General features: G+C 35.8%; 2 protein-coding genes across 2 annotated transcripts; one reads left to right on the forward strand and one right to left on the reverse strand.

Annotated features, from left to right (window-relative positions):
• Positions 1–8,346: 8,346 nt before the first annotated feature.
• Positions 8,347–9,583, reverse strand: LOC6643634. The gene is made up of 2 exons (XM_023176468.2): positions 9,164–9,583; positions 8,347–9,065 (listed from the first exon to the last, which is right to left on the reverse strand). Exons 1-2 carry the CDS (start codon positions 9,480–9,482, stop codon positions 8,491–8,493), a joined length of 894 nt encoding a protein of 297 aa, XP_023032236.2. The 5' UTR covers positions 9,483–9,583; the 3' UTR covers positions 8,347–8,490.
• Positions 9,584–17,649: 8,066 nt separating this feature from the next.
• On the forward strand, positions 17,650–19,874 carry LOC6643635 (protein escargot). The gene is made up of 2 exons (XM_023176511.2): positions 17,650–17,832; positions 18,270–19,874. The coding sequence occupies exons 1-2, from the start codon at positions 17,739–17,741 to the stop codon at positions 19,745–19,747; spliced, it is 1,572 nt and encodes a 523-aa protein (XP_023032279.1). The 5' UTR covers positions 17,650–17,738; the 3' UTR covers positions 19,748–19,874.
• The last annotated feature ends 52,215 nt before the right edge of the window (positions 19,875–72,089 follow it).

The raw sequence follows: 72,089 nt of genomic DNA on the forward strand, positions 1-72,089 counted from the left end.
GGTTTTAATATTAATAATAGCAGACCCAAAAATAGATATATTTATGTATGCTAAAGAACTATTATCGATTAAGCATTAAAAACATAGATTTTTAATATGTGTTTTAAACTAAAAAAAGACACTACTGTATTTTTTGCTCGAAGCATGGCATTAGCTCTCCACTTAATACTTTTGAATGTTAAATATTCATTAAATATATGCATTGCTTTCCTTATGAAAGTTAGGTTTAAGACACAAATATCTTTAAAATACTTTCACGTTATAATATTGCCGTAGTTTTATGAATAAATTGTTTCAACCAGGATAGTCAAATGAGTAAAAAGAAACTTTTACTCAATCTTTATTTATATATTTTGTTGATAAGTAGGAAATGGTCACTCCCCTCCATATGCAGCACTTTTGCCAGTTGTTTTGCCTAAATTATGGGCAAATTATATTGAACTCAATTTGTGTGCAATTATCATAGAGCAGCTCGTTCCCTCAAACAAAGTTGACATAAACCTTTCGCCGCCAAAGGCGCTGACAAGTGGCAGGCCAAGCAGTCGATTGCCACAGCCAGCCGGCAAAAAGGTCAAAATTTCGTAATCAGCTTAGTGGCTTTTGTATAAACGTAACCATAGCCATGCCCCAATGCTACCCCATGGTATTCATGTCCCATGTCATCCTGTGTGTAGTAAAAGACAGACACACACATTCACCTCTCGCCTCTTAAGTCTTATGGCTGATTGTGACCAAGTGGTCAGTTGGGCTGTTGGTCGGTTGGTCGGTTGGTTGGTTGGTTGGTTGGTCAGGCTACAACAACTATCACCCGCTAAAATTCAAATTCAAATTTGCTTTGCCATACCGAAAACGTACCGCAAAAAATTAGCCAAAGACTTGGGCGCTAATCTGGTTTTAAACTGCGAACTATTGCGAGCTGCTGCTGCCACGATGCGGGTGTGTTCCGTATACCCAAAAAAAAAAGGAAAGAAAATAACGCAGGCCCAAAAAAAAAAAATAAAAACACGGACCCACGTCTGAGGCAGACAGCCGGTCGGTCGAACGTTTGGCCTGTCGGTTGATCGGTCTCTTGGTCGTTGCTGCTTCGATTTGCAACCAGTTTATCACACACAGTGCTAGTGCTTGGCACCCGCACCTGGCCAACTGCCCAACTTACTGGCGGCCAGCTGCCGATGGACAAACAACAACTACTAAAACACAGTCCTGCCCTGCCCTGCCCTACCCTAGTGGGTGATCAAGTACTCTGAACTATACCAAACTGGACACTAGGCCTGCTCAATGAGTTGTTGTGGTTGAATTATGTATTCCTTTTTAATCACTTGAGTAAGCATTTGGTAAATGAAACAATAAATGAAATAATTGAAAATATAACAGTTAATTTTCTTCTTGTAAGCACTGTAATAGAGATGAGATAAGTTCAAATGTGCCATATCGGGGTCTTTCCATTTAAAAGTCCCAAGAGCTGAATGATATAACCAAAAGCTGTTCTATATCTCATAAACCCGCCAATCCCAATTTCTATTTTATCGAAATAAATTTTGGACTCAAAAATATTTCTGCGAGTTGAAAACTTATTGAGTACTCTCCTCTGAATTATTTTTATTTGCAATATATTTAACCTATCTCCTAAAATGAATATTCATTGTAGAACCCGAATTTGATTTCAGATTTACAACTCCCTAACGAACAATCTTTTTATATCCTCTTTTTTTTGCTTTCTCAAGTAATAATAATAACTATACCATGCATTCTTATAGTGAAATGGTATACTAATGTCGCCAAAATGTATGTAACAGGCTTTTCCGACCCCATTAGGTAGACAGCCGGGACGATCTGTTTGTCCGTCCCCAATTTTCTCAAAAACTATATAAAATTTGCCATGTATATGCTTTGTTTGAAATCAGACTTTAAAAAAAAACCAAAATATATAAGCTTTTATTATAATATAAATTTAAAATATTTGTTCTACTTTGTGCATGGTGTACCGAAGTCGGCGAGACGACGTACTTCTTTTTCTAATATAGATAAACTTAACCATCAAAAATTAATTTTTATTATAGAAACCGAATTTTATTACTTCAAAAGTTATCGCAGCGAAAACTTAAAAAATTTTTATTATCAAAATGTGGGTTAATGGTGAAATTTAATTACTGGTTAATAAAAGCGAAACAAGTATCTTGTGAGCAATTTAAAAAAAGTGTACAAGAAGATTCTACTCAAGTTTCAATAATTTATATCATAAATTTTATAAATAAAAAAAAATTGATTATCACAACTTTTTTCCAGACTTGGAAATAAATAAATAACGACATTATTGTGTCGATAAGTTGAGTTACATATACACATACATTCACAATTAACCATACCTACAGTTAAAAAGAAATAAACAATTTAAAATTAGAATCCTATTGGGGCTTGGGTTAAATTGAGTAGGCGATGATGATTTTTCAAAATATCTGAACAATTTAATTATACTTTCTGCAAGAAATAATTCCGCTTAAAAACTGATGAGTCCAACGACTTAGTAAGGAAAATAACAGGATTCAATTTTCACCTTTCAAAATACATAAATATGATTTGCTGATTAGCGGCATAGGCACCATACACCCCTTCCGTCATATTCATATTCTGTGGAAACTCCAATTACAATGCCGCAGAGACAAGACAAACGGCCAAACAGTTGCAACAATTGTTGATCTGGCCACGTGAACACCCTTATGCAAAAAGACAAATCAAAACAGCATAAAAACTCGTAAATCTAAGCCAAAAAAAAGACAACAAGCACCAACAACAACAACACTCAAAACTTTGCCGGCTAGAGAGCATGTGCCAAAAGGAATGAAAAAACTCTAACCAAGACACTTGGCCACTTGAGACGACGACGACGACTATGGCGGCGACTATGATAAAATATGAGACAGTGGGGCAGACAGGCAAACTGCTTTAAAAAAGGGGTTTGGGGAGTTGCGGTGGGAGGTGGTGGTATGGTGCTGCCCCACTATGAGCCATGCATGATTCAGTGCAAAAATAGACAAAATAAGTAGAAGGCAACAACAAAAAAAGGAACGCTAAGTATATATAACTCGTATATAACTGACCAGACGACAGACGGCAGTGGTAGCAAACGCAATCGCAGTCGCAGTGGTGCCACCACCAGCACCAACACCACCACCACTAGACGCCACCTAGCGCATGAATGGATTCAGAAAAACAAAAAAAAGACACTATAGCTTCAACCTGTCAGACCAAAATATGAAATGTTATGACTTAGAGATGGACAAGAGATTCGATTAAATTTCCATTTCCAAATGAGTAGGGGTAATCGAACGATTACTTTCAGTGTAAACTAACACTCACATGATTCACTTGCATTCACGTAAAGATCAATAAGTGAATACTAATATAATGCAATAAACAGTTTTTTTAGATATATATGATCCTTTAATTTATTTCCTTGAAACTCTTAGTATCATACATAGATTTCATATGTTACTTAAAATTTAAGGATGTAATAATATCTAGAAAAAAATTTTAGCATAACAAGTTATTAAAGGTTAAAAGGTTTATTAAATAATGAAAGTAATAACATAACATAACAGATCTGATGTTAAGCATAAAGAGAACAGGTTTAAAGGGTACACTTAATGAAATTAATATTTAATTTTAAAATATATTGAACTCTCTAACTAAACAAAAAACAAATACCATGTAAATGATAATCTCGATATATCATAATCTTGATATATTTATATAAACAAACTTCACTTAATGGCAAAATTGAATACAAAAAAATTAAAAATCTTAAGAATGTCTAAAACTCTGTAAGATACTAATACGTTTTTTATACATTTAGAATTATAAATATTTTTTCAGCCACCACTATAAGTTAAGATATTTTAAAAAATATCAAGAGACACTCTCCTTTCCATATGTAGATTGTGTTCCCGTATGTGTTATTTGATACCCTACAACTATAAGATTAACGAGCACTTAAAGTGAGCGCTAAAAGTATTTAGCAATAAATAGGTAATCTCCAATTATCAGTCACTTTGACTTTTCAATAATATAAACATTTTGAAATTGATCATGGTCAGATAAATAAATGTTAGTGTCCATTTTAATGTTTTTCTTTAAATTATAATTGTTAACCATTTTTTGTTCGTTTTAATAAAGAGTATTTATTAGTTGATTACTTCTTCTACTTAACATATCATATCCAAATGTCATGCATTTGTTTGGCTATTTCTGAATATTTATTTATTTGCCATTCAGACGGGCAACGAGCGAGCGCCAATGCATTAGTGGTAATAAAATAAATAAAAATTGAATTTGACTATGTCAGAAAAGTTTTGGCATTTCATATAATGCATGAGTTTTGATTTCTTGGCGACGTTGCCATTACATTTGGGGGAAAAATCACTTAACTCTCGGCCAGGGATTTATGTTAACTACTCGACTTGTTATAATTGGTATATTAAATGATTTGCTATAGCAAAGCAATATGAAAAAAAATAGTTAAGAAAAAGAGTGCCCACAACATAAAATCAATTCGCTTATACACTTTCGGTTGGTCAGCTCAAGCAATCGGGGTAACGCGAGGGGATACCAGTCGTTAATATTATTTATGAGCCTGGCCGTATCCACGTAATAATCACGCACATAAATGGCCAGTTTACAGATACATATATGTAGGTGCATATAGTCCCAAGAGGAGAAGGCCAAAGACAACTTTGCCATTTTCATTTTCATATTTCTTATTGCAAGCGAAGTATAATGAAAAGGAGGAGAAGGAGAAACCAAAAAATAAATACAGAATTAAGTAATAGATTTTGTCATGGCGATAACACAAAAAAGTGCTAAAATAATTTGAAATGTTTCAAACATAATTTATTGGTATTAATTTCTTAATTTTTTTCTTTTTTTTTTGTAACAAATTGACAGCAATTTAGCGGGCGATCACCACTAAGCGAAAGAGAAGGTTAAATAAGATAGATGTAGAGAAGCAATTTGAAGTGGATAGAGTGGAAGATAATGTTTGGGTTTTTCTGGAAATCAAGTAAATGTTCGTGTTATCTTTATGTTTAACTCAATCCAAAGTTAAAAACATAGCAAAGTTTTAAAAAAATTACTTCAAAAACACATTCAGTTGGCTGTAGAAATAAAAGATTTAAAGGCATAAAACTTTTGAGGCGCTATCGTCCTTAGACTTCTTATTATACAAAACAATGGAAACTGTAAAATGGAAAATTCCAATTATTAAATAAAGGCACTTCGAATAAATTAGAATCGTTGTATATGAGACAATAAATATTTGCTAAATGGTAACAGGCCACACTCCACTTCAACCCACATTAAAGGACATTTATTTGGCTAACTTAGTGCCACATTAAGAGAGACCTTTTGCAAACTAGCTCAAAATCAATCCAATTATAGACCCATTGAGTATAACAAATGCAACTATTCAATAATAAAGCATTAAAAAAAAAAGGCAAAAGAAATATATTCCCATGACCAGAGAAATTTACGCTTACTTTCCACCAGCCAAGTGTGAGACACTTCTGGTAAAGCGATGCTGGGAGAGGGGAGAGATCTGGGGTGGTGGTGGTGCAACTGCAGAAATCATGACCAATATAAATAACTTACCCACGCTCTCAACTGGCATTTCTCTCATCACTCATTGAAACTCATCTCGAATGCGGGTTCAAGGGATGATCCCACCTACTGGACGAGAGTTGTGTGTGCATTATTTGTTATTTGAATCACGTGACAAGTTGCAGGAATCGGCAAAGGTCCCCCTGTCCGCTCTGGGCAAGGGATGGGCGGCTGATAGTAGGGTGGGTAAGCGAGAATGTAATACGACTTTGGGAACCCAAAACAAAAATCATCCCACGGGATTCAATTTATGCGTGTTTGAATGTTTTTGATTGTGCGTTGCTAATTCAAATAAAATTCAACTGCGACTGAAACACAGGCATAAGCACAAAGGACCTGGCATATTGTTTGTGGCCAGGAGGCAGGAGTCAAGTTGCGTGCTTCCTTCCTTACCATTTCTTTTAGTCCTGGTGCTGGTGCTGCTGTTGCTGCTGCTGGTGGTGGTGGTGGCGGTGCAATTTCAACCTCATTACAAAGCATTTCCACCTCAACTCAGCTCCGTTCGTTTCACTCACTGTATTATGTAATCCAATGCCGCTGGAGGGTTTATCAATTTAACTGACAGCTTTTTTCTGTTTTCTTTCGTTGGCATTAATAAAGTCAAAAAAAAAACCTAAACACAACACCGAACACATTTGTTGGGCCTATATAGAATAGTATATGCCCTCAAGGGAATCCCAATTAAACAAAATATGCTTCGAATAAAAATGTGTAAAAACTGCAGAAAAAAAAACTGTCATGACTGATTATTACAAATGATTTTCAATTTTTATAATATGCTAATTTTAACACGAAGAAAAAAATTATGATAACATGGAAATAAAATTGCCAGATGACAAAAGTATTCTCAAAGTTTATACATAACCATGGGGGTTATGTAAATTTAATTAAACATATTTATTTGTTGATCTTGGTTAATATGATCAAGTTATAGAATTCTGAAATCTATAAAACATTAATCAGTAGAATAAATTAATAAATTGTTGAATGAATCTGTAAAATATAAGTAAAAAAAAAGTCCCAAAATATTTCACAAGATCACTCTTATCAATAACGAATTTTACCTCAAAGCATTTAATCCCAGAACAGATCAAAATAAGTAGTAGCTTATTTTTATAAAAAACATGAAATATTAATCAGTTAGTTAAATTGTCACTACCTCCGATGCTTTTGAACTTTGATATAGTGATAAGTCTCGTAATTATTTCACAATTCCAAAGACTAAAAAAGCAAAATACAACCTTCTAAAGTATATGAAAAGTTTTTGTTCTTAACTACAGTTAATTTGTCTAACTGAATCTAACTTTAGATAGGGACTAAAAACTTAAATTCTAAATTTCTTAAAAGCATTAGAAATTTGTTAAAAAAGAAAAACAAAACTAAACAAAAAATATTTCGAATAGAAAAATTTTCCAAAAATTTATGCAATAAAAATATTTAAAATAATTGCAAGAAGAAATTTAAATATGCATACATATGTATGTATATGTATTGGAAAATGAAATGATCTCCAGTTTCAGTTTTAGTCCCAAGTTGCCCCCAATGTCAAACTGAGGCTGAGGATTGTTGTGTAGTGCACCTGAAAAATGTGCCCGTGAGCATTCTATAAATATCGAAAATGCCCATATAATTGATTTATGGCCAATGGATTGCTGCCACTTCCAAACATTTTTCCCTTCAAACTAAATTTAGATAAACGAAAAAAACAAAAACAACTAATTTAGTGGGAGAGAGAGAGTGATGCCGGGAAGAAAATCGAAAAACTGAAATGTTCTTTCGATTTTGTCACGTTTTGCATCGACAACGACAACGAGCATGGGGTGATCATGATGTCGTTTTGAGATGAATGGTTGGGGTTATTATGGGTGGGAGAGGGAAATAGTCGTTTTGGTAGTTGACTCTCAAGTTCGTTTGTTTGTTTTCCTTTTTTGGGGTAGCACGTCAGCCTACTGTCACAATTGACACTGACAATGCGGCAGGTACATACCTAATACGATCCCATATCATATGTAAATGTGTGTGTGTGTGTGTGTGTGTGTGTGTGTGTGTGTGTGTGTGTGTGTGGAAGAGACATGGACGTGCCGTTAAGTTGTCATTGGTTGGTAGGTTGGGTGGGTGTGCTGGAAATTCTTATGATCACTTTCAGTTTCAACTAAGACGAAAGATTAATTGAACGTGCGCCAGCAGTGCGAGTTATTAATCTTGTCGAGCTTAGGTCCGCTTTGCTCTCTTCTAACTAAAATATTGTAAGTTGTTGGTGTCTGCCTGGTGTCAACTAATGGGGCCGCCACTTGAGCCTTGATTATAGGCATCCCATTTCCATATACATAGATTTTGTACATCTTTTTCCCTGCAGCTGCTGCTTGCCACTGATCTTTGCTTGTTTTTTCTTCTTTTCTTTATTTTTCGTCTTACTGTCTGTGTCTTTTGGATTGTGGCCTGCTGCCCCCCCTACCTATACATAATTTGTTTATTGCTTTGTTAATGCAATTTTTTTACTTGGAAAAGGTCTGAAAAGTGGGGGGGACAAATGCAATAACATAAATATATTCCAATGATCTGGCGGGAGCAATTACTGGGTGAGCCATATTTTGTCACTTTTTTCCATTCCTTGCTTCTTTCATTTAGGTGAAAGTTGAGGCATTTTTATGGCAGAACATAATTTTCAAGAGCATTAAGTGAAGAAATGTGAAATTGTTAATGTATTACATTACATAGTTTATTATAGAAAGAAAGTTTAGCAAGGAATTGGATCTTGTGATCATTTGTTTTTGGCCAATCTTTTCTCTGCATTGACTTTTCTTTTTTAATAAACTAACATTTATTTAATTTTGTTGGTTAATAGTTCTCGTCCTCTACATTATAGACAGATTCTTTTTGTTTACTTCGGAAATCTACTTTCGTTACTTTCATTTCAGACTCATTATCATGTTGAGTTTCCAGATTATTTACCAATTTCTTCTTTTCCTCCTCAGTTACATTGATATGTGCTTCTGTTTCAACTGGAGCTTCTTGGACTTGCATCTTAGCAGCCTTAGCTTCTTCCTTCTTTCGCTCCTTTTCTCGTATTTGTGTATGCTTATCCCAAAGTTTACGCGTTTTCTCAAAATCCTTTAAACGTTGCTTTTTCTCGGCCTCCGTTTCGGGAGTCTGACCAGCAGCACCCTCATCAACTTCATCTTCATAACCTGCTGGTGGTACAGCATTCCAATGGCCATTGTGGTAAGCCGTTCGATTGCCATCGCCAAAGAAAAAAGGCTTAGATCGTTTATATAAATGTGGATAATATATATATTCTGGTCGTTCACTTTCCATACGTGTGGTAAATACTAAAAGTGTAAGTAGAGCAACCAAAGGAAGTGCTACACACATTGAAACTTTTTTCCAACGATTGGCATGATGTCCCTCGGTGTCTAAAAGAAATCAAATATCAAATATTAATTAAGTAAAGGCCGAGATAATCCTCTAACATAGGCTGACTTTTCTGTATAAAAACGATCAAAAATCTTACTTTCTGATTTTGGCTTAGAAGAGCAAACATTTTTTGATCCTCCGCCAGATATGGCTGTTTTGTCGTTGATCTTTTTTTTTGGTTTGTCATCTTTTTTCATCAACAATTTCTCACATGATGGCTTTTTTGTATCTTTATTTTTATCAGCCTGTTGGGCAGAAGGTTTTTCTTTAGATTTGCATTTACCGCCACCTCGAATCACTAAATCAGCATTATTCGAAGGCTTCTTTGGTCCGGAAGAAAACATCCGTAGATTTACATTTCGTTGTGCTGCATTGCATGGACTCCCTATAAATTTGATAAACCGAAATAGTTCCATGTTTTTAAAAATTTTGAGCCGAGAACTTTTTAACCTAAATTTCCAAAAGTTTTCTACACATAATGATTTTGTTTTAGAAAATGCCTTGACGTAAATTCAAACTACTTGTCGATGTTTATAAATCAGATGAACGGAAACTAACTTGATTGTATTTATGGAAATCCCATGATGGGCTTCCAATTTAATAAAGGGGGTATCCCTAGTTGAAGTATTGTCGATGTGCTTCGAGGGCATCGAATTTTCGTCATTTGCTAGTGATTAACCGGAAAGACAGTTGTTTTTGAGAGTTAATAGCGAAATGGTGTCAAAATATAAGCAATTGAGCAGCGAAAAGGAAGTCATTATCGACACATTGGTAAAGGAAGGGTTTACTTATAGGCAAATTGCTGATAGAATAGAATGCTCTCATTCAACTGTGATACGTTTTGTGAAAAAAAAAACTTCCGGTGTCGTAGATCGTAAAAAAAGGATCTGGTCCTGAGCGTAAGTCTACCAATCAAGTGGATGGCCTAATAAAGACGTTAAGCCTTAAAGATCGGTTTAGGGTAGAGGGTTAAATGATCAGAATTCTATTAAAAAGATGAATCCTTAACATTATTTCGTATATTCGACATATAATTTATTTAACTAAATTTCTAAAATATAATCAATTTTTTTTCGCCTTAGAGAGTTATTCAACTCCTGTTAACAGATCCACGTATTCTGATCCTAGCTTCTGATCTGGTTATAATAGTAGTCTGACGATTCTTATGAAAAAGCATTCTTGTTGGCACCAAAATCGATTATTCTCCAGATTTATATTCATATTGGTGATCAGAATTTCATGCAATTTCATAATTGCAAACTTTTTGTATATCTGTATGTATATATACTAAGATCTTTCTTTGTAGAAGTATTGAAGTAGAAGTATTTACTTTGTCAAGATTACATTCTTACAGTAATGAACACTGCTCTTATATTTGTCACTGTGGGAATTTTGAGAATCTTTGTCATTCTTAGTCGTTTCCTTACTTCCGTTGTCGTTTGGGCCCAGGTGTTTGGTGCTGCATGTCCAAGTGTAATTTACACTTGAGGAATAAAGATTTGCATATTCTTATTACCCTTGATCTTGTTGTTCCTGTTCTTTGCACACTTGCACTATATTGCTTTCAGAGAGAACCGGATGTTCGCTTAGGGATTTTTTTTTTGTGTTGGAAAAGTGAAAATCATAACACACACGATTGGGGGTTAAAATTAATGAAAGACCAGGCAGAATTGAAGATGATCATCATTAGCATTTGCATAATTTGTCGCACATTTCACAAGTAAACGTAAACAAGGTTCCGGAGGTCTGTGGGAAACTAGATGAATGCCGTTGTTGTTAATGGTTGGTTGTTGCTTTAATGCTATGCTAATGGGGTAAGGTGTGCACTTCCTTTGCTTCGATTACCCGAACCCCTTTTTTTATTTTATTTTCTAGCCGATTGAATGTTTATTAAAAACCGGATGACGCAAAGTGTTTAACGATATCTGTCTTTACTTTTGATTTTGTTATTTGCATTTAACAAACTGATATGATTTTGGAACCCCTCAATTCCAATAGCCTGCCCCAGGCAACATTGCAGACTTTAGTGCGTCAAAACATGAAACTTATTAGCCCTTGCACCTTAGAAAGAAGAAGTCGTCGTCCAGGTGTTCCATAGAAACTGAAAACTTCCCCCCGTGGCATACCGGTTATTGAAACTTTTGCTTGGTGCTCGATGGTGGTAGTGTCGGTTGTGGTGGTGGTGGTGGTAGTGGTGACTCGTCGTCTTGGATTTTCGTCTTACTCAAGGTGTTACATTTAGCGTTTCATTGCGCCATTTTGCAGCTCTATCTCGTCTATTGTTGTTGGAAGACGTTACTTTTTATGATTTACCTTCTTTCAAGGAGTGTGATTGTGAAACCATTGAGAAGCCGAGCAGCTGCGTCGCAATTGTAGCAAGTTTTTGACTGGCTTGGCATGTGCTACGCAATTTATAGTTATTTTTGGGGCGATGTGTTTTCTTTCGTTTTTTTTTTTTTTTTTGCAGGCAGGTAAATTCAAAAGAACAAAATGAGTCACTCCCGAATAACATTCCAACAGATGAGCTTGATCAAAAAGTGTTTGAATATAATACAATTTATGACAATAAAATATGAGAATTGTTTCTTGCAAATGATACTCAAAATACATTGCTACAGATTTGAAACTAATATAAATAAAATGGTTATAACATAAATTATAGTGAACGTACATATGTGGAAGCAAACAACCTACAATGAATGATTCCCTAAATAAAAAAGTAGTATTTGTAGACACACAGAATCTATAATAATTGATTCCTTAAATCAAAAAGATGTTCAATATCAAACAATTTTAAAATGGTTTCTGAATTTGTTGATGAATTTTTATCCATTAAAGTTTAAAATAAGGTCAACAAGTGAATTATTCGAAAATAATGTTGTTGAAAATTCCACAATTCAATAATTTATGCAAATAATTTAAAGGCCAAGTTTTCTTTTCGGTGACAACTGATACATAACATATCGAAGGCATAAGAAACCGAGGGAGGACAACCTGTTTTATACCAATCACAATTATGCAAAAAATGATAATTTATGCAAAAAACGCCATCAACTTTTTTTTCAAAACAAACAATCGTTTTTGAACAAATGCTTTCTTTTTTTGCACTTTGAATGGCTCTATATATAAATCTCAATAACATATTTTACTTGATTAAAGTGCATTTTAAGTTAGACAAATCTAAACACCAAAGATGCATTCTTGTTCACATTTGGCCTTTCCCTTGAGGTGAAGCCGAAAACCACAAAAACGTTAGCTTTGCGTTCATCTCCCATTCCACAGATTGTCGTCTACCTCTGAGTGCCTCACTTCAAAGTGTCAAAATGCCGCATAATGAAGTGCAAAATGTCATTAATTTGTGCCCCAGCTGCATGGCCAGGCGCAACCGCCACACAAAAGCAAAAACATGAAAAGAGAGTCGGGAAAGTGTAAGAAAGAAAACGGCATTGCAGAAATCTAAAACCCAAGCCGACATTGTCACGAGCTGAAACATTATTCAACCGACTGAACAGAGGAAAATCGCTAAAGAAAATACATAGAGAAGAGTGAGATAAAAAGAGTGCGTGGGGGGAGGCGGGGAGAGACAAAGGAATGACGAGGGGTCGGAGAAGAAAGACATGATCGAAAGAAGAATGCGCTTTGGCTGGCTGCAATCAAAACAAGATCTTAGAACTATTGGCGCCGCGCGTCCAGCTTGGACCCAGGTCAGTGAACAGACGAGTTGTGAGTGCCGCTGCCGCTTTTGATATCTGATATGGGTTATCAGACGGTTGCTGTTGCTTAACGGTAATTATAAACAAATAAAAGCACACAAAAGCCTCAGGCAAAGATTCGAGTCTCACTCTCCCCCCTCTACCTAATGTCTCGTCTCTCGCTTCCGACGCCGCATAAATTAAGTCAATCTGAAAATTGGTAGCTCTTAACTATAATTCAAACTAATTTGTTTTATTGACAGCCTTGTGAGCGAGCCTCAGCGATAAGTCGGCCCCCCACAAAGGCGAAAAAAACCGAGGATTTTAAAAATGGATCCCAACATACCCTGTATGGGCTGATTGAATAACAAGTTAATGAGAAGTCTGATGGATATTAGGCAAAATTATGAATTGGCAAACTGAATGGTCGTCGAAGTGATGATCACACTGATGCATCCAGTGAAATATGTACGAAATGAAGAAACGAAATATATGTACCTACCACCTTTGTTGGTATTTTACCAAAGATCTAGAATTTTCTAAAACATTCCCAATCATTCTGTCGTTTTACACATTAACTTCAATAATAAATAAAGGGTATCAAAACCAAAACCACAAATTGGTCAATTCAATCGAGTCGCAAGGCGTGTTTCATTAGTTCAACAAAATGTGACAATAAATTAAGTTTCCAACTAATTAAATATTAGTAAGAGATATTCATCTAATAAAATTGGTTGGAAAGAAGCTTACTAACTTACTGAGAGACACCATAGACCACCGTAGTCTGACCACCCGACAATTCGTTCATCTGCGATCAGTGATCACTGATCACATCGGTAGCTTTTTTAGCTGAGCTTGACTAATAATAATTTTCATTAAAATGAATCATGATAATGAATTGTTTATGTTGATGTTGGTGGTTCGCTTTAGTTAAAAAGTTGCTTCATGGGAAAAAGAGATTAACATCAACATTTATGTTAATGCCGGGCATCATAAAAATGAAATATTTGCCGCTTTATTAAGTTTGATTTCGGTTTTTACCATCTTCTTTTTATGTGCTCTTTTTTTGCGTCTGATTCACTTGCAAATATTTGAAAATGTTTTATTTTTTTTTCCAAAATTTTAATTTGCTTATCAGGGACAAACATCCTCTTTTTCTTTACCTTGCAACATCTTATTTGCTCAATTTGAAGGGCATTTAGATAAAGTTCAAGTTCTTTTTACAATTTTATGTTAAAGTTGAAGTAAAAAGACTAATTATTCAACAGATTACAAAATTACATTTCACTAAATTCGGTTTATTAACTTTAAGATACTAATTTCCAATTTAAATCTTTTCTTTTGTGAGAATAATATTCGCACAATGTTTGTTTCATATTTCAATATGTATTTTACTTTTCGTTGATCGAAATCGTTACTTTAGCACTTTTATTTATTGTATTTTTTATGTAAAACTAAAGAGAACTCATTCGGCTTATAGTCGCTTGATTATTTCAATAATAGTGATCAGTTTAATCAATTAGATTGGTTGGTTTTAATTGGTTGGAGTAATTATAGATTGTGGTTAGATCTCGATCATGTTACTTTATAGGCAAAGCATATTAAAAGCCTTGTTTCAGTTAGTTATGATGCTCAGAAATAAATGCTTATGAAATTTTCAAATCGTATATTGAAAAAATCATTAAATCGTAGAGTTTATTTAGTAGCTAAGTATAAGAGGGAAAAGTGATTTCAGAATATGCTAGTCATACAGTCTGTCAAGAAACAGTTTACACAATGGAAAAAAGTTCAATTTTTTGACTTTCTGTACAAAAATAAAGAGTTTTTGTTTAATTTAACTAATTTTTTTCAATGCTTCACTGTTTAATACGTATTATAAAGTCAAATTATAAAAAACAGAAACAAAAACAATAAGTGTGAAACTTAGAAAACAACAAAAACTTAGATTACTCGTACTTGACGTTGTCAAGAAACTCTTTACACATTTTATGAAAATTATTCTAAATTTAAAATGTAAAACTAGTTATAGTTAATTTTGAAAAACTTAGCCTTCACCAACTGACGACAAAATAAAGCTCTCTTATGATTCTACGCTTTAGAAACTCAATTATAATGGTAAAATACGAATTAACTACAAAACAGAGATGTGTAAACACTTTCTTGGCAGTGAAATTTTGTGCCTTTTATAGTTTTTGCTTGTTTTTTGTTATTATAAACATTATTATGTTTTTTTTTGTTAATTTAGAAGATAATTGTTTACTTTACTCAACCTTATTAAAAAATATTGAAAAAAAACTTACTACTTATTTATTGTAACCTTGAGATAAAAAACCTAAGAAAATTTTCTTTCTTGCCAAACTATATGTACATATTCGGCAAACATTAGCATACCATATCAATGCATCATCTGTTAAAAAAAAGGCGGTTTGCATGAAATAGATATTGATAACTGATCGATTTCTAATGCTCAATTACGTCAGCGGCATTACATAAATCCCGTAGGCAACATGTAGTCTGCCCTTCGGCTTACCCAGTCGGCACACCGGTTTCACTTATAACCAACATTTTTGGCGCCAAAAGTAAACGTATGCTTGGTCTACCTTCAACAGGACAAAGAAGACGCATCCACCAAAAACCAATTCGTTTTTTGGTACGTGTCATTGCAGGCAGATGTATGCTGCAGTGCTTCGACCCCTCTTCGAGCTGAGATTTGTTTTTCAAGATCAAGACGATGTGAGAGATGCCAACCCCTAAGACGGCGTAGGAAAGTAACGTCTAAAATTAAATGCAATTCCACCACTGAGGCACTGGCCCAACAACCATGAACAACAGCAGCCGGAGTACCACCAGCCGCCCAGGCAGACAGCAGCAGCCAGAGCATAGAGAGCACCACCATTTTGGGGTGGGACAAGGTTCTCTTGTATTGTGTGTGCCAGGTAGATTTGCACGTACCTTTTCCCCCCTGCCCATTTTGACGAATATTTCCTTTTTTTGGCGCATTCCAAGGCACTTCTTCTCAGGTACTAGTACAATATGCGGCGGCGACGACCCTTTTTTGGGGTGGATGATGGAAGTTTTTCTGCAATTGCCACACAGCTGGCGAATAAATTGAAAATGAAATGAAATTTCACGGCCGTTAGGGGTATTTATTATTGTTGTTTGTTGAGAGCCACCTGGGCGGTGGTGTAGAAGGGGCCGAAACAATGCCACGATCACTACCAAGCAACAACAACAAAACAAGCAGACACAAAAAGGTTGATTTACATTAAAGAGAACCTTCTCTTGTTTAGCTGTTTGTTGCATTAATTGAGGAAAAGTTTGTGAAATTTTTAGTTTAAAATTTTGATCTACCAAGTGATTGTCACGTGCTAAGAGATTTCTATCTACCCAGCTGGTCCATAAATGAACTATACATAGCTGAAAACAAGATCCCCTGATATTAATCGATATGTACATATGTAGAATCTGAGGATTTGTCTGAAAGCTGTGCCAACCATCTTAAATTTAACATTAAACTTTGCCGAACTTATTCCACTACAATGAATTTCAAAATCAGTTGCTTGGAAAATCTCATCATTAAAGCTGAATCCAATTTTGAAAATGATTGACACTTCTTCGATCCTATTCTATGGCTGAGGTAAAACTTAAATCGTAAAGTTTATAAAAAGTGATATTTTACTATGTTTACTGAAACATCTAGAGATCCAAAGATATAATTAGGATTCAAAAATTCGTAGCTCATATATATGAATTGTTGTTGAATTAAATACCTTTTCTTCTTATTGGAAACTGTAAATAAATTTTAAAATTTCTCTTAATACATTGTTAATACAAAATGTTTGTTTATCGATCATATCAGCTTATTCCGTGAAGTGTAGCATCACCAATAATGGCATTATTTTATTTAAAATTTTAGAATTAAAAATGAGATTGATTACACAAAACAATTCTATTAAATTCAAACCCTTTTCATTTCTATTTAGAAACATTTGACTGATAAATCTCTTTGAACATACTGACCATTATTTGAAAATTTCATAAAATTGGGGATCAATTCTCATCAGTAAAGTATTAAAATCAAAAAGAGAAATCTAAATAGCTTTTGACTTTGATCTTAAAACTATTAAAAGATCTTTTAAGCAGCTTATTTTCCTTATGCTCTTAAGCTTAATTCACTCTCGTGCTACAAATGGGATCGTAGTGGAACAAGAGCGCCAAAAACTCCAAAGAGAACTCCAAACTCACACATACGCAGAATAAGCGTTAGCCAATTGGCAGTTAGCTGGCCCCAACATAAAGTTACTCTTTGGAGAGCACTAAGAGAGCTTGCTCACCTGCCGTGTGAAGAAAGAGAATGTGCTTTTAATTTTGAGAGATAAGCAGAAGCACCACCCATATGAAAGATTCATATAGGTAGCTTCTTATATTATATATGTAAGCTCTCACACACCAGCTGCCCCTACACTACACACACATTCACGCACGCAAAGAGATTGACCGAGAGAGTAACACGATCAGAGGGGAAATCTCAGTGGCAGAGGCAGCTGGTGGCCAACTGAACGACAGAGAAAGAGAGCCTGAGAGAAGGAGATCTCGTTTCGCTCCGCTGTGTATGGCACGTGCTAAGACTGAGATTTGTTGTTGTACTGGTGCTGGTGTGCAGCAGCTGGAGGAGCCTGGAACCTCCAGCTGTTGAAAAATGGCTCGTGTAGTGGTGGTTGAATTGGCTCGCCGACAGAGAATCCCTATTTCGAAAATCGGAAGTAGGTATAGGTAAAAGTGGGGTTGATATAATGTTGATCGTCGTCACTTAGGGATGATCTTCATACGGAAGAGTCTATAAAATTCAACTGATCCTGGCAGCGTGGCATCATTTGTAAACGAACGACTCTAGTGGAAGGTTGGCGCAACAGCAGTACAAATCAAGTCCTGGAAAGTGGTGTTCTCAGTGATCAGTAATAGACATACCAATCAACAAATATGGATATTAAACTAAACTACAGTAAATGCCCGCTAAAAAAGCGACCCATACAGTTCGAGGAGCCATCAACCGAGATCGATCATTTGAATTATGGTGAGTAGCGGTTCCGAAGTGTACAAAACCAAAGTGTTTGTGGCAAAGTAATGGAAATATAAATCACAGAATTTAAATTTAAAGAATCGTAACTGAAAGAAATTGTAGTGCATTAACTGTTTTTCAACTACCTAGCGAAAACGTTTTAAAACAGTCAACGGTTCTCGGAATTCGTGGTTCTAGAATATTATTTTAAATACCCGAAACCGATAATTTACATAATGGTATAAATATTGAAAGAAAACTTAAAATATAGTGAATTACCTAAACTATTCGAAACCATAACTTTGATTGTGAACCGAAACAAAAAGTCCATTTACTTTTTAAACAAGAATGCAAACAATTTCAATATATAAAAAAATAAGAGAAAAAAAAATGTGTTGAAAGTAACTCGCACTAAAACGTACCGTTGTTAATTTACTTTTTTCAATTTCCAGATGAAGGACCCGTTGATCTTAGCAAAGCTTCAGCTGAGATACCACTTCATCAACAGGCTCCAAGTCAGCCAGCTGCCACTGACTTGCGACGTCGATTCGATGAGCATTTAGCTAAACGCATTTGGCAAGAGACCCGTGAAATAGCTCGAGCTTTTCCCGATGTCTTTACACGCGAAGAAATTGCAAAAAGTTTGGCGCGCTTGGGTTATGGTGACTATGAATTGCCGCCAGAGGATGAGGTAATGATGGATTCAGACATTGAAATTGAACCACAAACTATCATCAAAGAGGAGCCGGAACCAGAGCCAGAACCTGAACCCGAACCAGAGGATGTTTTACCACTACGTAATTATAATAACAATTTGATGAAGAGCATAGCGGAATATGAGGATTGCATGAAGCTTAGCCAAACACTAGCACCTCCACCCCCAATGCCGACTATTGCAGAACCAGAAGATTTGAGTCAAAATCGTCGTCAAGTGTTGAGCGAGAATGTCAGCCTACATAATGTGGCAAGAGCTTTGCTCTCCATGCAACAACAGAAACCGCAACATCACCACCAGCCAGCTCAACAGCAGCAGCAACAACCACAGCCGCAGCATCATCAGCAACCCTGTGACGATTATGAGAATTTTGAAAACAATGAGAATCATCATCAGAATCTCAATCAATTAAAGATCAAAAGCAGTCATGATCTATATTACCAATGTCAGCAGTGTAATAAATGTTATGCCACCTATTCCGGTTTGGTTAAGCATCAACAGCAGCACGCCTATGAGAGTACGGAATATAAGATAATACGCAGTCATCCGGTTAGTGGCATTATACAAGATCAAACGGAATTCTGTTCGGATCAAGCCTCAGCTCTAATACAAGCAGCAAATGTGGCCAGCGCTCAGTCAATGCAAAAACCAGTGGGAGTGCCGCGTTATCATTGCCAGGATTGTGGTAAATCATATTCCACATATTCTGGTTTGAGTAAGCATCAGCAATTCCATTGTCCATCGGCGGAGGGTAATCAGGTGAAGAAGGTATTCAGTTGCAAGAATTGCGATAAGACATATGTGTCTTTGGGTGCCCTAAAAATGCATATTAGAACACACACGTTGCCCTGCAAGTGTCCCATATGCGGCAAGGCCTTTTCGCGCCCTTGGCTATTGCAGGGTCACATTAGAACCCACACGGGAGAGAAGCCCTTCAGTTGTCAGCATTGCAATCGCGCATTTGCCGATCGTTCGAATCTGCGTGCCCACATGCAAACCCATTCCGATGTTAAGAAATATTCTTGTCCAACCTGTACGAAATCCTTTTCTCGCATGTCATTGCTGGCCAAACATTTGCAGAGTGGCTGTCAAACGGATCAGCAGCAAGAGAAACCACCACATCATTTAAATCATCATCAACAATTTAGGGAAGATCAGGAGCAAATCTTCTATGCAGGCAGTGAGGAAGATGAGGCCAGAGAATTAATTTATTAGTCAATGTAATAGTCGTCGTTTATTTCTATTTATTTTCTTGTTAGTTTTGCAACCAAAGAAGAATTAGTCAGTGCCAAAAAGTAGTCGAGACAATTTTATTGCCTCTTTTAGGGATAAAACCCTCTCAAAAAAAGAAGAAAAAAAAGAATATAAAAAAAAAATTAAGTTGTTTTTGTTTGTTTGTTAGAAATTTTTAGACAGTGTTTTTTCTACTTGCATAGAGAAATCGAAATGGTGCCAAAAAAGAAGTCTTAGTCTAAGTATTTAATATTTGATCTAAGTATTTAAGTTTAATTAATTAATTTACTTATCATTTAGTGCATATCTACTTAATTATATTTTTTTCCTTACTAACAATTATTTATTTTAATTTATTTTATTGTAAATACTTTATTTTGTAAAAGAAAAGAAGCCCATTTAGTATATAATTTATGTTTTTGTAAATAATTTAATTTAATGCAACTAATAAAAACAGAAGCCAACGAAAACAAAATATTTATTTAATTAAGGGAAGGAAATTTTTCTTACAGAAACTAAATAGTTAAAAGAAAAAATATTTATGTTTTTTGGTCAACCTTAAAGATATATAAATTTTCGGTTTTAATTTATGTTTTTAATAAATTTCGATTTTGTATTTCTACTGCAATTCCCTTTCAAAGTTGCAACAATTGAATTTAAAATCATAATTCTGAAATCAAAAATTGTCAACAATTTTAGTGGGTGTCATCAGTTTTATTGGCAACAAAAACAAAAAAAACTAAAAAAACTCGTATTCGCAAAGCAATTGTCATAATCAAACTTGAATCTCAAAGGCAAAAGGCGCAATTGCAGCAGCAACAACAACAACAAATCCGAGCAGCAAACAAAAAAAAAACGAAACGAAAATATCAAATCGCTGCTTAAATCAAAATTAATTGCCAGAATAATAATTGTTTTGAACGTAAAGCGCCAGATATGTAAGTAAAAAACCAAAAGACAACAAAAAAAACTATAAGGAGAATTGGCTGCAGCTGCAACTGCAACTGCGTCACCCATTCAACCAGCCAGCCAACAACCTAACAACAAAGCAGCAGGCGGCAAGCGCCAACAATAACAACCAAGACGACGACGTACGACAAACGTCTAGCATTTTATAATGGTGGAGAAGAGGGTCCAAAGAAGGGGGCTTAAAGGAACGGGAATGGAGGGTATATTGCAAGACAACAAACACAACTCTTGCGATGAATCATCGATTTTTCGGGGTCTGCCACAACGACGACTACAACGACGACGACGACGACGATGAAATAAAAACCAAAACAGCAGCAATAACAAGTTGTGCATAAGCCGGCATTTAGTTCCGCCGCCAGCAGCTAGATGGCGCTGCTGTGTGCAGTTCAATTAAAACGCGTTTTCCTGCCAGTCTCGATTTTCCGCACCATGGATCAAGCTAGCCCCAGTTTAAGCCGCACCTTACTTCATTGCTATACATATGTATGTGTATAGAAGCTCGATTCGGGCCATGATTTTCCTCTTGCCGGTTTGCCCAGTATTTGGCCTGAGCTTAAGCTTCACTCGTATTATCATTATAAATGCCGTCCACGCAGTATTTCTAACGCTCTTAAAACTTCCCCAACTTGAATACTTTTCAAACCGTAAAAAGGTCACTTGAATTTCACGTAATGTTTGTTTAAGAATAAGAAATAAAGTAATAATTAAAACCAAATTAGAATAATAAGTTATTTGAATCCAGTTCATTGTTCAACACTAAAAATTTTAGATATTTCAGTTATTAAATTAACGAGTTTGTTTGTCACCTAAGATAAGTAGAAAGGATGATCTATTCTCCTTTATATTATGAAATATTTAGGAGTCTCCTCAATGGATGAATACATAAATTGCTTATAATTATAAAATAGTTTATCATCTAATGGAATCTATGGCGAAATTATAAACAATTTATTCCCAAGTGACTACATGTCTTGTGCTTTAGTACATCTTTGTGAGATTTAAACAGATATTTGTCATAGCACATGAAAATTATTAAAATTTTATCACAAGCAAGCACTTCTAATCAAAAATACTCAAGTAATTTTATACATTTACTACATATATTTTAACCATAGCCCATATATTTTTATAGAGTATTTCTACTTCGTTTATTATTTCGTTTAAATTTATCCCCTCTAATGCTTCCGAATTCATTTTCTTAGCCGTTGACTGCCACTTGAAAGTCACATTGCATTTACCCCCAGACTTGCAGACATTTAAGACAGGCCAAAAAGAGAGAAAAAAAACGACCAAATTGTCTCATTTTTTTGTTGTCGACTTTGATTTTGATTTTGGAGTGCGCGTGCTGCCACGCCCCGAAACAGCAAATAAATACAATAACATGAAACCAACCGCCGCCCGTTGAGAAACGCAATTTAAGTAAATTTTTTTTTTGGTAGCGCGGCATTTGGTCAAAGGTTAAATTAGAAAAATGGGCAACAACACGAAAAACAAACGACCTGGTGACAAGTGCCAAACTTCATTTGCTGGGCTAATTTATAGACCACTGAAACAAAAAATTGTAGAACAAGAACTAATGAGATTCGTCAGCAGACACTTAACGAAGTTTTTGTACACTTTTTTGTTTTCAAACTTAAATTTTGTGTTTTCAATTTAACCTAAATAACGATTTATTAAGGAACGTCTTAGTCAAACTAGGTTGAATTTCTATAACTAAGAAGGATTTTCAGTTAGGAGTTTAGAAGTTTGATGTCATATATTGTAAAATAAAAATGTTGGTTGTAAGAACAGAGAAAGGTTTTTGTTTTTATTGCAGTTGATAAAATTCTAAAATTACTTGAAAGTGTTAATGTATTTCTTTTAAACAGGTCCTATCAGGGAAGTGCCAAGGACGACGAAGCAATACAAATATCTTATGAGCAATAGTTCTGAAGTATTCAAAGTTTTTTGTATCTTTGATCATCTAGTAAGTGTATTCAGTTTTCAATAGTGTGTGAAACATAAATAGAACTTGTGCTTGGATTTCATTTAGTTTGGCCAAAATGTGCAGAGCTTGACTTAATTGGCATTTTGGGGGGTTGGCTACACGTTCATGCCCCTTATTGCTGGTTAGTTTAGTTTAATTAATATTTTATCGCTTCTAAAGTTCCTAATAAAAATTAAAATAAAAAAAAAAACTCAATGCATTATTTAAATTTGAAAATTCATGGCACGTTTTAATTTGAGTCATTTTTTCAATCATATTTTTCGATTTTTTTTTTTTTTTGTGTTCAATGAAACAAATTATGGAAAATGATTATAAGGCGCCAGCTGGTGGCATACATACATAAAGATCGATAGAGAGCGAGAGGTCGATATAATTGAAAGACTTCAGCTCGATTGATATTGTTGTTGTTGTTGTTGCTTTTGGACGTGTTGTTTGCTTAACGCTCTGGGTGTAAATTAATATTTAATTATGATCGTTTCTCGTGTGTTGAGCAAAACGCCAATTTTCTGTATTAAGATCTAATCTGTAGACTTTGAAATAGAATTGGCAAGTTGAGCCAGAGTTAAGAAATCGATTTCAAATTATGGTTTCGACTGGAAGTTGAGCAACAGTAAAGAGAAAGATAATATGCATTGATATCAATTGAACATTTCAAATAGAAAAGGTAAACTTTTAAGGTGTATATTTGTCTTAGATTAATTACTCTAGATAAGAAATTGTATCAATTACAATCTCTTTGTTAAGAATTTGCTTTGATCACGCTATCAATGGAAGTGTGTAAATGATACTTTTGTGACTTTTGATTACACATAACATTTTATTTGATGTAAATTAAAATGCCTTGAATTCTTCTGCTACGTCTACTGAAAGAAATTTGCGATTATTTGTTAAAAGTAGTTAGTTTAAGAAAAAGTTTACACTTACTACACAAAACTCCATTAACACCGACACAACTTTATACGGGTTTTTAAAATGACTTTCATGTTAATATTTTTTATTTCACTTAATTGTAAGCCTTGTGTTCAATGAAAGACGTTAGTGTTTCTTGAAGTTATTAAATGTTTATTTATTTATATATATATCTAGGCACTAGCACATAAACCAGTGACTAAAGGTTGTCGCAACCAATACATAAATTGGGTGGACCTCGGAGTGAGATTACAAAGGTAGAGATGGGGGCCAAAGACACAGCGATGCACACCCGATGTAGCTACAATTGGTATCTGATCTTACTAAGAATAATGCATTTCTTTTATAGTACAAAATAGCGAGCTCACCAATGCATAGTGTTAGGTCAGCAAAGTACGTTTTTATTGATTAACTAGGTCTTTATTGTTTACTGCTGACCATATCAGATCTACTTATGACTGATGAGCCATCGATATCTATAATCGGGTTACATACTTAACATTGACATACATTTCCATTCGTTCTATATTATAATTGGCTTAATGTTAGCTTATTTTATATAATCTAAACACCAACATACTCCCGGCCGTTGAACACCTGTTCAACGTTATCCAACGTTGACCGCAAAATTGCTGGGGGCTGGGCTTACTGCAGCAGGAGTCGGTATGGGATTGACGATCCTCACGGTTGTCTGCTCTGGACCATTGTGTCTTGGGGGTTGTGAGCATCTTTTTATTCCATATACCATCACAAGAACCAATGGTATTGTTAACGCTACGTAGGAGACTATAACATGGTGAGCCGGCTGGCTGGGGTCTTCTGGCAATTTCCAGTTTTGCTTAGTTTCCAGTTTTCCTTGAATGTTGCTTAGTTCGTCGTAGCTTAGCTGCATCTTTGTGAATTGTGTTGTTGTTGGCGCTACTTTTGTTGGGCCAATGCTGAAGTTGCCAAATCGGACATATGACAATTTCATTGTGTCTGTCGTAGTTATACGGTGACCTGTTATTCGTATAGCAGAACTCCTAGCTGTACACGTCGGGTCTAGAGTTAACAATCCAGTCTTCTTAATAGTGACATCTTGTATATTATCGTCACAGGTCACTGCGAGTTCAATTGGTCTAGTGGTGGCAAAAATCCACTGATTTTTGTGATACATGTCGTACCACACGAATGATCTGTTTGTGTGTTGTATTTGGCAAGTTGATGATTTTGTGTTTTTGAATAGCTGGAACTCACAGTTGCTATTACCCGAAAACGTCGTTTGTTTATCAAAACAAATATATTGCTCGTTGTTGAGCTGATGGCATTGTTCCAAATCGGCTCTTGAGAGCCCAATGTATTGATTCTGTTCCTTGTTGACAGCAATGATGGGAATTTTAATGTTCATGATTACAATCCCATGAGTTCCAATTGCTGGAATGGGTACCAGGTTATACAGTTGCACTGCCTGCGTTGCCACTAATGGAAATGTGACCTTAAATATCACATGATTGTTTGCGATTGTGCCTTGTGCCTTTATTAAGCCATATAATTGCAAGACGTCGTTATCTGGAACTGGCAAATCCAAACCAAACGGAAGATGTCTCTTCAGTTGGTTCAGATGTTCCCGAAGCTGGCCTGGTGATAGTAGTAACGGGCTTATTTTGCTATGATGGGCATCTGTAAATACTCGGGAAATTTCGGTTTGAATTCGTTGCAAATTCCCTGCAATAACTGTCATCTGAGTAGTTAGCGTGATATACCATTGCAATGCCTTTACTGCATTGTGCTGGACCTTGGTCATGTCGTTCATTTGTTGTTCCATTAGTTTCAATTGTGGCTTCATCTCGCTTAATGATATTTATCGTTGAATCAATTACAGATGTCTGATTTTGCAGCAAGTTCAATAAGTAATCTTCATTTGATTTAACCTTTCGTATGGTGCCTGACATCTCTGTTGCATACTTTGAGTCCAGCACACCAAATAAGCCGTTCGCAATGTTCCCAATTATATCTAAGGGCGATCGTCGTTGGCGTTCTATGTGAAGGAGATCATTTCCTGTCCGTAGCTCTGAGTTGACATGCTCGAAGTGCCTCTGCATTGCGGTGCATGCCTCTGGAACCTTCATTAACACGCATATTTCTCCAACCTTTACTACTCCGTCTGAAAATGTCTTCAGGTCGGCCCAATATGGTTCGAGATCGTAGAATGCCACAATAGTCCAGTCAGACGTTGCCATCCTTCCTGTGCCAATACTTTCATAGTATATGCCTGGTTTGGGGTTGAATCGAGTTATATTAGTTCTTTGAGCAAATGCTATAGGCAATAATAACAGCATTAGGCAGATCGTCATTGCCAACGGTGGCAGACCGATCGATAAGCGTCTTTTTGTTTTTGGTTCTGCGTTGTCCTCGATACCAGGGTCTTTTTGGGAATTCGATTCTGTGTCATCTGCCTCGATTTTACGTTTTGTCGCCGTCTCTCTAAGCAAGGGGGCCAATTTATGGATAGCCCGCTTGTAGGTGCCTCTGGCTGTTTTAACGTCTACCACGCGGACGTATCCATCCAGGCCTGGATATAGTTTAACAATTCGTCCAATTGGCCACTGCAAAATTGGCACATTATCCTCCTTTAGAATTACCATCATGCCTTCTTTGACATTGTTATATGGTTTTTTCCACTTGGATGTACCCTGCAGTTCTTGTAGGTACTCTTGAGACCATTGTGTCCAGAATGTATGCTTAAGCCGTTGCACTAATTCCCATTGCTCTGGAATCGATCGCTGTGTTATTGGCTCTGCATCTGGTTGGGCTACTAATGGTTCTCCGATCAATAGGTGGCCTGGGGTTAGAGCTGTTAAGTCGTTGGGATCGTCTGAGTTTGGCGTTAACGGACGAGAGTTCAGCACTGCTTCAACATTGACAATGATGGTAGACAGTTGTTCGAACGTTAAGTTTGCTGTCGATACGTTTTTCAACAGTAAATGCTTAGCGGACTTTACCGCAGCTTCCCATAATCCTCCGAAATGTGGAGACCGTGGTGGTATGAACTTAAATTGCACTCCTTTTTGATTGCAAAATTCCTTGATACTACCTGCTGCCGTTTCTGAGTGTATTGTATCGGTCAGTTCCTTAAGTTGGTTGTTTGCTCCAACAAAGTTTGTTGCATTATCGCAGTATAATGTCTGGCATCTTCCTCTGCGCCCAATAAAGCGCTGAAGCGCGCCCACAAATGAGGAGGTGGACAGGTCTCCGACCAACTCCAAGTGTACTGCCTTGGTTGCAAAGCATACAAATACTGCAATGTAGGCTTTGTCGGGACGTTTTCCTCGAACCTTATGGTGGATCCAGAATGGTCCACAATAGTCTACTCCGGCATTGAGAAAGGGTCTATTCTGAGATACCCGATGCTCAGGTAAGTCACCCATGACTTGTTTAAAGAACTGCGGCCGGTACTTGGTGCATACTACGCAGCCCTGGTTCACATTCCGGACCATCGGTTTCACCTTAATGATGTGGTACTGTTGCCGAGCTATTCCGCGTAGTGCCTCATGTCCACAATGAAGATTTTCTTCATGAAGTTTCCGTAGCATCATTTTTACCACCGGATCATTATACGGCAAGAGATATGGATTCCTTGTTTCCGTTGATACTGGTGCTTGTTGTAGCCTAGTTGCTACTCGTATGATTGAATCTTCATCCAGTATTAGTGGCAACGTTGCCACCGTGCTTTTGCGATCTAGCGGTTGATCAGGTCGTTTCTTTAAGTGCCGTAATTCATATGCAAATCCTGTTTCTTGAATTTGCTTAATGATCACTCTCCGTGCTTGGTCCAACTCTTCCAACTCTAACTGAGCCGTTGGTTTCCTGTTCTGCTTGTGACAAAACCGTAGCACATACGCCACTATTCGCTGTAGCCGGTAAAACGAATTTCTGTGATTTACCGTATATATCCATTCACTCTTGTTGTTTGCCGTGGCAGTCACCATGCTGAATACCTTGGTTTTCTTCTCAGCGGTATCCATCGTGTGCTCTGTAGGCTTAAATGGTGCTGGCCAGCCACGTTGTGGTCCATGCAGAAATAGTGGTCCATACAACCATAATGTATGTGTGCTAAGCTGAGCTGCTGATATGCCTCGAGATAGAACATCAGCTGCGTTGAGCGCTGATGACACATGCCGCCATTGCCTTGGATGTGATACTGCGTGTATTTTTGTCAACCGATTAGCCACAAACGTGTGGAAATGTGATGCCCGTGAATTAATCCACGAGAGTACTACTGTTGAATCTGACCAGAGGAATGATTCCACACTTTCTGATCCGAATTGGAGATCCTGTCGAACTCTATCCGTGAGTTCAGCTCCAAGTACAGCTGCACATAGTTCCAGCCGGGGCAGTGTCTGTTTTTCCAGGGGAGCCACTCTCGACTTGGCGCACAACAATCTGACCGAAATTTGGCCATTTTTATAGGTTGATCGGACATAAACTGCCGCACCATACGCCTTTTCTGATGCATCAACAAATGTATGCAATTCCTTTGTAGTGGGGACCTTGCCATCAAAAATATGCCTTGGAATTTTCATGTGGTTTAGTGCCTGTACATCCTCTCGATAAGCTTCCCATTGCTTCTCCAAATACGGCGGTAGGTCACCATCCATCTCAATTCGTTCGGTAGCAACATGTTGAAGAAACATTTTCGCTCTTACCACTACCGGTGCGAACAGTCCTAGAGGATCAAAGATTTGACCGACTTCGGATAGCACCACTCGTCTGGTTATTCCTTTTGTATGTCTTTGAGCCTTTCCACATAATTGGTCTTCTTTGGGTGCCCATATGATTCCCAATGTTTTGACACTTGTTTGTTCCAGTGTGTCACCGAGATTGATGTCGGCAATCGTATCTTCCTTTGGAATTTCCTTTAGAAGTTGACTGCTATTTGAACACCATTTTCGTAAGTTGAAACCCTTAGGTTTCAAGATTTCTAGAAGCTCTTGTCTTATTTGCAGGGCTTCTGATAAACTGTCTGCTCCTGTGAGACAATCATCAACATAAAAGTCATTTTTTAATGCTGATGCTCCAGACGACAATTTTTCAATGTTTTTCAGTGCCAAATATTCCAGACACTTCGTCGCTAAATATGGGGCTGACGTGGTTCCATAAGTCACCGTTTTTAAACGATAAAACTTTAGTTCTTGACTTGGATCCTCTCTCCACACAATCATCTGATTGAATTGATCGGCAGGGTTTATCCAAACTTGACGATACATTTTTTCAATATCTGCCGTAAACACATATTTGTGGGTCCTGAACCGCAGAAGAATTGAGAAGAGTTGACTCTGTACAACTGGTCCAGGATATAAAATGTCGTTCAGTGATTTTCCTGATGACGTTTTGCATGATGCATCAAATACCACTCTAAGCTTGGTGGTGGTACTTTCTGGTTTTAGTACACAATGATGCGGTATAAAGTAATGGTTCTTGGGAATTTGTTCTACCATTACTTGCTTCATATGTCCAAGCTGTTCATATTCTGACATAAATTTTACATACTCCTTTTTTATGTCAGGGTTCATTCGCCTCTCTAATGACATGAATCTTCTTATGGCTACTTCCCGAGATTCTCCAAGAGATGACGCCTCTTCAGCAAATGGAAGCTTTACAATTAGTCGATTGTCCGCCGCCGTGTGTAGGTTATCGAGGAAGAATTTTTCACAATACTCTTCCTCCGGACTCCTGTACCTTTTTATTGGCTCTAGTGTGTCTAGCTGCCAGAATCTTTCCAGTGATTCCTCTGGATTCGTCATGCCTACCATACATGTGATTGAAGCTGACGTTGACATATTAATTCTGCCAGCAACAATCCATCCAAACTCTGAGTTTTGTAATGTTGGACGGTTTCGATTGCCCCGTCTCCTTTCTGGTAGCAGTATAGCATAGTGATCATCAGCTCCCAACAGCATATCAATTTTTCCGGGTTTATCAAATGTTGGGTCCGCTAATTGAATGTTGTCTGGTAATGTGACTTTCTGCGTTATTTGTTCTGTGGGTTGGTCACCTATTATGTGTGGCAATACAAATGCCTCAACTAGCATTGCGAACTTGTTGTATCTTGACCTTACAACCAAGCTTACTCGCGCCTTGCTTATCTGTGGTTGACCACCCACTCCATTTATATGCACATGAGTCTCGCTAATTTTTAACGATAACTTCTTTACCAGTCTCTCTGAGACGAGATTTACTTGAGAGCCGCTATCCAGGAGTGCTCGAAATTCTCCTTTCCTTTCATTGATCCCTTTTACCACTACCTTGGCCGTTGCCAACAGAGTGTATTTTCTGCCAATTCCATACGCAGAAGCTGCAGAAGCAGATGTAGGAATTTGGTTGCCTGTTTCTAAATGCAACATTGTGTTATGTTTTTTATCGCATTTAAAGCATCCCCTCCAAGAGCAATTTTTTGCCATATGGTCCGGCTTGAAGCAATTGACACACAATTTGTGTCTCTGCACCCAATTAAGCCGCTCTGCTGCGGATTTGATTTTGAACTTTTCACATTGGAAGAGTTTGTGCTTTGCTCTTTCGCAGAAAGCACACAGGGTACTGTTTGTCCCAGCTGCTGTTGCGCATGTCTTCCTTGGACTTGGTTTTTCAATGCTGCGATTTTCGTTTCTTGGTTTCCCAATCGCCTCTAATGTTAGGAAGCGCTGTTCCAAGAAGGATAGGAAGTCCTTTACTTCCTGCAGATCCCTTGTGTTGGAAAGAGATTGCTCATATAGTGCGTGGTTGAATCTATCCAATTTTCTTGTCATATGAAACATTATGACAGCATCTGACGATTCCAAATTGACGCCTACATTTTTTAAGGCTTGCAATGATTCAAAAATGTTATCATGCAAATTCTTTATAGAAGCTGCGTCATTTCCCACATTTGGGTGATCAAACAGCTTTGCCAGTATGGCTGTTACTAGAACTCGTTTGTTATTAAAACGTTCCTGCAACACTGACCAAGCAGTGTTGTAATTGGCTTCTGTTAATTCCAGGTGCCGTATCAATCTCTCTGCTTCTCCAGAAAGGTTTGATTTCAAGTACCACATTTTCTCTATCGTGGATGCATTTGACTCATGAACCACCTTTTTATAGATGTCATGAAATTGTTGCCATTTCAGATAATCTCCATCAAATTTTGGAATGGGAATTTTGGGTAGTTGCAATGATTGTATCGATTGCAATACAGGTGGTGATTGTATCACTACATTTTCTGCTGGTGCCACACAGAATTTCAGCATTGTATTTTCTGCGGCCACAAACGTAGCTATATTGTATCCGGCTTCGGTTGGATTTTCAGCTAGCCGATGAATCTCATAATGGATTTCTTCAATTTGCATCCATAATTTGTCGACTACCGATTTGTAAGTCATTTTATCTTCAGGCACAATTTGTCTTAATGTCCTGGACAATGACTCCAGCAGAGCACTTTGCTTACGAACCAGTGGTTTGATCATGACTCGCTCTTCTTCTCGTTGGCGAGCTTGCCTCTCTAGCTTTATTTTTGCCAAATGGTCCTTCCAATCTTCCACTATATTAGATACAACCGTCTTCATTTTGCTGAAATAGTCCGTTACAAAGTAGTCATCTTCAGTTGGCACGTTATTTAATTTGTCCATCAACTCCTGATGACTTTTCTCGAAGTTCTCCCACATGTATTCCAGGAGCTCAAGTTTCTCCTCGAAATAAGATGGCTTCGTTTTCCTGGCGAAAGAATCTTTTTTGGTATTCCGAATAAAGGCCTGGATTGCCTCTCCTCGTTCTGTCTGCTGTTTATAAAACTCCTCCATGTTCTTTTATATTCTTATGTAATTGCTTATCTGTACTAGTACTTGACCCGATGGGAGTTTATTTATTTTGTCAAAGACAGGGAACGCTCCGACTCGTTCCTAAAATTGGTCAAGTGTAGCACAAATAAGAATAAGAAATAAATCGAAGTTGCCTTTTGATTAGTGTTTTAATAATAGTTTTATTTTTATTTCCAATATACCTATTCTTTTACACTGATAACTGCCACGACAGTGAAACCAATTTTTTGAGTTTCTTTTCTTTGTTTAAAAAATTGCTGATCAATGCCAAAATCTATACTCGTGCGTACTACCTGGGTTACTGACCGAGTTAACTAGGTCAGATATTGCTGACGCCAGGGAATGCAACAGAGTTGAGTTGATCAAACTTTATTTTTATATAAAAAATAACTTTTTATGATTTGGTCGCCTCGTTGACACAAATCGTTGTTAAATGTTTTTTATAAAGTGATCGCCTAGTTGATCAACTTTTATTCAATGGGTATGCACTGCTACCCCGTTGCGGAAAACCAACTCGTACTTTTCCAATAAATCTTTTTTATTCGCCAAGGTGGCTACGCAATGATTGCCAAGTTAATCAATTGCGATGTTTTTAGTCGGGACCCCAGATTGATGTGAGATGTTCATCAATTTGTGCCCTCGCTTAGGATTGTCGTGTCCAAAGCGTGCAAAGAAAGTAGTCGCCTAGTTGACCAGTTTCCTTTTTGTTGAGAGATTGGTCGCCTGAGTTGACCAAATGTTCTCGCTTGATGACGGTTTCACCAAGTCTGTTATTCTTTTAACTTGGAGCCGCCAATGTCGGGGTCACCAAAATGTTCAATGAAAGACGTTAGTGTTTCTTGAAGTTATTAAATGTTTATTTATTTATATATATATCTAGGCACTAGCACATAAACCAGTGACTAAAGGTTGTCGCAACCAATACATAAATTGGGTGGACCTCGGAGTGAGATTACAAAGGTAGAGATGGGGGCCAAAGACACAGCGATGCACACCCGATGTAGCTACAATTGGTATCTGATCTTACTAAGAATAATGCATTTCTTTTATAGTACAAAATAGCGAGCTCACCAATGCATAGTGTTAGGTCAGCAAAGTACGTTTTTATTGATTAACTAGGTCTTTATTGTTTACTGCTGACCATATCAGATCTACTTATGACTGATGAGCCATCGATATCTATAATCGGGTTACATACTTAACATTGACATACATTTCCATTCGTTCTATATTATAATTGGCTTAATGTTAGCTTATTTTATATAATCTAAACACCAACACCTTGTAATTTTTTATGCTACTACCATGTGACATAACATTCTGGCTTAATACATTGATAATGTACTTTCTTTAATCAAAACAAAATTATGAAAGAAATAATTCAGAAAATTTCTTTGAATCTGACATCGAATACAATGGGCTAATAAATTTGCTTTAAACTAGAAAACCATGACTAGGAATGATGACAATTTGGAATCTAAATACAAGTTCGTGTTCTCAAATATCAAGGTATCTCCTTGATGTTCAATTAAATCAATATAAAGAAGAAGTTTCTAAAACAAATAAAATAAGCAATAAATAAAAGTTTAGTTTTTTTCCTCAGAAAGAAAAGATCGATAGCGAGTAAGTTTAGTTAATATGTTATTAACATTCTTAAACTTTATTTAAAGTTCAATACATTTATTACATTTATTGAGACACTTCTTAAACAGCATACTTAAAGTCTAATTCGATTTACACGGTTTTTACATTTAAAAGTGAAAAACAAAATAATGCTAAAAGTAATGATTCTTTAGAAATAATTTACAAAAAAAGTTCCAATAGTAGTCTATTGCCGAAACCACATTAAAGGGAATAAACTAAATATTTAAATCCCAAACGGATAACTTAAAATAACTTTTATTGAAATACAGGAACTACCAAGAGACGCCAACGGAGTTTAAGAGTTTAAATAGATAGATTTATTGGAGATGTTTGTTCAGAATGGGAGCGTTACTAAATTGGTTAGATTTGTATCCATTATTTTATCAATGTCGAGATGAGAGTGGACTTAAATGTGGACTTAAATGACTTATGTCTTGTTTGATATTTATAGATACATTTCTTATTTAAATTTTTTAAATATTTAAGTATGCATCTACCGATTCATTAATTTTTCTTTAAAGCATCAGAAAATATGTTGGTTTTACAACGATTCCAATAGCAAACGCAAATAAGAAATTCTGAACCAGACGTCTTTTCTTTACCACAATGCAAAAAAATCACAACTGGTCAATAAAAACAAAATCCAACATATATATCATGCCCCTTAACTACTCTCTATATAAGCCTAGTGAAAAGTATCTATATTTATATTCAATTATGATTATCTTGATATTCTCCATGCCACACACATACTGGCACAGACAGACAAGCAGACATTTCAGTCAAATTAAACAAAATTAAAATAAAACAAAATCATCTCAAAAAGAAGCAACTCATAAATCCGAAGCCAATGTCATGCAAGTCTCGTCTGAAGTAAAATTAATCAAAAAAAAAATTTAACCGAAAATCCAAAATGCAAGCAACACAAAATTAACTAAGCATCAAGCTCAAGTGGTTAGCTGCTTGGTGGCTGAAACCACCAAAATCAAAATGAGAACTTTTTTCCCACAGTTGGTTTTTCTGTTGGCTGTTGGATCAAAGCCAAACCGAAAATTTGAATCAGGCAACGCCCCTGAAAATGAAATCGATATAATTATTTGCATTATTAATAATTACCATTGTCTTATTCCCCCTAGCCCCTCAATGAAGCAGACCTCTTTCCCCTTCTCGTCATCTGTAGCCCCTTTGTTGTTGTTGTTTTTGAGTCAGTAACGTTAAAAAGTTGAGTTATAAATGCGTTGGCGTTGCTGGCTCTCGTGGACCGCACAGAGACAAAAGAATGGAATATAAAAATGAGCTATAGATAATTAATTCCAAACCGCAAACAACAGAGAACAAATTTCAATACGGAAATAAGCTTAATTTGTTATATATCTATATGTATGTTTGTATTTCTATAAGTTGTATTCGTTGTTTCTTTAATTCAAAAACTGAAACTAAAACTGTACCAGGCGATATGGCGCAAAGGCGCCAGCGGGCATTGCAAATCTGAATCGGAGTCCAAATCGGCAAAAGTCCATGTGTGGGCCTCCCACACAAAAATATATACTCCTCACTCAACAAAAAAAAAAATGTCTGGGGTAGACGCGACAGGCAAAAGTCATTTTGCAATCCGCCCTGCGAGATGAATGAGTTGATGTTGATGACGATGACTGACTGACTGGGTGACTGACTGAACTGTACTGAGCTGAACCGACTGAACTGGCCACGCAAAAAGCCGCCTCAACTTGTCAGCGCTGGCTAAGTGCTTTGAAGAAACCAACAAAAAAAAAAGTATTTTGTTTTCATATTGTAAACTCTTTGGGCTAAGAGCAATTGTTCTGTTTTTTTTTTTTTCTTTTTTGGGCGCAACCCGCACATAGCCAAGCAACCTGTTCACTTGGCAGCTGAGGAACGGATTTATCTTATTACAAAATATACAGAAAGCAAAAAAATAAATAATAAAATGAATATATGTATAAATGCGACAGTCGCCAGATTTAATTGTGCTCGTGCTGAGTATTAGTTTACACACTGAGAAATATCTAACAAAATGACATGCAGATACTCTTATTTAAATTTTAACACCTGTTTGAGGACTAGATCAATTGTTTATCGATTCTACAATAAACATACAAAATAGTAATATATATTTTAGTTTTATAAGAATGGGATATGTTATAAAGTATTAAAACCCAGGCTAGTGTATGGATGTAGTTCTCATCTAAGACAATGGCCGTAGGTGCTATTGTTGGTATGACTATATCCTTTACTTAAATAAAAATAGTTCGGTTTGAAAATATGCTACTATTGGTTGGAGAACAATTCGAAATCCTTAAATATATTACGCAAATATTTTTTATTTAATTAAAACTGACATTTCAGTTAAAATTGTCAGATACTTCATCTGTATTATCTTTTGTCCAAGCTAAAGTTTGTTAAATGATAACTATACAAATAAATTGAGAAATCAAGTTAAAGTCTACAAAAAGATTTTAGTAAATCAAATTATGATAAAATTTACATTTTGCTTAACGTGTTAACTTGTTCTTTTTTCGGAGTCCTCAGTTGTTAAACTGGGTACTAGAATGCTCAGTTGTTCAGTTGCTCACTATATTTCTCACTTGTTCAGCTAAAGCAATCTTAACATTTTGTTTTAAATATTACATCGATTTTTTTAACATTAAGAATAATTTATGATTTTCACGTAGTGAACAAAAAATAACAAGGACAAAAAGAAAAAAAAAACTATTGAAGGAGGACATATAAAGTTGCTCAGTTAATGAACAACTTCTTTTTGTTTGCTCATTCATGAGTAACACAACATTAACTAAGTATAAACTATAAAAACTAAACACAATAATACGAGGAAAAAGTATTAGTTTTTAGTTTTTAAAGCTACATTGTTAAATTTAGTTTTATAGGAAATTTACGCAAAAAAGAAACAGTTGAATCATTTGAGGTTCCAATTGTATTCATAAAAGCAAGTAATTTATTTGTTTTGTATTATATTTTAAAATTTTATAAATTATAAAAACTTAAACGAGTCAAAATTAACTATATTCCCTAACATAAACTATTTTGCTATTTTCACAATAAAAAAAATATTCCTTTTTGGGTGAAAACAAAAAACAATATCTTGGCTAAAATAGTTAACCATCATAATGTCGTTTAATTGTTAAAAGGGTATAGCGAAAGGTCTACCATATGTCACATATATTTAGAAGAGTTGATGATGTCGTGGGTGGCTTTTGCACGTTACTGTTGCTGCTGTCTGTCTCTCTATGTTGTCAACGCCATTGAGAGGGCGTCAAAAACGACAGAGACCGAAATAGATATGGCCACAACTAAGTGAGAAAGAGATAGAGAGATGGCGATATAGACAATACATAATAGTTGAAGCCAGTCACAAAATTGACATTTCGCTTTCAGCAACAGCAGCAAAAGTTGGCACCATCAAAAACTCATATTTTTTTTGTTTTTTGGCACGACCAACAAAAAAAAAACAAAAGACTTAAGCAACGAACTTCAAACTCCAAAAAGGGCTTTTAACCAGGCAACAAGACAAAGTGTCAAGTTGCGCAACTTATTTTCAACTTTGCTTTTTTTTTCTTTTTTCCCCCTCTGGAGTTTTTTTTTTTTTAATTAAACCGACGACAGGCACTAAACATGCCCCATTATCATGTCATATCTAGGTGTACTATATAAATTCTCTATATGTAAAAATCTGCATGAGCCTGGCCTGACTTGACTATCTCTGACGATGGAGTCTCGAGAAGCTAAAGTCGAAGTCGGAGCGCCTCTTTGGAGTCTCTTGGCTGACATAAACGCTGACATTAATTGAGTAATTTATGCTGCCTGCTGCCGCCTGGTTTGCCGACATCAAAAATACAAAAACAAAAAGAAAAAAAATTGGCTTGAGCTCATGTCTTGAGGCTGAACATGATATTGTTATTATTATTATGAGACATGAATTCAATTAACACTTGTCCAAGATGGGGAACAAGACGATCAACTGGCATAGATAAGTTTTTGGTATTTTTTTTTTTACTTACCTATTTTGGTGATCCAAAACTAATTCGTATGGAAACATTTTTATACACTTGCCTCAAAAAGAAAAAGGGGGGAAAAATTGATTAAAATAAATTTAAATTGAAGAAAACTTTCTAAAAATAAAAACTCAGAATACATATGTACATAAGAACATACGGACTCTTTTTTCTGTTTTAAAAGTACCATTCAAAGATAATAGAATGGTTAAGCTTTTTATTTGTTTACTATTAAAAATGTCATCATCCTTTTGATAGACAAAAGCCCTAAGGAAATGTTTTCTGTTCCTTTTTTTTTGCATAAAAATAAATTTTGAAATCTTGATATGAAACTTTAGTGATTTTTATTTTTTTTTGAATTTTTCTCCAGATATACTCTGCAAGGGTATAAAAACTTTGTTAAGGCACAAAACTTTAAAACGTCCCTGTGGTTTTTCGGTTAGTTTTGCTAATGAGCCTAACATCTTTTGGCTCTAGTACAAAAAAGGCAAATTAAAAACAAGAATCACGACAGGTTACCATGCAAACTTCACCTAAAACTAGCAAACTTCTCCTTTTTCCACAAAAGTCACAAAAAAAGCCGACACCGAATTGAAAGAAAGAAATGGAAAAGGCCATTTACAAGTGTTAAATGCGTGAGGCCACAAATACGGAAATGGAAATAGGTTGGGAAGGGGGAGAAAAAATGTACAAATGAACTCTAAGAAATAGAGAGAGAGAGAGAGAGAGAGAAAGAGAGAGAGAGAGAAAGAGAAAGAGACAGCGAGAGAGACAGCGCATAGTAGAAGAGGCCTAACTGAGGCAAATGGTTGGCAGAGTAGAAGGAGACATCGAGTGTGCGGTATGTGTTAATGGCATTCGAATTTGACCAAATATGGCTATGTCTCCGTCTGGCGTTTGTCACTTTGCATGTGACCAAAAAACCTTACGAAAAAAAAAAATGGAAGGGAAGTGAAGAAAAACTGAAATGAATTTTAACCAAATCGTGTCGCTTACTATACGCATTGCATCAATCGATTGCTTTTGGTTTTTTTTTTCTTTTCGAATTGCGATTGGATTTGCGTTTGAAGCCTCGCGCCCGCATTAAGGTCTTTCTTTCTGGTCAGCTTTCTATATACACAATTCAGTTCGTGACTTGTTTTTGGCCATGCGGATGATCTGGCATTTGACACATTTCTATTGGCAGACACCAACCAACCAACAGCAGCAACAAAATTAGCTTGAAAACCGTCAAAAGAAAAGAAGTTTCAAATTCAAAAGAGGCACGAAAATGTCAAGTGCTGTGTATTGTGTGTGAGTGAGTTTGTTTTGGAAAGTTGTAAAAGTCCCGTAAAACAAGTATAATTTGATATTTATTGAGAGAGGCTGATGGTAACTAAGCTTTATAGAGTATTTCGAATGATTAGTTGCAGCAACTGTATATAAAGCTTAAGCACATTCAAATAAATGTTTGTTTAAAGTCATTTACCATGATGACGAGAATTCTACCAAAAAGACTAACAATTCTAACATTATTTTATTATTATTTTATTTTTGGCAGATGGCAACTTCATATCAATGTTATTTTTGACGTTGATCTTAGGTTTAATATGGATATAGAAAACTTATTTCCACATGTTACGATTTTTTCCGAAATTCCGTTTTTAAACTTATATATTTTAACAAAATATTTAATCATTTTTTATAGACAGGATTGGCTATATAAACTCTTATTTTTGTTCTAACCTAGGAGTGTAGACGGGGACTTATAATTCAAAGGATAATCGGGTACGCCTGTCGCTCTTTATCTATTAGTATTTATTCATTTGAGTGTTCTTATTCCGAAGCTGCCCTCAGTTTATCGCATCAGTCTTAATTTCCTGAGAAGGTTCGAAATAATATGAAATCCTTTAAGCCGCTTTTCATTGTTTTTTTGAATTGAATAAAGAATAGATAGTATTCAGCTTACGATGTTTGACTTATTCTTCTAAAAACAAGCATTCAATTTTTAACAGTTAATTTAAGACTTCAAAAGATTTTAACAAAGCAAAAATGTTTCTCATTAAGTTGGTAATCACTGGCACACAATTGTTGTGAATATTCAATACATCGATGTTATCGCACTCTTAAAATATATTTCAGACATACCATAGATAGGGTTTTTTTTTTTCTTTTGACATTTTACTTCAACTGAAAGTCGAAGCTCAACACGATTTCCCTTTACACTTTGTATCCCACTCTTTAAAACAGCAGCCCCAAAATGATTTATCACTTGAACTGGGCAATCAACATGTACAAAACTCCAAAATATAAAAGACACAAGGGGAAAAAACCTTAACAGATCATGTAGCAGTACCAAAAAAAAACCATAACCCCCCCTTGTGCTCATAGAAATATGTACACCTAACCGCACTTCAAACATAACTCCGAGTCTGTGACTCTTGAGAGCGCTATGACGGCGACGACGACGACGACGCCGACGACAGGTGATTAATTGTTTCAAACGCTTAGACGAGACTCGCGGTTACTTAACTTCCCTCGGCACAGGTTGAAACCTCAACCCCAACCTCAACTCAACAACAACAGAGCTTTTCAGGTAATGTCAAAAACCATATATGGAGGGGCGGGCAGACCAGCAAGCAGTCAAGTCAGACAAGGCGAGAGAACAAAACCAAGTTGCATGAATGGCAATAGGTTTTTTTTTTTTTTGAATAGGCACCTGAAACAAAACAAAATACTTCATGAGCAATGACAGGCAGTTGAAGTCATGTATCCCCCCCGTCCACTCATCAATCCACCCACCTCCCCGGCAACCACTTTGGCGTGCGTCGTGGCTCACCTAGAAATTTAAAGAGCCGAGGGGAGGGCGAGCAGTCGCTACAAAAAAGTATTAAATCCAGTCTTGTATGTGATCCACTGATTGCTTGATTATTATTTTGATTAATTAGCTAAGATTTGGCTAGTTCAAACTAGACGACGGCCCACGCCTCAAGCTCAAGTTGAAGCGATCCGATAGCAAACTATTGTGTTCAGGTTCATATTTTCATGATTGATTGAAGTTTTTTCTCTCTTTCTCTTTTTCTGTCTCTGTCTCTGTCTCTTTCTCTCTCTCTGTATCTGTTGATAACCCCAGAGAGCAAGCTTACAATTGAGAAATTATTTACATGGCGAGGCTATAATTAAACTTGTTTGTTGTTGTTGTTCGCCTGTCATTTTGTAGAGATCTAGTCTGGTTTATTTTTTTTTTTTTTCGATTTTTGGTTATTGAACCGCATTTCAATTGAACTGTGTGGGCAGCAATGAGGCAAGACATGTACATGGGCTGCGTTCAAGTTCATCTCGGGAGATTTTCAAATCAGCTAATTAACTAGCCAACTATTATTAGTTCAGTTCACTAATCGCAGGCGATAAATCAAATAAAGCGGACCAAGTTGGAGTTAATTATAAGCCCATTTATTCTAAAAAGCTAAACAACTCTCCTTAAACCTATTTGACTTTGTTCTTTTAATAGGCCTGAGACTTGTAGGAGTAAAAAATAATATACTTTATATTAGTTTAAAGTAATTCTAATTTTTTGAGATTTAATTAAGTTTTCTTTAACTTCTTAGTCCCAACTACATCAAAAATATATATCATAATAATAGATTTCTTTATCTACTTGTATTAAAAAACAGTTTGCATTTATCCTTTAATTAAAATTGTTAAATGTACACTCATGGACAGAGAAATAGGTAAACTGTCTATTTTTAAATTATGTGGCAAGTTCTACGTTTTTGGGTTAACCGACTTATTAAGAATCAGTTTTATGATCGTAAATGTTATATATTTTTTATATGGACATTTGTCCAATCCTAAGGCTCACACCTATTATCTTTTTCTCCATAAGTGTATATACATAGGTTCAACTATCAAAAAAATCACTTTTTTTCGCAGTACTGTCTACGCTCATGTATCAGCTTAAGGGGTTTTTTTTTTGGGCTGTCAGTGATGCTGAGTGAGTTGATTAGCTTGAAATGTTTAGTGCATGATTAGGCATAATTGAGATTTTGGCAAATGGCATCTTCCATTATCATGGAATGAAAAGTTACAGATGGAATCTTGTGTCCATGGGTTAATTTACTTAAGAAAACTTTTCTCACTCTGCTAGCAGGGCAGATGCTTCTGTTTCGCTTTCACTCTTCGCTTAAGCATAAAATCAATTCAATTTGAAATCATCAGCGAGAACTTTACTCACCCTTTCTCTATCTCTCTCTCTCTCTCTCTGTCTCTTTAGGTTTTTTTTGCGGCCTGCTGAACTCTGGCCCTCACGCAATCAAAAGGAATAATTTCACCACAAAGAAACTTTCATTGAATTAAACCCTAAAAATATGAAGGCTTATCACAAATCAAGAAGCATTCGAACTTCATCACCTACTTTGAATGTCTGGCTACTGCAGAAAACGGCATTCCGATTTGACCTACATTGAAAGAAGGATGAGAATGAGCGAGACAGAGAATGAAAAAGAGAGATAGGATGTGAGGATGCATGGAAGTAAGGCCTAAAAATGCAATATTCGTTGAGTCTGCCAAAAACAATTTAACCAATTTATGTTGAAATCTCTTCTTTCTCTCTTTCACTCTCTTGGACTTTCGTACGCTCAGAGTTGGCAAATCACTAAATTTATATGTTTTCTGATTCAAAATATTTATGACCAGAAACCTACCAGAAAAAGAGACCCAAAAAGGGCAACCACCAAAAGTGTTTCTTCTCCCTACACAACTTGGATCTGTATCTCAATGTGTGTGTGTGTTTGTGTGTGTTAAAGTCATTCGAGGAAGTTCGTATTCGCCTCGTTCGAAGATGTCGGCGTTGCGCCTCCAAATTGACTGCAAAAAATGGGGAGGGAGGACATTAAAATTCACCAAATGTATTTATTACGGCACCAAAGAGCAGCAACAACAAACCAGAAAATGATGCCCACATAAAGGACTGAAACAGACCCCTGACAATACACTAAGAGATATTGGGCACACTATAAGGGCAAGCAGTAAAAAAAATTGTAAACAATATACAATTATAAGCCAACTTTACAAAGTTATTCTGAATTACTGGTAATTATATAAAAATTAATGTTATGAGACAACAATTCAAAGTGTTTTGTATTAGTTAATTACTAGATAATCTAGTGCTTATCTTTGGTTTGGCCAGTAGTAAATACTACTAATTCGTTTTTAATATTGTTTCTTTTTACCAGAACAGTTTCACTTCTTGCTTACATCTTAACGAAAGATGTATTTTACGTTTTCTTAAAAGTAATTCCATAAAAAAAGAACAAAAAACTGCTAGTTGAAGTACAATTTGTTTCTTATACAGTTGTTTAATTACTTTTGATTTGCTTAACTAAATACTGCCTCATTAATTAGTTTCCTTCTTTTGCAGTTTGTGAATGTTTCCACCAAGAACGAGGTTATCATAGTTTAATTCCTAGAATTCGAAAGGATTAAGGATTAAGGACTTAAATCGAGAATACTAACTTAATAATAGTTAAGTCTTCGGTTTTTTAGGACCCCTAGGTAAATCTAAACTTGAACTGTCCCCCCGCTAAAGTATGAGGATTTTCATCAGTGCTTATAATGATGATGGTGGAGTAGCGAAAGTTTCATCGTCAGACAAAACATACGCAGTTCGATGATTTCCTGCTGGGATTCTAGAAATTTATAATATTGATTACCTAATTTAGTAGCTATTGCATTCTTTTAATCCCTCTCTAATTTGGAACTAATAATTACTTTTTCTGACTTATTTCTTGTTCTCTCAAACACTTACACGATTCATCCACTTCACACATATATTTAATCACTCAGTTTACACTTGAAAAGAAATTATTATAAATAAACGAGAAAAAATAATTCACGATTTGTATTTTTGTCTCTTTTCCTGTTTCTTTTCTTCCTAATTTCCGTTCATGGTTCATATGATTTGTTTCTTTCAGTGTACTTTGGCATCCACTGGCTGTGTTTTTGCTTAACTTTTTTTTTGGGGTCTCCCCTTTATACACTTGGCTTGGCGGCATGTTTGCAGATTGATTTGCTGTGCCTTCCCCAAAAGACGCCAAAGACACTTGCCAAGCACACACACACACATACATACAGAAAGAGTGATAAAGAACGAGAGATAGAGAAGTAGAGAGGGAGCAAAAACGCAAAAATCAATTGCATTGGCAAGGCAAAGGCATTTAGTAGTTGAGCAATCAAAGGAGCCTCTCATGGTGCGAATGGGACAAAAGCTTCAAGGAGAGTGCCTAGATGTTGCAACAACACCAACAACAACAACAACGGGGCAACGGCAACAGCAACGAAATAAAATAAAAATAAAAATAAAATTTATTTCTTGCCCCCTCTAGGTGAATTATTTAAACCGACGAATTCAATTAGAGACAGTGACTTGGTTTTTGCGCCCAACCACAACGAAGGCACCGACCCAGAGAGAGATGAAAAGTGGGGAGTGGAAACAAGAAGAAGAGAGGCTGCAGAAGGTAAGGTAAAAGTTCGAGTTTTTGCGTTGGCGCTGGGGGCGAGTCCCAGAAGAAAATAAAATAATAAAAATCGTCGGCGGGTGCGGCCCTGACTTAAACTTCACGCAAAACGCAACTCTACTCCTCCTTCTTCTCAGCGAGGAGGCGTCGATTGAGACAAGTGGAACAACAGTGCCTTCCTTTCATTGTTCTCTCTATCCCTCTCTCTCTCACTCCCTCTCTCTCTAGCTATAGCTTTCCCTCTTTCCCTTAGTTTAATTTGATTTAATTATATGCACAGCTTCTCTTCTCTCTGCACTACTTGAACTGGGACGTGAGTTTTTTTTCCTCGACTGAGCCCACATTTGTTTTTTGTATTCTGTGTTAATACCCTATCAGCAAGGGTATATTCACTTCGGGTTAGATATTATTAAAGCACTAGCACAGAAAGTTTACCAAATGCTCGTTTTAATTGCAAAGCGGTATCAAAATTTCCTCTTAAGCCAAATTCAGCATAACCCTGTTGAATTTATTTTTGGTTTCCCACCTCCTTTGAAAAATGTGACGTATTTTGGGTTGGGAAAAGGTCTTCCCCGTCCCTTGCATTCATCATTCCACCACCTTCCGACTCTAACCTGTGATCATTTTTTTTTTTTTTTTGCTATTGTTGTTGGCTTGGGATCTTTTAGGAGTGGCTTGTTAAATTTCACTTGCATGTCAAGGCAAACAGTTTTATTCGACGACGAAGAAGAAGAAGGTGTTGGGCGTCGATTTATGCGCTTTTCACTTGTCTGAAGCAATAATGGAGGCGAGACATAGAAAAATCGTAGAGGTGGAGTCGATTAGAAATCGCTTTAGAGAAAATAAAGGTCGATCTGTTGAGCAGACAAAAAATACAAAATTGGAATAGCAAACAAAGTAAGAGACAAAAGATCACCTTAAAAATTGAATTGAGATTCTTGGGAAATTTTCAATTACTTTGGGTCTTCAAATCAAAGTAAGTTATGTATGTATTAAGTATTTTTTAAGCTTTAATTAGTAGTTAATATAATTTCAATTCATTCGAGTATCTTTTAATTACTTATTTATTAGCTTAATTACTTTTGGTCTTCAAATCATAGTAAGTTAAGTACGTATTAAGTATTTTTTAAATTTTAAATAGTAGTTAATATAATTTCAATTCATTTCAGTATCTCTTAATTACTTTTTATAAATCATTCATGCACAAATTATGACTGCTTTACAACAATGAAAAGTTGGGGGCTTTGTTAATCTTAGATGGACTAGTGGGTATATAATTCTGAAGGCAACATTTATTATTTTTTAAGATCTAATTACATCTCTTATTCGAAATCTTAAAACTAAATTTCGAATTAATGTTACAATAATCGTTAACCGAAAAAATCAGAGCTTTCACAGAAATTAACATGAATAAAATCAAATACTAAGACGTTCCAATTCATTTTTTATTCACAACTACAATTTTATTTTTCATTCATAACTAGTATTAAAAATTTCCCTTGTAATGTTTTTCAATCGGCATTAAATTTTGCATGAATTTTACCTTCCTTATTCTGCATTACCATGTTTCATATGAGCTCGTTAAGTGGGAGGCGTTAAAATCCAAACTGTATATTTCTTCTGCCTACTCAATTATGCCAAAGCCAAGACACGAAAAATCAAACTATCAACTTTGACACTCATTAGCGTCAAATTACCACAGCGGAGCGAAGAAGCTGACGACCAACAATAATGGCAGCAGCCAACAAAAAGAAAAAACCCATCCTCGTAAATCCATAAAAGCAATCGTAAATTTTTATTGTCATGCCACCTTGCCAACGAAGTAATAGTAGAAGTTGGCGGAAAATGCTTGAGAACTTTTCTCGCTCTCTCGAGGGAAAAACTTAAAGCAAAACGGCGACGCAGTTCTCCAATTTGGTGGTGGGGTTGGCATATTAAACCACGTCGAACATATTTCATAATAAAATTTATGAAGGGCCATTAACTCTAGGAATCTTTTTTCGGCTTTTGCAATTTAAGACCCAAAGTCGCAGCGCCGCGCATCGTTCTGCGCCAAAGTAGCGCCAATTTTTCGTCTAACAATTGGACGACCTAATGCCCCGTTTGGTACAGCCAGCAAAAAATAAAAAACAAAAAAAAAAAAAACGCCAGTGTATCGTAGTTGAAGCCGTTAAATTCAATAAGAAGCTGGTGGAGGTGGAGTAGGAGTACCAGCAACGAGTTGGTAGCTTCTACCATCGAGTTCACATGAATGCCATGAAACAATAAATTATGTTATTAATAAATAATAAATGTAATGGTTAGCGGAGGAGACACACGGTAACGGAGCACACTGCAATTGCTGCTGAAAGGTAGCAGCTACCTGTTTTTTTCCCTCATCTCTTATCTCTTTCACTCTATAAGTTCCAAAAATAAAAACAATTTCCGTCCATCGGTTGCTTTATTGTGATTATTATTATTTTTGCCTTCGTCAAGCTTAACTACTGTGTCAAAAATCGATAATACTAGAAGTAGAGCTGTTGAATACCCTTAATTAAATTGTAAAATAAACCAAAATTTGTTACAGTCGATATCAGAACAATAGTAACTTATGTTTGTTAATTTATCAGCTATCCGCTATAAGTGTAACAAACTTTCGAACATTAAATTCGTTTACGTTTTGTATCAAAAATCATTAAAAGTACGAGTATTATTATGATTATGAATATAAATATTTGATGAATAAAACAAAAATTTAAAGTAGTAATTATTATGTAATTTTATAACAAAAACTAATATTTCATATGGAGAAATGTTTCACCATCTCTATAATGATCGTCAATGCCGATAATATATTGACAACGATATATAAATACGTCATTAAAACTATTATCTATTATACTAATACATTGTATTAATAGATTGTACAAATAGATTAAACTAATACCTGAAGAAGTCCTGATGTCCCAATTACTTGCATAGAATCTGAGAAGAATCTATATAACGACAGATGGGATATAAATGAAATCATTTATGAATGACGGTCGATAAATATCGATAGGTAATTATATGTGAAGAAAAAGAAAGACAATTTTTTCTTTCAGCTAATGTACTCGAATATTTTACCACCATTTTACCAAAAAGAAAAAAAGTGGTTCTAATTTTCGATCTCTACAATTTGGTCTGATACCTTCTTTCTCATTTGGCAAGTTGTTGAGTGTTGTGCATCGACAACGGTGGTAATAGTTTTGAGCCAGCATCACGCGATATTTTAAGCCTAGGAAGAAGAGACACCGGCTTCATAATCATCTTAATCATCATGATCATAAACAACAACCTCCTCATCACCTAAAATTGCATTGTTAATCACCTCGATTGCTCGTGATCTGTGAGTAATTGAAATTGCAATTTTTTTTTCTATAAATGAAAATTGCCAACGAAGTCAGCCAAATGCAATTAAAAGAATGAAAGGCACATATGAATATGAAGAATATATTTTATTTGAGTCACACTTGTCGCTTATAGCGAAATTTATGTGAAGGGCTATAGAATGAAATTTTTATTAGGATTTTGCAAGCACTTTTCCTTTAGAAGTAGAAGTAGGGACATTGCGGGATATAAGTCGTTGGGGGTGTTAAGAAACTAGCTTAAACAGTAGCCAGCCAACTCATCGGCACCGTTCTTCAGGCCAAAGACAAAAAAATAAAAAACAAAGTGCAGAAGGCGGAGGATCCCAAAAGCCAGCTGCCCGCACGCGCATATATTTAAATAAAACGTGACTTAAGAAATGGTCCCCATATCTCTGCCTCTCGTCCACTCTTACTAAGCCCGTTGTTCTCATCTCCTGGACACTTGTGTGTGCCATATCCGCCGCTACCTGATATTTATTACCGTGGAGCAAAAGCTCACAATTCAGAGCTCAATAGATATTTGTTTAAATATATAATTTCTTAGAAATCTTTAATTTGTGCTATACAATGAGGTGCACTCCAAACAAAAGATTTTTGGGAAAACAACTTAAAATAATTAATTTCTTAATATCTGCATGTATTTAGGATGGTCTAATTTAACCATTTATCATTAACAAAAATTAATATTGGAAATAAAGTCTTAAAATTTTGTTTAATGTAAACTATAACATTTATATAATTCAATATGTTTATTATTCGATCTCTAAAAAGTAAATTTATTTCCAATTGATAGCTTTATCAAAGTTACGATAATAGAAATATGAAAATATAAAATTCAGAAAATTAGCATTTATACCCAGTTTAAATAAATTCATAAATAAATGAAGTAAGTAAGTCGTCTCGCCGACTTGGGTATACCATACACCAGGTGAAACAAATATTTAGAATTTCGAAAACCAAATGTATGTCTACTAAATTGTTTTAACATGCCTCATACCATTTGCTATCTCGCTCACTCTACAAACATATAAGCACTCTAGCGCCGCCACTAGCCAACGGCCAATTCTGCCCTTATGGATCGCGTAGCAAAATACGTTCATACGTATATTTTGTATGTTTCTAGTCCGATTTCAATCAAATTTGGTAGTTTGATAGAAATAGATAAGATTTATTAGTCTGCCAAATTTGATCGCGATGGTCAAAAAATTGCAAGAGCTAATCGGTTTTTTCTAAATTATGGAGGCGGAAGTGGGCGTGGCAACATATTAAAATATATGTATTCTGCGCGCATACTAAGCCAATATACATACTAAATTTGGTGAGTTTAGCTTTGTTAGTTTTCGAGAAAATCAGTTTTGTTTAATTTTCGGGGGCGGAAATGGGCGTGGCAAAATTTTTAAATAGTCAATATCTGCGCGTCTATTAGGCTAACTTACATACCAAATTTAATGTCGGTAGCTTTCATAGTTTTTAAGAAAATCAGAGTTATGTAAATTCCGGGGGCGGAAGGGGGCGTGGCAAAAAGTTGGAACAATTATTTTCTGCGCGCTAACTAAACGAGTATATAAATCAAATTTGATGTTTCTATCTGCTATACTTTTTAAGAAAAACAGTTTTATGTAAATTCCGGGGGCGGAAGGGGGCGTGGCAAAAAGTTGGAACAATTATTTTCTGCGCGCTAACTAAACGAGTATATAAACCAAATTTGATGTTTCTATCTGCTATACTTTTTAAGAAAAACAGTTTTATGTAAATTCCGGGGGCGGAAGGGGGCGTGGCAAAAAGTTGGAACAATTATTTTCTGCGCGCTAACTAAACGAGTATATAAACCAAATTTGATGTTTCTATCTGCTATACTTTTTAAGAAAAACAGTTTTATGTAAATTCTGGGGGCGGAAGGGGGCGTGGCAAAAATTTGAAACAAACTCGATAAGCGTACATACTACACGAGACTACATACCAAATTTGGTGGCTCTAGCTCTTATAGTCTCCGAGATCTAGGTGTTCATACGGACGGACGGACGGACGGACGGACGGACGGACGGACGGACAGACGGACATGGCTAGATCGACTCAGTTTTTGATCCTGATCAAGAATATATATACTTTGTGGGGTCGGAGATGCTTCCTTCTGCCTGTTACATACATTTTGGCGACTTTAATATACCATTTCACCCTATGGGTGTATGGTATAAAAAAAGATTTTTTTATTTAAAAATTAAATGATTGACTTGGTACTTGGAGCTGCATAAATAATAGAAAAAATCAATTTGAGTTAACGATTTTCAAAACCAAGTGAATGAATTGAATGACTTTAAAAATCGACTTCAATTGAATGAGTGTGCTATGATTCGAATGCATTCGAATTCCAATTCTGATTTTAGTATTTAGTAAGTATTTGTATTGTATATTTTTGAGATATATGTGATTACTAAATGATTAAACTAATCTGGTTGGTGGCTCCGTGGGAACACATAGTCTGGGATACTCAGACTACAATACCTTTGTTAGCTTTCTATTTACTACCAAATTTTCTACTTTACTTTTCAAAATAAAAATGTTTTCTTTTTGTGAATAAATTCTTTATAAATATTCGAGTAGATTAAAAATATAATAAGATTACAAGAATATATAATAATCTGCAAAAAGACTGTTAGGCAGTGCAAAGACTTTAGAATTTAGAGCAAACTGTTGTTTACATTTCCAGATTGTTGAATAGAAAATTGTTATAGATTTTTTCCCCAAAGTTATAATTTGTAAGCAATAGAAAAAGCCATTTTGGCGTACAACACTTTTATCTACTGTTTAGAGCATTTGAGTCACTGTATGGGCCATAGAGTTGAAGAGGTTTTTTATCCGTTTGTTGTTATTGTTGGCATCCTGCTGCGAGAACTCAACTTTTCGCCTATGTTCAACTGCCGAGGCTACAGGCAGTCGGATGCTGTTGGCTGTTGGCGGTTCCTGCTTCTGCTGCTCAATTCATATATAGACAATATAAATATTTCATCTAATGCTGGCAATTTGCACTTGTGCCATCGCCAAGAGGCACAGGATTGGATATCTCCGCATTGAACGAGACTCTTCATCATCTAAAGAGTGGGTTGTTGAAGAGAGATAGAGAGAGAGGTTGCAGTTTCAATGTTGGCGTATCGCGCTTTTGATTTAATTTTTAGTTGCTTCTTTCTTCTAGTGGTCCAGCCGCTCCAGCCATACCAACAAAGATGTCGATGATGTCGAGGATGTGGGTAAGAAAAAGGCTAGAGATGCGATCTAAAAAGGCTGCTCCTCTCATGTAAATTAGCACACGTTTCGTGGGTTAAGTTTATTTTCCTAAATGAACTCATATGCAAATGTTGTTGTTGCCGCTGTCTGGTTCAAGTGGAGTCGGGTCGGTCCCAAGCTGATATGAGTAATTTCCAATCGAAATTCAAATGAAAATCGCCACATACAATATGACGCATCTAATCCATTTAAAGCGAAACAAAGATGAACAATAAAACGCATATGAAACAATCATCGGAATGAATCGGTTGATGGTCTATTTGGATTATCTTACACTCCCGTAAAGTATCGCTCAATCAGAGCGAGAGTAGACAAACGCTTTGCAGGGATTTACCTTGGTCGGCATTTATCTAAAAGCCACTGGAGCAACAGCAATTAAAATAAATTAAATAAATTAATATTGTCACTCCCTTTTGGAAGTATTATCTCCCCCCTGTTATACTTCATCTTCTCTACTCTACTATTCTCTTATCTTCACCTCTTTTGTTTGTGGAAACAAATGTGATCATAAAAGTGGGGAATATTGATTTTTTAATGGATCAAGTTTAAGATACCAAAAAATAATGAATGGAAAAAGTCAATGAAATTTAACAGTCAATTGATATTTATATTTGTCAAGTTCCTTATCGAAATGTTTTCAAATGAACAACATCGTCAACAATTTGGAAGATAATTTTCAGATGATTTAATTATATATTTATTTAGCCAGTATTCTTATGTATTAAACAATTGCAGTAATGCCAAGAAAATATATAGAAAGTTCGAAGGAAAGATGACAAATACTATAATTTATAGATAATATTAAAAATAAATGTTTATGATTCCAAAACAAAGCGAAAAAATGTTTCGGCAGAAGTAAGAAAAACAAGTCCAAATAATATCAAAGTATCGCTTTTAATATCTATACTTGTCTATAAAAAGAGTATTTCCGAGTCATGATATGCATAATATATATACGAAATATCTTTTGATGCTTTTATTTTGACTCTTTCATTATATGTCTGTGCTTGTTTTCATATTTTGTTTCGTCGATCTTAATCAATAATTTAAATTTGTTGTTGTTTTTGTTATTTGGCTGCTGTTGAGTCTTTTTTTATTTGAATTTTTATGGCATTTTGTATTTTAATTATAGGAGCTGCCGCTTTTGCTATAGTTTGTATTTCATTTTATTGTGTTAAGGTTGTGCTTCTTTTATTTGTGTATCTTTTGTTCATTTGCTGCTTTGTCGTTTTTATTATTTTAATTTTTATAGGCAAGAGATTAACTCCCATTGGTAGGGTTTATCGGGGTGGTATTAATAAAATGAAACTTTGTAGTTAAAAGATATTTAACCACTTTATAATCGGCCATATTACTTCTGTGTTTCAATAACCAACAAAATGACTCAAAATATTTTCGTGTGAATTTTGTTAAAGGAGGTCACACAAAATGAAGTGTGAGAATGAATTTGGCCATAAAAAGTAAATCACAAGTATTTTTTTTTAATCTTTATAAAAAGGACACAATTCTATTAATAACGAAGATTGATTCTAAATATTTATATTCATAACTGCGAATATTGTTTGAAGCTTTTTTGGAGTATCATTCAAATCAAAGGTAGTCGAAGGTCCAACTCTTATGATGGCCAAATGCCTAAAGCTGTCAAAATACTATATAGTTGTAATTGTTTTACATTTTTTTTTTTGCTATATTTTGTTACACTTTGTGAAAATACCAACAGGAATTTCTTTTATATACTTTTAATTTTTAATTTTCTCACGCTCAAAGCCAATAAAAAATTTCCGTGTTACACATTTTCTCAATCACCCAAAAACTTAAATTCCTCTCGACTTTCTCCTACCACTCTTCAACCTGCTTATTTTCCACCTCCTAATCATCAGTTTATACGTTTTTCCTACATGTTGTAGGTGTTTCTCAAACACTTGTCCTCACACACACATATATGTATATATATAAAGTCGACTCAAACTTTCAACTAAAAGAGAAAAAAAAAATTTACACAAAAATTTGTCTGCCTAAAGTATAGAGAGAGGGGGACAAGGAGAAAACAAAACAAGTGGCATATGCTTATTAACATATCACAAAAGCCTCAAAGTCTTCAACATCATCGAATGAGTGAGTCCCATGGACATTAACTTGTTGGACTAACGAGCTTGATCCATTTGAGTTTGTAACAATTCGTTATGCCCTCCAACTCAAACTCATCGTCAGCACCACCATCATCATCACCATCATGATGATGTTACTGATGATGATGACGATAGCGATGATGACGTGCTCAGAGTTATCGCTTATCACAATCAGTGATAATTTTAACAGTAATCAACCTGTCCCGGACACTGACAGCCCAACTCAACCCAAAACTCCAAACTCCATAGCCATCTCCAGCTCTTCTTCAGGCAGTCGGGTAGACAGGTTCAGGTTTGACTTGCACTTCAGTCAGCAGCTTTAGCATTTGCTTCGTTTCGGCTTCTCCTCTTCATTGTGTATAATTTTCAGTGAAATTGTTTAAATTTCGTTTTAATTTAATGATGACGGTTTACCTCTTTCAGTTTTTTTGTTTCTTGATTTCAGGACCAGCACCAGCACCAGCAGAGCGCCAGTTGCGCAAAAAGACGAAAAAAAAACCAAAAACCTTAAACAAAGGGGAATGGGGGAACAAAAAATAAACAATATGAAAAATGTTGCTTCATTTTGGACACAAAAATTATCAAAAGGCTGCCGCATTTTGGAAGTGCGTCTTGTGTTTGATCTTTGGCTGTTTATGTTTCTTTTTCATTGCGCGAAGTGTGTGTGTTTAAGGTAGTTTTGATTATCCTTATAGCAGTATAATGTTTAAGGGTATATGAGTGAAAGAATTCACACACTAAGTTCATGTTAAATAAAGTAAATGTTTGTATATATGTGTAAGGCATAAAACCCCAGAGCCTTATTGGCACGTATTTTAGACAGAAAACTGTTGGTAATCAGTCCATGTTCTTTACACTTTAACTTGTTAAACTGAAGAATAGCAAAAGCAGAGTACAATACTTTACGTTTTACGCTCAAAAACAACAAAGACAATAGGATTTTTTGTATTGACTTAAACATCCCAATGTTAATTAATGAATATCAAATATAGTTATTGTAACTTAACAGAAAAGACTAAAATTACCATTTAAACAATTCATTTATAAAACTTAAAATGGTTTCTCTATTTCCCAAAATCAATTCGCTCGAATAATATTACAAACTACTTTAAATTGGTAATTATTATTAAGAGAATGTTCTACGTTCACGTTGCTTTAAGGGACAACATCAAAGCAATATCAAAAGATACATCATATGGAATACTATCAATGAATTTGTATCAATTTCATAAGTGAGAACAAATATTAAGACTAAGGAAAAAAAGACTGGCCTTTTCTTTTTATTTCTCAAAATAGTTTACTCTACAAATTACAATAGTTTACTATCATTTCTAGTCTTTCAGGGACTTAAAGGATATCGCCAGGTCGATACATTTAGGCGAAGTTCTTGACAAATACCTACTTGTTGTTACCTGCTTGATTTTGTGCTGTTGGTGAACTTGTTAACAAACGCGGTTTTTATATCATGTTAGTTTTGGTTTTTTTTTTGCTTTGGTCTTCAGCATTTTATTTATGATCTAAGATTTGGGTCTGTCTCTCCTTCAACGTCTGTGTATGTGTTTTTTTGTTTTTTATGTATATTAATTTTATTGTCTCGTTCGATTTGAACATTGTGCTAAAAGTTTTGTGGGAACTGTTTAAATTTCGCTCGCCGCGGATAACATATATATGTATATCTGACTTGCCAAATCAAGTTCGTTGCCTAAGTCTTTTGATTTGTGGTGTGTGTCCCCGATTTTTTCCCCCATTTTCGTCTATTTGAAATAAATTAAAAGCTTTGAATAGAAAAAAAAACACAACAAAATTTGTTTGAACTAATAGCTACTGTAGTGCCACGCCCACTATGTTTGTGGTTGGGTTGCGCTACGGTAGAAGGTACCTGCTTTTTGCCCTTTTTAATTACCACACGCCGAGTTAAATTATATTTCCTGTTCTGTTTCTCTCAACAAAATATCCAGAAAATCATTTGATTTAAGCCGCCAATACCAACTACAACAACAGCATTCATATAGAAGAAGAATCTGGGCTACAGCTCTGCGCCGCCACACCTACTTCACTCCAAAGATCCCACAAAAAATACAACTTTTTTATAAAAAATAAAAATCTCCTCTCGACCAGCGTAAAATGTAGCAACTTTATTGGCGCAACGGGCGTGCATATTAAATGAGTCAACATGAATAACAGTTCAAATCGATGAAAAATTCTCAAATTTTCAATATGAATCGAAATTGGGGGGAAGACATTTTTTCTTTTTTGACTTTGGTGTTGTTCACACGCCCTCTGGCGGTAGGTGAATGCAACCGTAACTGCTATGACAAAGATGATGGTAAGGATGATACTTCTAGAAAAGATTTTGAGATTTTGAAAATTTAGTTCGTCACCAAAATGACATAATAGTAGTTTTCAATTACACACAATTCACAGATTCGTTTTAAAACTTTAAAAATAAATTCAGCGTGGACAAAATTATATGTGTATATTCTGAAATTCAAATGCCATTAAAAGATTTATAGAAACATTCGAATTCTTAGCAGTATTTAATTTGTTATATCCCCTCCACTTGAGTCTGATATTTCTAAGAAAACGAAAAGAAACCCCAAAATTTGATTTGGTCGTTTTTATTTCACTAAGTTTTTAAGTGGCCTCTATTCGGTAACCATACAGAGGCATATGAAAAAACTGCGAATGGAAAAAATACATAGCCAGTAAGTGGGAGAGAGAGAGAGAGAGAGGAGAAGAGCAGCAGATGAGGAGTCGATGCGATAGAATATTGTTTTGTCAGCTTTTTATTGGCCAACATGGGCCATAAAGCTACTCAAGTAGTATTTTTGCGATAAAATACAACAGAAAACATACAAACTGTAGAACACAGAGAAAAAGATAGTGAGAAAGACAGAGAAAGAGAAAGAGAGAGAGAGAGAGAGAGAAGGGAAAACGAGATAGCAGGAGGTAGGTATAGGTATGCGAATCCAAAGACGTTTCTTAGGATTAAAGTCTGGAACAAGCTCAAAGAAACCTCTACAAAAAAAAAGGCGACAAAACCAACAAGGCGAAGCACTTTAAGGAAAAAAAATACACACACAGAAAACTAGAGGAACGAATCGAACACATAGAGAAGAGGCAAAGTAACTTGTAAAGTTTTTTAGTTTTGTTTTTGTTTCGTTTCGCGCGGGTGTAGACACTGAGAACTTGTATGGATAATTGGCGCAGCCATGGATTCTGGACCAGAGACCGACCAGGACCAGCTGCCGTTCGTTGCCGTAGTGTCTGGTGCCTTGGCATTTTGACCATAAACGAGCTAAAAATTTGTTCGAAACGTTGTCAAGTGCACACAAAGTGCACAAGGGCACAAGAATATTGTTCGAGGTGGGTTTGGTTTGGTTTTGTTTTGCTTTTGGGAAAGCTTTTCCTAAACATTTCGCTATCATTATTTATTAGACAAAGACAACCAAACAACCAACGTAGAACCCCAACCGCTCCCTTCCCCATGCCGCACTCACTGTGAAGAAGAAGGCTATCATCAACAAGGAGCCACCAACAAAGGCAAACTTTGTTTTGAATTTTTTCATTTTCTTCTTCGCTTTTCACAATGAATAGCGATAACGTTTGGATTTATTAGACCAAGACTCGCTTTAAAATCAATTATGCCGGAATGTGGAACGTAAAAGAGTTTAGAGAGTGAGTGAGAGAGAGAGAGAGAGAGAGAGATAGACCGTCGAACACCCAAGCAGAAGGCCAAAAGAAGTCCAAGTGCGATTATGCAATGCCAAACACTTGCAAAAATTCCCAAAATTGTTAACTCGACTAAAAGGATAGCCTAGAAAAATGAAACTGACTTTGAAACTGACTTAACAATTAACTGCTTTACATTGATATTATAAACTAGTTCATTAAAAGGGTAAAAAAATGCTTTTTAAGGTTATTTATATTTTAGAAAATTATAAATTTAACAATTAGTTGAATCGCTTCCATCTTAAAGCAGTCAGAGATTTTTGTCAAAGGGTTCTTGAAATTTGTAGCTAATTGAAGATACCCACTTTTCAAATAATTTTCAAAACCACCTAAAATAAGGTAGCCTTAACCCAGGTCTAACCTCTACTTAGCCCCCAACCCCAAAAATCAGCAGCAGCAGCAGCACCCAATAAAAAGCATAAGAAGAAAAAGCAAAAGCAAAAGAAGCCTACCTTACCGACATCTCTCGCCTTGTCTATGGATGATAAATTAAAAGCCTAACTTGACAATCACTTAAGCATAGTTTGTAAGGCGTCCTCATAGATTTTAAAGCTGCCGGTTGCTGCTGCTGCCGCCGCTACCAACATTGTTGCCAAGCCAAGGGAGCAAGCACAGGCGGCAACAACAACAACTGGCCAAGGCGACCAACGACCGACGACGGCGACATGAACACGTTCCTATTAGTGGCGAAAGATCAGCGAAAAATAGAACGACGGTTCATTAAAATGAGAATCCAGGAGGAGTAAGGCAGTAAGGTAGGTAGATGGTAGGTAGGTTCGTTGCCAGTCGGCGGAGGTCGTTCTCGCCGAGTTTAAAGAATAATGATAGCGGTATTCTCTTGAGCTATGGTTAAAGGTAAAGGTAGGAGCACAACAGCCAACTAGACAGTTTGTAAGAGGGAGCGGGTACAGCAGGAGCACTTGGATTGGATTGGGTTAAGTTGGGGTTGGTTCACTGTTTCGCACTGCCTCCCGCCTTAACCGACCTGCTCTCCACTTTATGCTTTTTTTCTTTTTAAAAAACTGTGAACATACAAATTCACTCAGCGTTGATAGTACCAAAGCATCAGTGAAAAAAACTAGATTAAATCTAGAAGACCAAGAAATACACTAAAAAGAAGTCAAGGCAAATAAATGAAATAAAATTAATCCAAATTCAACAATTTCTTTCCACTAATTTCTATATGTTTATAGCTTTTACTAAAACAAAATACAAAACTAGTTGTAAGTCAAAAATGTACCTTACAAGGAATATAAATAAATTAGAAGTCGTTAATTTTGGGATGCTATTTAGAATACTCTACGATTAAGATATCACCCAGTTCTTTCTCAAAGAGTCGTTGAAAACTATTTAATTTTTAGCTGATATAAATAAAATATCAATAATTTATCGGGGAATTTGATTCTCAACGGACATATACAGAAAATTCCGTAGAAAATCGTGGGGGTATTGAAACAAAAAACCTGTGGACAGGACATCGTGTGGACATACTGTGGACATTTGGAGAAAAGTCCGCACACATTCTGAAGACATTTGGAAAAACGTTCACAGGACATTCTCTGGGCATTTTGAGAAAACGGCATCCTGTGGATACTTGAAGTAAAGGATTTTGCGTTGATACATTTAAACGGACAGACATAGCTGTATGAACTCGTCTCTTCGTGAATAAATACCTACTTAATACGATCGGAGAAGCTTCCTTCGATCTGTTGCACACTTTTCAAGTTGAAGTTTTATAAGATTAACAAAAATTTAATTTCAAAACGATACAAAATATGAGTTATGGCAAGCAAAAATAAAATATGATATCATTGTCAAAAATTTTATATTCGATTTAAATAATCTCACTGACTTTCTGGCAAATTGTTTACAAGTTTACACGCTTGCCAAAGAAAAATGCAAATGTTGGTTAAACCCAACGATGGATTTAATGATACCCCACAATTTCCTCTTTCCACTTTCAGTTGATTGCCGCTTTGGGGGCGTTTCTTCTGTTTTTTGTTTTTACTGGGGCGTGTATGAACAGCATTTGGCAAACAAGTTGGCCGCATATTTCCCAGTACCAGTTCAAAGTTCAATCCACCAGGAGACAATGAGAAGAGGGTAGAAAGGAGAATGCACAGAAGTTAGCTACTTGGCCACTTGTCGTCGTCAGTTTAGTTTGGTTCAGTGTTCAGTGTAGATCTGTTCGGGTTGTCATTGTCACATGCCTGACTTTACGAAACTGCAAGCGATTCTTTTCCCCTTCGTTCTCCTTCACATATTTGGAGTGTCAAACGAGCAAATTGCATACCAAAAGTCTATTTACATGTACTCTTATGTAGGCGTACTTAAGATACCACAAATACCAAAACTTGCTTTAACGTTTTGAAAGCAATTTGCTTACCGTTTTTGGTTAAATGGAATTTCGTGAAAATTGTCGCTTCTTTTATTTTCTTTTTTAGATGGAAGCAGAGAATAAAAGACAACCTGTTGCTGCTCAAGCTGTTGCAGAACTAATTCCAACCAAAAAGAAATTACCGAAAAAAGAAAGGTGAAATGTGAAATGAAACAGATGAACACAATTAATCATATTGTCCGACCAAGCGACCGCACACATCTGACAGCCTATAGATGGGATGAGGTTGTAGAAAAAGAATTTAATTTCCTACTATCCTCAAAGGATGCTCTATATGGTCTAACTTAGCACAAAACTCCCCCGCATCAAACATTCAGCTATACCCCACCATAATGGCTAGCCATATGCTCTTTGAATATTCCATGAGCTAGACAAATTAAAATACGGCTACAAACAGAAAAACACAAAACACAACACAGACTAAATATAGGTATGAAATTTTCAGGCACTTGATTAATTTAGCGTACACAATGATTAAGTACTTTTCGTGGAGAAAGGTTCTCCACTGATCCTTTTGCGGGGGCACAACCCCTAAAAATCTACATAGAGTCGCAACAGTTTAGGTCAGCTGGTGAAGAGAGTGCATCATTTAGAAATTGCATTTTTACTATTAAATTTTTATAAATTACATTTTTATCCATTTATTTTTACTCTGAAAAGGGCGTGGGGAGAAAAAATGTTAGCTTTTTATGGCTGTCAGTTAAATTTACATAAAATTCAAAGGCAAAGAGTGAAAGAGAAAATGATATAAGGGAAGACTGACGCATACAACACCCTCCGCAAAATGCAACCCTACCGCATGCACTTGAAGAAATTTTCATCGTTTCGTTATTTTAAAAAGTTGCATTTGTCATTTTAACTTCAATCGTCCAGCTTCATATCGAAAATCAAACACACCAATTCAATTTCATGGCAAGCACATTCAAAACAGTAAACTAAAAATAAAGTTAAAACAAAAGTTAAAGCTTCACATAATCCTTACACAAGTCAGCTGTGCATAATAATTGATTGAAACAATTTATTTGACTATTAGCATTGAATGTAATGTGAGTAATTAATTGATACTTAATTTGTAAAAAAGAAATTTCGATAAATTGTGATCTTTATCATCAAAAACGAAAAGAAATTTATCTTAAAATGCCAAAGAAAAAATACAGACTAATGTATATATGGAAAAATATTCTAAAAACTTCGCTTGTTTTGGAAAAAACGTTTATATCTGCAATGCTTAAACATATATTTCAAAGGAAACTATTCCTTAACATTTTGTGAAATTAGTTTAGGAAAGATGCATAATGCATTTTTCATAATATTTTTTAAAAAAATATTTTCTTAGAGTTTCGTTCTATTTCGTTTAGTGTACCTACCTGTTAACAAATCCACTAACGAATGGAAAAATTATAATTAATGAGTCCGCAACGAACGCGTCAGAAGGTGAACAACGAAAAGAGAATAAAAGAACTTTTGCTCACCGTTTCAATTAGGCATGAAAAGTTCAAATGGAAAACAGGGTGGATCGGTGGTTAGACTATTTCGACGCGTGTCTCAAACGAAGGCTGCACCCAGTAGTCTGGCACATCCTTTGAAAAACATCAACTACAACAACAATAATAACAGCGACAAAACCAGGAAGACCAACAGAGGACCGCATGACGCATTTACGCCATCGCGGGTTGAATTGTTAGTTAAGAGGATGTGGATGTGGATGTGGATGTGGATGTGGATATTTGAATGAGAATGAGGATGCATGTTAAAAGAGGAACATGGGGTAAGAAGGGGGCGCCAAGCGAGTCACGCAACATTCAAAAGCGAAGCCACCAAACTTCGTTTTGGCCCATGCATTAAAATTAATAATAAACGATTTCTGTGTAATAACAATAATTTTAACCCAAACAACAACCAACCAAACAAAATTTAGTGCCCCGCTTGCATTTGGTTAACGTTTCTCCTGGTTTTTTTTTTTTTTTTGTTTTTTCTTTCGGGGTGTGGGCGGCAAACATTTGAACACGCAATTGCCTCCAAGATACAAAATGTTTATGATGTGGGCGTTGCAATTAAATTGGTGAAAAGGGGGAGGTAGAAAAGGAGGCTGATTTTCAGATTTAACAGGAAGCTGTCTTCTCTTTCTCTTCAACTGTTTCCTTCCATATTTTGTGAAAGGGTAACTATGAATTATGTTGGCCAAATTTTTATTTTGAATTTTTTCCTGTCATTTGATTTGCAAACAGAAAAGTAAGGGAAAAAGGGAAAATATTTATACAAAATATTTTAACATGACCTGGAATTGGTGCCTTAAATTAATCAATCTACAAAAAAAAAATCTATATTTATGAAGAGCCGAAAACTCTTCGCTTAAAAATGTTTAATTTTATTTACTTAATCATGGGTATCGAAATAAATATCAAATAAAGTAAAATATCAAAAGAAAGAATCAGCTTTAGTTATTGAACCAGAAACTCATCATATGTTTAAAGTGTTCAAAGATACCCAAAAATTGTTGTTTTCCACTAATTTTGGCATCAAAAACAGGTCATTAAAAAAGGAACGGTCTCATTTGAGATATTTTATATGTTTATATTGAGTCTAATAAGATAATTAAATTAGTATTTCTAAAATTAAATCATTTGCAAATACATATGTTTGCAATATGTTGGACAAATGTAATTTTTTTTATTAATCGGGTTTAAATGAAATAAAAAGAATTGTTTCGGATATTTCATCAATAATAGAGCAATTTTTGTCTGCTTAGTGATGCATTGCATTTGGGAAATATGACAAAAACTTGAAGAATTTCTTTTTGCTTTGGCATCCTTGACCTTTGTCTCTCGGCTTCAAGTTGCAATCTTAACTCTTACAACACCCAGACCCAGATCGGACACCTACACACAAAGCGTTCCTCCTGCCACACTGGTATGTATGTATGTATCTATGTATGAACGTAGCACATAAACACCCACAACAATCAGAATCAGAGAAAAAATAAGCACAAGAGCTTTTCAGAGGAGACGTCAACATTCCTTTTTGGAATCGCCATTATCGCTGCACGTCATCGCAGCAGCCACAGAACGGAGAAGAGAAGGTGGAGGCAGAAAAGTTTCTGGCAGGCGGTGGGTGGGGGGCAGGCAGACATGAGTAGTGGAGGCGGGGGCCAGAGAGGTGGCAGAGAGCCGCCCGTCGTCACTTGTCTGATATATCACCTGTACTCAGTCGCAAAGAACAATCCAAATTGAAAAACCTTCCAACTTCTTTCAGACAATTGTCACACTTCAGACGACGACTGGCGTCTCAGAATCGTTTCTTTCGCTCTCAAAATGCATTAATCCAATTTACGCATGCCAAAATGAAGGACGGACAGAGAGAGAAAGAAACACTTGCTCCAGAATTCATGGGTACGCACACTTCCCTTCCACATTTCCCGCTGATGCTGTCAGAAAAATGCAAAGAGAGAAAAAAAAGGTATATAAAAATAAAAATATGTAAAATACTTAACCAACATTGTGTGGTGCTTGCTCTCATGCAGCAGATTTCGGTGTAAATTTGCTGTGAAAAGTTGGCAGCACAATTTAAGAGCCAGGCCAATCAAGGAGCCACCATCTCTTCGTCCCTCTGTTAACGATTCGCCAACTCCTTTTGTCAACCTCTCTCTTCTGGCCAAGTGCAGCAAACCGTTGACAATTTTATTTATTTACAGTTGGCCCCAACTGTCTATATAAATTGAGTCCGTTGACTTGGTTTACTCTCTCACTCTCCCGCGATCTCTACTCAAAGTGGGGTTAAACCAGAAGAGTAGTTGTAGGAAAGAGGGTGGTGGGTCTGTATAGAGAAGAGGAGGCCAGAGGGATGAGTATGGGTATGGAGACAATGTCAACATAGTTGCAATTAATTTGTAACCGATTATCATCTTCAGGTGCCAAATAAACTTCTCAATGTGTTGAGTGTGTGCCCGTCTCTATCACTCTCGATGTCTCTCTCCCTGTCTCTCTGTTCAAGTGTGGATCCTTCCTTCTTGCTGTTTATCGAGGTATTTCTTTTTCTTACTTCCTTTTTTTTTTTTTTTGTTGTGTTGTGTTGGTTTTTTGTTATTTTACATGTTCTCCTGGCGTCTGCTTTATGTGCCTTAAGCTCACATAAACAAGATCAATACGTTGTAGTTGCTGTTGCTGCTGGTCAGGTCTGAGAGTGCGATATTTGGCCAGCATAGAGAGCCAGGAATCATTGTCAGGCTTAAACCAACTTAGAGATGAGAGCGTGTAAATATTAAAGAGCCCCAAGTTGGAACTATCACTGTGATACTAACAAGTTACATAATATAACCGATAGTCGGTATACGATTCTACAAGTTCTTTTTAGAAACAATTTGTTTCAGATCTGTTTTAAGCAATGTTTTATCACCTGGTCGACTAGTTGCTATACTCAAGCTTATCTGTTCAAACTTTTATTCTAATCGTTTCTTTTTCTTACAGTCTAATACACTAAGAAAAAACACTTTTCAAATCTTTCTTTAGTATAAAATAATAAATCCATACGTAGTTACACTAATGAAAATTTAATCGAACTGCTTCGGAAGCTTTATAGAACTTAACATAAACACTTATCCACCCATACTTAAACTTAAATGTTTATACTGTTATACAGTTTCAAAATATATGTAAAGAGCCAGGAGCTGAACAATAGCTCCACGTCGGGGTCACCATATTACATCTTTTCTACCATTTCAAGTTATCAAAGGTAACCCCAAACAGAAAGGCAATTCAATATATTCAATTCGGTATATAAAATATTACGTTAAAACAATTAACGTAATACAAAACTATGATCTCTATATACCATCCCAAGGTGACAGGTTGACCATGTTATAGGTCGTCGATACTCCTACTGCATTCTCTTTCCTCGAATATCTTTTCTTATGTACATTTTGCCACCAAAACACTTGACGGATTTAATTATTTCGATTCTGGCACAAAGGTTGCGTGTCCCCCCCAGTTTTTTTTTCTTTTCTTTGACCAGTCTGGGTCCATGCATTCCAATTCCACATGCATCATGTGTCCAATCGTAATGAGAAAATATGGCATTTGTGATACAATAAAGTTTGCTTCGCACTTAGGTTACACCACAGCAAACGACGAGTACTGGGAATGAATACTTACATGGAGTACACAACTCGGACAGAATTGAAGGAGATTGGACTGGCATGTGTTTTTTTCTTTTCTTGTTTTTTTTTTTTGCATGCGCCTAAATTATGTTGACAACTGTCTGTAGCGTCTCATTGCTCTGGCTGCTACTCACTCATTACAGCAGCCTAGAGGAGATTGGAGTTCGAGACTGAGTCTCCGGAGTCTACGTATCATATCGCTCGCTGCTCATGCAAACACGCAACTTGACTTAACTTGACTTGCTTCTTCTTCTGGCAGACTGTTTGGGTCTCTAATGCCTACGCCATTTATTAAATGTCTTCACAGTGTGACAATAACTTTATCAGAACGTACAAGCTGGAAGAGTGAGCAGATGCAAGAGGCAAACAAGTGGAAGCCCCAGAAGTGGCACGAGTCTCCTTTCTCTGCTGAAGCAGATGAGTTTGACTTTGCATGTGGCCGCCGGCCAAAGCGAAATTTTGCTCTGGTTACTCCAAGCGAGATTGTTGGGTGGACGATGTGCCAAGTGCAAGGCCATTAACCCATTAATCGACTCCAAAACGACACGACAAAAGCGACAACGACAAGTGAAGTAGTTGGTAATGAAGGAATTTCTCAAGGGGGGCAATTGGGAATTCTTTAGTAATAAATTGAGATCTAGTTAAAGCCTTTTCCATTGGAAACTTGATCGACATTATTCATTTAAATTAAGTATACAAATTTATACTCATATTTAATTGTATTAAAATAATGCCACATGTTTAATTATTTATTAGTTTGGCTAAATTTTTAAGCCAGTGGAGGATATTCAAGAAAAAATAAATGATTCTTCTTTCGGGTATATTTTTATGTAAAGATTTTTGCCCTCGTCTAAATATAATATACCCATCATACAATCTCGGCCATTTTGTATAAATTTTGAAGTTGATTTGTAAATTTGTTGGCGTTGTATGTTATTTTTTTTTTTGTTTTCATTGTCTGGTTTTCATTTTTGTTACACAAATTAAACGAACCGCACAAATTGTATAAATTCTAAACGAGTTTGCCTGCCTCAAAACCTGTTGAAAACAAAGTCTCAAAAAATCCAAATGGCGTGCATATAAATATATATATATATATATATATATATTTAAGATCGCCTAATGAGAATTTCGTGTTGGCATGCAAATATACGTAATTTGTCGAGCTTTTGTATCATAAATTCAATAAGTTTATTTCCCCAGTTTGCATGGCCAACGGAGCAGGGTCAATATTTGCGTTAAGAAGTCAGCTAAAAGTGAAACACACGCGCTCCCAGAATCCTTCAGTCATTTTCAATATAATCATTTGACAATTTAATTTCGGCAACAAAGTTGCCAAAAAAAAACAAAAACATCAAGAATTTCACAAATAAAATAAACTTGCTATGCAGGCTCATAAAAAAGTTGAACATAAATTTTTTCGGTTTTTTAATTAGTTAAGTTCTCTTCTCCTCGACTCGGCCAACACTTGTCGCCATGGTCACAATCATCATGATCATCATTATTATGGTCCATGATCATTTCAATAGAGATAATGAGGATCAGGTCGAAAAGACTACCGACGAATCACAGGTGTCGGTTTCTTACCAATGGCGGCGGCGTCTAAATTATGCATTCCAATAGCCACCGCAGATTCAACTTGTTTTTCCAATCAATTTTTGTCATTAAACTATCATAAAATTTGTATAATTTTTACGGTTTTTTAAAAGTGACAGTTCGTAGAGGAGTCAGTCAGTCGTCTTTTTCGTTGATTTGCTTGTTCGCATTTGTATTTAAATTTTTCTTTGTTTCTTTTTTTTCTGTCTCAAATTGATTGTTTTTTAATGAAGTTTCCAAGGGAGAAGTGTAACGAAATTTGTGGATAGCTTTAATTGGTTACAGATTTTAAACCAAAGTATTTAAGATAAAATCGTTTTTCCGTCTTGTTTGTAAGTTGATTAAAATTGGAGCAAAACCATCCATAGGAATGGGAAGAAATTTTCTTGAATGAATGAAATTTTCATTAACACGGTTGGAAACTTTTTTGTTTCACATTTGTTATTAAATAATTTAAGTTTTTTTCCAAGAATTTTATATAATGGTTTTTACTTTATGCGATTAGGAGGAAAGGTTTATTGATGAAAATTCTTGGGGTGTAACAAGATTTGGAAGGAAAAATTAATTTTTACAGGTGTGTATTACGGGTCTCTAGTGAAATGGTAGATAGTTTTTTCGTCTAGTAATATAGTAGAGAGTACTTTTAGGCATTAGATTAACATACAATTCAAAAGAAACTTCCTCTGCCTTAAAAGGACAAGATATATGGAACTAAAATATATCAGTATTATTATTCATTATCATTTCCCGCAAAAATTTATTTATAACAATTTATATAATTATCATTATACCCTTGCAGAGGGTATTATAAAATTGGTCAGATGTTTGTAACGCACAGAAGGAGACGTTTCCGACCCCATAAAGTATATATATTCTTGATCAGCATGAGAAGCTAAGTCGATATAGCCATGTCCGTCTGTCCGTCTGTCCGTCTGACTGTCTGTCCGTCGGTGCGTACGCGTTTTACTCAGCCATCTTAAGAGCTATCGGGATGAAATTTTTTTTGGGAGCTTTTTTTTACCCGGGTGAGATAAAGTATGAAAATCTTTGGGATCGGACCACTATATCATATAGCTCTAGAAGAAACATTTTTGCAAAAATTGGAGTATCCCCATGAAATTTACCAATATGATAGTAATAGATATAAAATCTCAGATCCCAAAATTTGAATCTGATCCGATAAATAGAACACAAGTTACAGTCAATATAAATCGGTTCAAACGCTGCCGGCAGCGCTGCTTGCTGCCTACTACTGCCATCATCAAATCAACAGAGCACACGCATACACACACAGACGCAACGCTACATGAACTGTATGTGTATGCGTGCCGTGCTTTGCTTAGAAAATGATGGAAGAAGAAAAACTTGTGGTAAAAAGAGAAATAATATTTTGTTTGTGTATTGATGAATTGAGTTGCAGGGAAAGAAATTTCAAAAAGGAAAAATATTATTGCCAAGTATACTGCAAGGGTATATAAACTTCGGCATAGCCGAAGTTAGCTTCTTTGATATTATTATTTAATGTTATAAGATTAAAAGATAACAGAAATTGAAAAAAATTATTGCCATGACATAAATTCTATAAGATAAAAGTGGAATCTACGAAAACTTGTGCTGAGGTTACACTCAAGAATAATTTTTCTCAGTATGTTAGTCAATAGACACATCTAGATACTAAACTAACTTAATTCCTTATGAAAACTTTTCAATCTTATTTATGTTTATGGGATCTAGAACTCCCACACAATTCGTAAGTTTGATTCTACTAATATATAAAGTGTAATACAATAATAATTATATTTTTTTTGAAGTGAAAACTTCTTTAGAATCGTTGGGAGTGATTTGAGACTCGATGAAACGAAAAAGCGACACTAAAAAGAGACATACATATATAGATCTTATAGTATATAGCCTGCGAGAGAATAAGATGCGAAAATGAGATGCGTGCTTAACTACAGAACTCGACGGCAATTTACAAAGTGTCGACGTGGCTCTGTTGTTAGTGTGCTCGCTTGGCGATCGGGCGCCTCCTTCTGTGCGTTACGAACATCTGACCAATTTTACAATACCCTCTGCAAGGGTATAAAATGTAAATAAAAATGTATCACAAAATATATAATGAATGAATTCTAGTTGCACAGCAACTAGAATCACTGTCTGTTCAGCTCTCTAAAGTGGGAGAAATATGTACATGCGAAACCAGATTGAGCAATGGAAAAACAGTTTTAATTGTGGCAATTTATATTTCACCGAATCAATCAATAAATAGCATCACGGAATTCATTCATGAAAATTTAATAAAGTATACACCAGAAGTATCGCGGATACTTAGAAAAGATTACGATAAAGTTCCAATGATTTTAAGTGGCGATTTAAACGTAAATTTTGCATTGGACACAGCGGTTCCTTTAATTGACTTTCTCAATACAACATTCAGTTTAAAAATGTGTAACAATCGCACTGAATCAACAACACGATCAAAAACAAAAGTTGACGCGGTATTTCAAAGATATGTTGACAACATCGAAACCAAAGCATTTGTATCATATTTTAGCTATCATAAGCCACTCGTATCATTTGTTGAAATTGAAAACATTGATGATGAATAATAATAAAATGAAGAAAATAAAATATGACCTTTATAGCAATATTATAATGAATTCTCATTCTCTCTCAGTTTGTCTTACGCAAGGTTTCACTTCTATCGTGTCTAACCGTTAGACGCACTTTTTTTTTCATCTTTCCATTCATTTTTGACCCAGATTTAAAAATCATTAAAGTCGCAAAAAAGTTCACACATCATCTCAGGTATTTAGCCATCATCATAATTTTCACGCCGCTGCATGGACTCATACCAAATATGATGGAGAATGCATGCGTGAAGAGTGAAAGAAGCAAAAGCCACCGCTTCCCGCACTGTGGAGTTATGCCTGGCCTTATTAGCACATCATTTAAGCCAGTTACTCGACACTTCTCTACCCCAGCAATGAGATGTTTGGGACGACTGCTCATTAAATTTGAAAATATAGCCACTATTGTCATATAAATCTTGTTTCCATCAATATTGACCTGTCAATGTCTGCGCGCTGTCCACCACCAAAAGGGCCGGTGCTGGTTGCAGTTGCAAACACGTATCAAAAATTCAATATAATCACACCAAACGCATCTTTCTTCCTCTCAGTTGCATCGTTGTCGTTTTCTCGTTTGGGCAATTATTTTTGATTTTGCCATTGTGCACTTGCCCAGAGCAGAGTGAGAGAGAGAAAGAGAGAGAGAGACGCTGCGTAAGAAGCTGTCAATAAGCCAAGAACAAGGAACTTGCTCCCGATTCTTAATATGCCCTAACAAACAAAGGTATTATGATGTTGGTAAGATGTTTGCACAATATCTCTTCACGCCATTTCAATATTATTTACTGCACTTGCTTTATTAAGAAGTTGCTTTTATGACATATTTTGAAAATGTCCTAGCTGTTCTTAAGGCAACAGAATCAAATTTATTGAGTGTTAAGAAGAAATTTCTCTCTAGAACAAATTTTTTATTTTCGATTCCTAAGTCGTCGTCAGTTAACTTGTTTTTAGGACTTAGTGACCAACCCATAGAAATTTCAAATGAAACTTTTTCTTCATGTGGTAGATCACTAAATTGATTCAAACATCTCTAGAACCAAACATATTTATTTATTAGATTTCTGAACATCCAAATATTTTATACTTCTAAATTGAAAGGAGAAAGGGTATATAAGATGCATCCTTAGAAGGTTATGAATATTTTTGTACACCTTTATGAGTCTGCTTGCTTTAGGTTGCCATTGATGTGTCAGTAGATGTGTTCTTTTATGTCATCATTTCACAGCTAAGTGGCACCTACTCCGCCCACCCCACTTCCCTGATATGCGCTTCAAACTGGGATGTGGCAAGTGTAAATTCAAATACATTTGAAACAAATCAATTGGACGAAAAAGAAAACCAAAACATTTCTTTGTTTTTTTTTTTCGTTTTTGGTTTTGTTTTCATCCAATTAGATTTTTCACGCTCTTTCTCTGCCACCGCCCCCGGTACAGAGCTTGGTTTTGTTTTGGTGGCCTAATTGACATTTCCAGTGCAAGAATTTATTAGGCCCAAAGCGTACATAAGTTATTCCCTTTGGAAATGAATACATACGAGATATAAGCCAATGTGGTGTCTGTGTGTGTGTGAGTAGAGAAAGACATGGTTTGAGGAGGAAGAGTTTGGAATTGGAGGTAAAGCTGCTGTGGTAAGCTTGGCTTTGACTGTCCTGTCCTGTCCTGTCCTATCCTATGCTGGCCTGATCGTCTGTGGCTTGATCTCGCTAACTGCGTGGCCATAAAGTAACCCACAACACACATAACAGCAGAGACACGAGTCTAAAGCCAACCCAGTCAGCCACATCTCACCTCCACGCAGCATATGGACGTGCAAGTGTTCCATTGTATTTGTTGTAGGAGTCTTAGCAGCAACTCCAACCAACTCCAACTCCAGCAACAACAGCAACAAATGTCAACAGTAGTTTATTGTTGTTGTTAGTGTCATTTGACTGTGGCGACTGCCTTTTGGGCCATTTTAGACAGTTGGCAGCGCGCTAATTTGTAAGCCTTTTGCTGCCTTTGGTCAAATGATAAGAAAACATATAGCAAAAAAAAAAAAAAGAAAGACAAAGTCAAAGAGCGACAGAGAGAGAAAGACCGAGAGATCCGCCTGGTGGCCATATTAGAGGTGAAACTTCTTTTTCTTTTTGTTTTGGTTAGTGTTTTGCCCATTGGGCGTTTGATGGCTCTAACGTTTGATGTTTGGCGACGAAGACGACGACGACGCGCATCACGAAGCCATCAAATGTCAGTCAGAGTTTCATAGCTTCCCGGCATGTGGGAGAGAAAACGCTAGTTTTCTGCCAGAGGGCATTAATAGATGGAGTTGGTGTTGGTGTTAGAGTCGCTTTTTGGTAATGGTGGTAAATGGGTGGGTGGGGGACAGCTGTTAGTTGACATAGTCAGTTAGTGTTTTTAGTGGCCATTAGCTAATGCCTTTTTGTCGATTGCAATCTTTTGGTAGATTTTATGAAACGGAGCAAAATCATAATGGGACAGGAAATGGTATAAGCAGCAACTTGAAAACGATTATTATCAATATGACGAGAAAATGTAATTAATTAAAGCATACTAAAAATATGCAAAACATAATTCAACAACAAATTCATTAATTCAAAGCAAAAAAGACTAATTGTATAATGAGCAAAAAACAATAGAAAATAAATAAAATTATTATTAAGAAATGACAGAACAAATATTATTAATATTCAAATATATATTTAATGTTGAAAAACAAAAAAAACATAAGTAATCAGACAAAAACCAGAGGGCCGGGGCTAACTTCGACCGCGTCAAAGTTTGTATACCTTTGCAATGTTTTTGGTAACTCTTTATCTATAGCCATCAAAGTGGAAAAAGGGCGAAAGAACGGCCTACAATCTATGGAAGCTATATGATATAGTTAACCGATTTTTATCACTTTTTTTGTCTTTTATTAGTTCGATCAATATAATTAAGTATTGATAAAAATAATCGTAGAAGTATCTGATCAGTTGCAGTTAGAATTATGTCCGCCTTGTGATCACGTACAAAGCTGATATAAATTAGCCGTAATATCCAACTCGTAAGCACTCGACGCGTCGTTGCATTTGCCGTCATCGTCGTCGTCATTTGCACATTGACAACGACTTAATTACGCCAAATTCAACGAGCAATTGCCATCAATAACATGGCCTATTAATATTCTTCTACCGCCAAAAGCTTGTTTATTGCCACTTAAAGCCACAATTAAAAAAAATGTATATACATATGTGTATACATATAAAAAACAAAAACCAAAGAAAAAATAAAAATTGGTTAACCAACCGGCAGTTGGAAAAAAAACCTCTATGGCACACACATAAAAATTTGTAGTAATAGCAAAACTATGTAAATAATCAAACAAGCGCTTGAAGAGTGAGATGGCAAGAAAACTACAGATTTTTTTTCCTTTTTTCCTTTTCATGCGTGTGTGATTCATGTTTGGCGGCTCGAGATTCAGTTCAGTTCTCCAACGATAAAGTGGGCCCCAAGAAAATCATGGCACGAGTCTGCTGCCACTGTGGGCAAATAGGAAAAAATATCGAGTACAACCCATGCAGCAAATACTTAGTATGTACATACATACATACATACATATGTGCGAAATGCGAAACTCCAAACCAAAACCATCGTCAACAAAGCGGAAATGCAAATGAAATTAATGTGCTGACAACTTCAGGCGCGCATGCGCGTTGACACCTATTTTCTATGCGAGTTTTCTTGACTTGTCTTGGGTTTTTTTTTTGCTAAATTTGTGGTATAGAGTCCAGAGAAAATTACAATTACATTTGGCAGCATGTGCCATATTTCTCCATAAGACTGTGGGTCGTCGTCGATGTCGTCTTGTTTGCTGTAGTTAGTTGTCGTCAGTCTTGTTGTCAATGTTGTATCTCATCTGGTTAAACAGGTACCTACCTACCATTACTACTATTACTACAACTAATACTACTACTACTACTACTGCATACAACACATTGCCGACTAGGACTACCAATTACACTTGTTAACATTGCCATACAGATCGTTGCCCTTTATCGAAATCGAAATTTTAGATGTGATAACACCTGCAATCATTCTAATGTCCATGTCCTTTCGATTTATAGACTAGTGTAGTAGTTGAGTGTTGAGCAAGAAAGCGGTAAGGAATGCAAATA

Source organism: Drosophila willistoni (assembly GCF_018902025.1).
Source record: "Drosophila willistoni isolate 14030-0811.24 chromosome 2R unlocalized genomic scaffold, UCI_dwil_1.1 Seg200, whole genome shotgun sequence".
In the NCBI taxonomy this organism is placed as follows: domain Eukaryota; kingdom Metazoa; phylum Arthropoda; class Insecta; order Diptera; family Drosophilidae; genus Drosophila; species Drosophila willistoni.

Bases quoted from the DNA above. Each gene is read 5' to 3' on its own strand.
- LOC6643634 (XM_023176468.2), bottom strand. From the start codon at position 9,482: ATGGAACTATTTCGGTTTATCAAATTTATAGGGAGTCCATGCAATGCA. The intron at 9,066-9,163 runs GTAAGATTTTTG...GATTTCTTTTAG, and splicing joins TTCTAAGCCAAAATCAGAAA to ACACCGAGGGACATCATGCC.
- LOC6643635 (XM_023176511.2), top strand. From the start codon at position 17,739: ATGGATATTAAACTAAACTACAGTAAATGCCCGCTAAAAAAGCGACCC. The intron at 17,833-18,269 runs GTGAGTAGCGGT...TTCAATTTCCAG, and splicing joins GATCGATCATTTGAATTATG to ATGAAGGACCCGTTGATCTT.